Raw genomic sequence first — 72,089 nt, 5'->3', positions numbered from 1 at the left:
TGCAGCAGCTTAGAACCACTGAAACTGCCCCAGGGGACTAAATATGAGTGGGTGAGAGCCTCACATTTCCACTGCTTCCAGACACTGCTGCCTTACACCCCTCACCACCAACTGCTGCTGCTCCTGTCTCCAGACACTGCTACCTGACACCCCTCACCACCAACCGCTGCTGCTCCGGTCTCCAGACACTGCTGCCTGACACCCCTCACCACCAACTGCTGCTGCTCCTGTCTCCAGACACTGCTGCCTGACACCCCTCACCGCCAACTGCTGCTGCTCCTGTCTCCTGGACCCATTGATGGCAAGGACTGAGAAGACCCGGGCCTTTCCCTTCACCAACGAGGAGCTGGAGGTCCTGGTGGACGAGGTGCTCACACAGTATGGGAGGCTATGTGTTGCTCCAGATGTCATGGTAAGTGTTTCAGAGTGGAAGTGAGAGTGCAGGGAGTGCACACATGAAGTTGATCTGCTGCAGTATGTGCCTGAGAGTGTAGGGTTATGTCATGCACTGCCTAGCATGCTGACTGCAGGGGAAAGGGGTGTATAGCCTATTTCACACATTACCCTGGCTGCAAATCAGAATGGGAGGGACATGTATTGATTTGTCAGCAATACAATGACGCAGCAAGTACGTTAAGCAGGAGTCAGGACAGAAATTGCCTGTGTGAATGGATGTGTGGGTACATGATGTTCTTCACAGGCTCATCTGTGACATTCCCAAGGGTTAACGTCCAGAGGGTACTGATGGACGTGTGTCTGACTCAAAATTGCCATCATGTATAGGTCAGCACTATGCTCTGGACTGAAATGCCAGAGGGTGACACTCTTGGTGGTTATTCACCTATGACACAGCCGATTGTTGTACTCTTGTACCGAGCCGCTTCCATTTTCACTAGCATATGTCCTGACTTGCATGTGTAGGCACTGTTTACGCTCTCATATTGTCCCTTCATGTGACATTTCTGATGCCCTCAGTTTGGACCTCAGTGTGAGCCCACCTGGCCTGCACAGTCACTGCCCAATCCGACAAGGACACATCACTGAATAAACAGAGTGAAACGTATGGGTTGTCTGCTAGATTATACATCAAAGAGTGATCTCAGCCCTGTAGATGGCACACGACAGACCTTGTGAGAAGGGTGTGAGATTGTAAGATCATGTCCCTAAATGTGACCTCCATGACACAGTGAGCCATTCACAGGGTAGGGACATTAAGGGCTGCACAATGTTAGACACAGTGAGTCTGCCCCGAAACATAATTTCCAATGTAATGTATGTCTTGCTCACCCACAAACTGGATAGCAGATGTGGGCCCCCTACACATAGCTTTCTGTGCTGGCATCCTGCATGTGTATGAGATGGGCAGGTACTGTGTCCACCCTCATATCTGCATGCATTTGTGTAGTATTCTCCCATGCTAATGTACTATTTTAGATGCTGTTTTGTCTCTGCTACACATATCTGGGAAGTAGTGTGGTGTTAGTATCATGCTCCTGTACTGAGAGATAGTGGGACATAACCCTGTGTCACTGATTTTTCCCCCTCTTGTCTCCCATGCCTGCAGCTCAAAGTCCACCAGCGTAAGGCCGTGTGGAGGGCCATTGCACGCAAGATACAGGCTCTGGGTGTCTCCAACCAACGGTGCACACATGGTCACAAGAGGTGGGATGACATCTGCCGGCTGAGTACAAATGTGGCAGAGATGACGCTGGGGCTGCTCCCTCGGACTGGAAGGTTGGCATGCAGAAGCATGACACCACTAATGGCCCGCTTCTTAGCTGTGACACAGACTGAGCTGGATGCATGTTTGAAGGACCATCAGCAGCAAGCTGGGGGTGAGAATTCTGGGAAGGGTGACTTTGGATGTGAGTGGCTGCATGTGTTCCAAACCTGGGCCAGTGCTGAGCTCTGTGATGTTGCTAGTGTGCTGCAATGACTTGTAAGTGGCCTCTGTGTTGGGTGCAGCTGTCATGCATTTCCCTACCTGTACTTTCTCATGTCATTGAAGTAATGGCCCTTGACATTGCATTCTGGGTTGTGGCCTTCTGGAATCGTCTGGATTGGTGAAGTCCGGAACATCCCGTGGAAGGGAACGGCAGTGTGCCTCATCTGAGTGTGCTTTCATCAATGTGTGCATTGCCTGACGTCAGAATTGTGAGAACTACACATCTGACACCAATGTGCAACTGTAGTTGGACCCCAAAGTACGACATGGTGAATGGCATGAGCTCATTGCCGTTGTGGACTGATATGTTAGAGTCTTTATCTGTGTTGTCCTCTTCTGCTGCCTCCAGATGTGACTGTGGCAACATGTTGGGAGGTACATCTTTTCCCCCCTCAGGGCCCTAGGTATGTGTAGAGGGATCTCTATGTCTGGTTACAAGAAGCCACGGGCAGGCTTTTTGGCTGTGTGATCATCACATGGGTCACTTATGCCAAGTTTGCATGATGACACGCAAAATTTGAGTTTTGAAGTGATGTTGCACAATGTTACTGCACAGGGTGGTGTGCAGCATGTGGATATCATCATTTTGTTTAGTGCTTTGTTTGCATATGATGTTTGTGTTAATGCCACTGGACTGACCCTACGTCTCTGTCTCTTGCAGCATCTACCGTGTGCACAGAAGGAAAGGGGACGGACACCAGTGGTGAGGCATCAAGCATGACTGCTACACATGAGCACACTGACACTGGTGTGACTGTGGCCTCGGAGGGGGACAGGAGTCAGCTTGAGGAATCACAGCCAGAGACATCAACCTCAACATCATCTGACGCCAGCGGTGACGCATCTATGTTGGCGGGCACAGAGAGTGGGAACTCTGCCTCCTCTTCCACCACACAGTGTCCAGTGCCCACCCTCCTAGCTACTTCCACTAGTGCTGCATGTGCTCGCATCAGTAAGAAGGGAAGAGTGTCCTTCACCCCAGGCACCACTGCCCCTGCCCCTGTCTCCCCTGCTGCCCTCAATGTTGAGTCTGTGGACCTTTTGCGCCAGTTGTGTGTGGGTCAGACAACTCTCCTCAATGCCTTCCTAGACCACGACAAAAAGTTGGCACAGGTAGTTGCCTTCATGGAGGGAATTCATTCAGACGGGGGTGGTCTACACCGGACTGTCCAGTCTTTGTCCTCCACAGTGATGGCAGCCATGCAGCTGTCACAGTCTCAGAGTCCAGCTCCATTCCCTTTGGCCACCCCCTTGCCAGTGGCTACATCTGACGATAGTGAACACACACCACAGACCTCAGGCTCAAGATACAGCTCACGTAGCACACAACAGCAGCAGCCCAAGCGGGCCAGAGTACAGACACCATCCCCACAAAAAAACAAAGCCACCCTAGAGCGCAAAGGCAAAAGCCCTACAGGCGACACTCAGGGGAATAAAGCCAAAAAGCAGGCCTCAGGCTCACATGCCTCAGAGGAATCCCCAGCCAAGGACTCTCCTGTCCCAAAAGTGTCTCGCAATGAAAAGCAGTCAGTCTCCGTTCCTGCTGTGAAGCTGGTGCCTGCTAAGGGTCCACAGAAAGAGCCCGCTAAGGCAGATTCACCCACAACCTCAACTCCCATCCAGACCCCTGTGAAGCAGGGGAAGGAGGTCAGTGTAGTGGGTTCACATGGTCAACAGGGGATGGAGGAGAAAAGGCAAGGCCAAGCCAGGCATACCTCCGGACCCAGCATGTCCCCAGAGGGAGGGCCACCGGCTGCACCTGGTGCAGCTTTGGTGGAGAGTGTGCCTGTTGTGCCCACCCCATCTCCCACTCCTCACAGGACCAAACCTCCATTTTGACTCCCCAAGTAGTAGAAAGGCACCCTCCACATTGTGTCTCACGGCATGCATGACTCCACCTTCATGTGCCACCACACCACCCGGTCCAAGCAGCCCTCTGGCTGCCAAAGCCACTGATGCCTCTACCTCAGCTGGTCCTCTCTCTCCCAGGTCCAGTACTCCAACTGGCCCCCACACTCAGCCAACTCCCAATCCGACTGACAGCCAAGTCTGAGGGAAAGTCCCCCTCCCACACCTGTCTCTCCCACAGCGGAGCCTGGACTGCCCATTGTTATCCCCCTGACTGTGTTGCTGACCATTGCAGTGTACAGTCTCTTACATTCCCTGTGCAGCATCTCATGCACACATGTGCCTGCTCTGCCCTTTGGACTGGCCACTGGCCTTGCTGTTCATTGCTGTGTTTGCCCCTTCCCTGTTCAGGATCTCATGTACCTACTCTGCACTCTGGACTGGCCACTGGCCTTGCCGTTCATTGCTATGTTTGCCCATTCCCTGTGCGCCTCTCATGCACACATGTGCCTGCTCTGCCCTTTGGACTGGCCACTGGCCTTGCTGTTCATTGCGGTGTTTGCCCCTTCCCTGTGCAGGATCTCATGTACCTACTCTCCCCTTTTGACTGGCCACTGGCCTTGCTGTTCATTGCTGTGTTTGCCCCTTCCCTGTGCAGGGTCTCATGTACCTACTCTGCACTTTGGACTGTATGCTGGTCTTGAGCTTGTCTACTTTTGATGCCTATCTGTGTGATATGTAATAAAGACAGTTACTCCTGTTGTCTGCTTTGTCTGTGTACTTGCTAAATAAATGGTTTTCTGTGTAGGTATGGTTTAATGTGACACATGCTCTGTATGCCACTTTAACATTGCCATTCTCATTTTTCTTATTTACAGGGTTTAGCAGAGGTGACAGGCACTTCAGTTTTCCTTGACTCTGAGGCTTTGGGGTGCAATGATGGTTGTTTGTGATGTCCAACTGTCATTCTAATCATTCTATGGTCATGTTAACTACATTGTACAAATGTCATGTTTGGATGCACTGCCAGCACAGAGTGGGATTCCATCCACAGGATTGCAGGCAGGCTGGCTAGGGGCCATCATGTCTGTGTGATCTTTCTTGTTCTGTGCACAGCAGTGTTGGTGTATGGTCATCTTGTGATGGCCAGTCATCCTAGTCACGTGGGTAAATTTAAATGTGTGCACTTGGGTGGTCATGAAGTGTGCAGTGTGGAGGGGGTGACTTTGTCAGTAGTGTTGATGTGTGTGTGTGCCCCTGCAATGGCAACTGCACACGTGTCAAACAGGAGTTGTGTGCCTGTTAGTTTTATTAGTCATCCCTGTGCTTGTGATTGTGTACACATGTGGGAGTTGTAGGTTGTCCATTGCGCAGTGTGTGGCTGTGTCCTTGCACTTCTGGGGGACACCTACTTGTTGATGCCAATTGTGAGTATGCAGAGTGTGTGACTGGTAAGTCAGTGTTGTGTTTTGTTGATCTGCCATGTGTCTTAATGCTGTTTGTGCTCACTGTGCAGACCTGCTCATCCACACTGACATTGTGGGTGTGTTTTCTCATGCATTGCTATGACTTGGACATTTTTGTATCCAGTATGGCATGTGTGATGTGAGTCATACCATCACCTATCTGTGCTTCTGATGCCTACCTATTGTGAGTGGTCACTCCATCTATTTGTGTATGGTGCACTCCTGCCATGTCTACTACTGATGTACACACCACTTCACTCTCATGTCAGATGTCCCCTTGAGTTGCCAGTGTGTGTGCATTCCCACCACTTTATTTGTTACACTATGCTTTGTGGTGCTGATCTGTGCACAGGACCAATGTGCCACTCAGGACAGTTTCCCAATTGGTTATATGTGATTTTCTTGTACTGTTTTGCTGTAATAGTTGCTCAAGTGCCATTCAACTGTTTGTGCTGCACAGTCCTCTGGTCATGTTGTTTTCACCTGGGTGTCCCAGACTTGTGCATCTGTGGGTGATGGGTGAGCTGTATGTGTGTTTGCTGAGGTACTTCTTCCATTCCTGAGTGTGATGTTGTCTGTGTGCTATGGTGATTTGTGTTGTGGGGGTAGGTTCATGGTGTGGCACTCAGATCTGTGTGGAACAGGTATGTTTTGTGTGCACACACTGCTCGTTGTGCATGCAGTGCTGTGAGTGTGTGTTGCCTTGCAATTGCCTGGTGTGCATCCCCTGATGCACAGCTGTGTTTTCAATGTGATGGATTGGCATGTGCATCTGTTGTGTGTTTGATGTGGATGTGTGCAGTGTTTGGCCTCTGTTGTCTCTTACAGCTGACAGATGCTCTGTGTGTGAGGTTCTATTTGCATGTCATTGTGTGTGATTTGTTTGTGCATTGCGATGCATTCAGATGTGTGTATTACTTGTGTGTCTGTCACATGCACTTAGGGTTATTCTTGTTCCTGGGCTTGTTTGGAGTGCACCTTGGTGTTTTCTACTCTTATATTTGACCTGTCACTTGTCAGGATTGTGCATGTGCAAGCATGTGGTACACTAGTACACCATGTAGACTTGATGGGTGGTGTGGTATGTCTGTCTGTGTTTTCTTATTGGCCCATTTCTCCCAGTTTGTGTCCATGATTGTTTGGAACTGATGCACTTCTTGTCTGTGTTGGGGTATGGTGTCTGTGCATTGTTCCTGAGTGATGATGTTGTGTACTCCTGTTCTGTCTGAGCTCCCATTGCCTTTCCACTGTTTTTCTGCACAGGTCTGGGTTTGTTGTACTTCTTTGTATGTTATTTGTGAGTTTTGTGTTTAGCTGTTGTTTTTGTGCCAGCATTGGCTCAGGAATCCATGAGTGTGTGTGTGTGTGATGTTTGTGGCTACCCCCCAGGGAGTGTGATTGTTTGTCAGTGTATTCACAGGACATTATTTGGACCGTTCTGTGTGTTTGACACTAGTGTTGATTGTTGCAGGTGTGAGGTGGGTGGGGGAGGGGTATGTGTGAAGGATCCAACTTGTATTTGACAGTCATTAAGTGTGACAATGTGCCCTGTGTGTTGTGCTGATGGCATACACATGTCAGGTTATTAGATACAGATGTGTGGCTGATCACTGTTTGACTTCAGAGACTCCCTATCATCCCTTTGCCTATGAATGGGTTGCCTTGCTGTCTCCCTGAGTTGTTGCTCAGAGGTGACTGTGGTTTAATTTCATTCACTGTGCCAGCCATGTGTGATTTGGTGGCCTAAGGGTGTTGTTATATGTTCCTTCTCTTGTATGTGATGTACACATGCCTTTGTGGCTTGCTCCTTGGCTTTCCATTAGTGTCCACCTCACTTTTGCTTTGCCGATTTCTTGTCCTCCATTGCTGCTGAGATCTGGTCTGTGTATGTGGCTGTGTGTCAGTGTGGGGTGTGTCTGTGTGACTTGGCAGGCAGTGTGTCCAGTTGAGTGATTGTTCACATTCATTGTGTGTGTTCAATTTGTGATTGGACTCAGTTTGCTTGACATGAGTGTAGTGTGGGTGTGAGGGTTGCCCTGTCCCTGAGCTTATGTGCTGTGTGTTCCTCTGCAGCCCCACCTGCTGAGACTGTCTCCCTAGTTGTTTGGTGTGTGGTGCAGGGTGTGGGTTCACCTGGCTGGTTATTGTGCATGGGGGAGCACAGGGGGTGCACATGGCATGTCCCTTAATGGGTGTGTGGGCCTGGTGTGCGGAGGGTGGAGATGTGGCCCTATGATCTTTGTGGACTGCCCATGCCTGGCGCTGGCCCTGCCTTCTGCATTGTGCTCATGTTTTCCCGCGTCTTCACTGCTGCGGTGACGTGACCGGGACATTGCATTGATATCGCGGTTGGTGGGTGACCTTGATGCGGAGGGGTGATTTAGTGACAGGTAGGACATGTGTGGGTACACTTCTGGATGTGTTCCTGTCCCCACCAGGGTGTCTGGTGTGGACAGGAACCGTATATCAGCCCATGAGTTGTGTGTTGTGGTTGTGTGCATAGTTGTGTGATTGTGTACCTGTGGCGTTGTCTGCGACGGTGCATAGCATGCTGTTAGTGTATCAGGTACAGCACCAGGAAGACGTGTAGAGCTGGATCGATTGAGGTCGGACCGGGTGGAGGGGACCGGGAGTCTGGTTTCGCGCTCCGCTGTCGTGCTTCCGCCGTCTCTGGTTGGGCGGTTTCTCCGCTGCGGTGTGACTGGCTGTTTGGGGCATCCTGATTTGTACAGCGGTCGGGACGTCATTCCGCACGGCGGTGGGTCTCTATTGGCTCACACCGCCGCGGTGGTGGGCGCATTTTTATGGCAGTTGGCGTCACACCGCGGCGGATGGGAAATGGGCTACGTTTGCCCATACTAATATGGCGGGCGTGAGGACTGCTGCTGACGTGCGGAAAATGGCATTTTCGGCCAGCACTGCTGTGGTGCCTCCCCCCGCCATCCTAATGGCCCCCTTAGGAACAAGGTGGCACATTTGTTATTTGTACACAAGCGCTTTAATGCCTGTGGCCCAAATGAGATTATCATGTTGAGGTGGGTTGGCTGGCTTGGATATTCAGTCAAAAGCATTCTGGGTGACTGTTTGTTGTATATGTTTGTAGGCCTGCTTGTGTTCAAGAAACATTAGGCACAAAGGAATTGTTTAGACCAAAAGATACAAAGGTTGTCACTCTCCCTTTGGGCTTCTTTTATAGAACACCAGCACCTTTTTCGCAACCCCATCCCCAGAAGCTGCCATCCATTTGCGACCCGTTTTGCAACATCCTATGTACCAATATGTTTTCTGCCCTTAGTGGCCTGGAGAACGTATATTGACTCAATAAGAGTGACTTGGTAACTGAATAGGCACCAGCTAGGACAGCTGGCCCTAAAGAATGTCTTTGAAATGCCAGTATGCCCCCCAGTGGCCTCAGTGGCTGATAATAGAGTGCTGAAACACCTCATACCAGATGCTTGTGTTACGGACGATATAAGCTCTTTACACTAGAGCAACTTAGGTGTCTCTGACAGGGTTAGTCACATAAATCTCATGGATAGGGGTACTTTGACCCTTAAAATATTAAGATGGAACATGGCCATCGGGACCGGCTCCATGTCATTAGTGGATATTATATTGTCTTATTCCAAGAAACATGGGGCATACTGCCTACATCTGTGGATCGCTTCCACTGTTTTAGTACCCCTGCTATCCCTTCATGTAGTGGTCACGCATCAGGGACCTTGCGCTTTGAGTGAGCATTGCATTACATGCTAACACCATAGAACGCAACAATAGCAGCTTCCAGATTATAGTAATTAAATTACCTCTTACTTTGCACATTGTGAATTTTTATAATAATGATTTCAGGGGAATCCCCAATACTAAATTGCCTTCTCTATTCAAATGCATTTCTGAAATAGCTGATGATTTGGTTTGTGCAGGGCAAACACTGCATCTGTGCTTGGTTGGTGATTTTAATGTGCAATTGTCTATTACCTGTGAGGACATTCATTCCAAACATCACCCCATTGGCAGTATCAACCCTTTGAGCAGAGAATTTGCTTCTTTTCCTGCCCCATTGGCAGTATCACCGCTCGGAACAGATAGTTATTTTCTTTTCTTGCCTCATTAGATTTGATAAATATAATGGCTATTTCTGGTTTGTCTAGTTGGGAAGTTCCAACTTTTAAGGCTCACAGAAGCTCCTCTATATAAAATACGTATTTGTAACCCGCAATCTAGAAGATCTGTTTCTATATGGTGCGGTTATTCCATCGTAATATAGCTTCCATAACCCCACTGAGGCCATTTTCACATTGCGCTCTAAGTAAAAGTTCAGGCAGGACATTAGGGCGTGTAATTTGCAAAGCGGTTCAGTACATTGAGATTGGTCTGGAGATTGCACAACCCCTTTCAATTTTTAAAAGAAATAATCACAGCTAATCTGGAACTATTTGATCTGTGTTTGACAGGGGATGTATCTGGTCCAGGGGTGGTTTAAGCTTTTACTAACACTCATGCTCAACACCCCTAGATGGTTTGACTCTGAATGCTCTGCAGCTAACAGGGCATTTTGAATAGCTTTGGTTTCCAATCCCAGGGATGTTACCTTAGGGGCCCTTCTGCACAAACAATACATACAAAATACAGCTAAATGATACCAAGAGGTCGTTAAGGGTCAGGGGGAAACGCTAGTTCAGGCCGCAAAGCTGGGCAATAGCAAGTCATTTTGGGCATCTGTGACCGCTCTAAAGCACAACAACAGACCATCTAGCACTATTTCCTGTCACACTGTCGCCAGCACCTGGGAAGAACTCTACCCTATTCATCATAGACCACTCCTTAGTGTCATGTTTTCGGACAACCTTAGAGGAAGTTGAGGGTGCTGTTAATGAAAGTGTGGGAGGGAAAGCGCCAGGCCCCAATGGGGTTCCCATTGATCTCATTAAAAGTACCACCGCCCTATGGGCTCCACTGATCACAAATATTTTTTAATAATCCCGTACAGTCCTCCTTCCCTGACACCTGGGGTACCTCTATAATAGTTCCCAATTTTAAAAAAGGGGATCGTTCTTCCTCAGGTTGCTATCGGCCAATTTCTCTTATCAATGACACTGTTAAGATTTTAGGAAGAATAATTGATGAAAGGATCATGGCCTGGGTGATAGAGGAGTCTGTCATACAACCTAGTCAATACGAGTTTAAGTGTAAAATGGGAACCATTAAGCAATGCCTTAACCTAAACTTGGTCTTAGGAAAATATATGGTTGCAAAACAGTTCCCATTATATTTGGTCTTTATGGACCTTTTATCAGCATTTGAGTGTGTGAACCAGGAAAAATTGTGGCATTTGTTTGCTGCTAGAGGTTTGGATATAGTTTGGTGCATGTTCTTGCTTATTTTCACAAGGATATGATGGCCAGGGTCTGTACACAGGGTGAGGTGCCTGAGGATATTGGTATTTATCGGGAAGTAAGACAGGGTTGTGAGCTGGCTCCTCTCTTATTTATTTTTTATATTATTGAGCTACACCCCCATTTATTTTGTGCCACTCCCAAAGTACCAATTATAAAAGGAAGTCCCCCTCCTTTGCTCTTTTATGCAGACGACACAGTGCTCATGGCTCGTACCACCAGGGCACTGCGCTTGCTTGTGCATGCTTATGTTGGTTGGTCTCTAAATCTCATATTGTGCCCTATGTCCCTAAGTGTGGTATCTTATTGAATATGTAATTTGTTAACAACTGCCCGAGTGTTGTAACCAGCTTTCCATATTTTGGAGTTACCTTTTCTGCCAGAGGATCTTGATCTTCCAACATTGCTCTTTGCACTACCAAGTTCTCTATGGCTAATGGGTCATTACTTAGTTTCCCACAACTTAAATGGGGACTCTCACATTCCTATGCTGAAAATATATAACTCACAATGCATACCCATGGCCATGTATGGGGCAGATATGTGGGGGACTTCAAGTTGCAGGGCCATTCAGCGCGCAGAAACAGGTTTTTCAGATCACTTTTATGTGTCCCCATTTCAGACTTGCACTTCATCTATCATAAGGAGCTGGGTATCCGTTACAGCAGATTTAGTCAGGGCTGGACCAGTTCTGTTATGGCTTTCTATTTGGCGAAATTCTGAGGCAGCCCTAACTAAGGGGATAATAAGGAATTGCCTCTCCTTAGACAATGGATTATTAATCCCTTGGCTGGAATTCGAAAAGGCTGTAGCCAATGCAATTTATAATCAGAAAAAATCAAGGCGTTTGAGGGATATGGAGTACAAGATCAATGTGGGCCAATATCTTTATTTGTGTGAATCTGATTTTTCCACTCTTTACATCAGTTTGGCCCGGACATGCTGGGAATGGTCTTTGCTGTTCCATTTTAGAACTGAAGCTGTGAAATACTTGCTTTGCTACCCTTTAGGTTATGTATCTATTCTTAAATCTAAACTTGTCCCTGTGTTGAATCATCTGGCCAATCTTTGCTTCAGTTTATGCTTTTTTGTACATTTTTTTAATAAGTATCCCAGATTGTTCCTGATCCCACTTTAAAAAAAACATTGTTTTAATATTACTCAGTGTAGACCTGCTTTAAGATTTTTATTGTTGCTTTTAAATGAGGATGCAGTTTTGTATGTAGGTTCATTTTTAAAGTATACTGGTCGTGGACGCACGTCCCTTCTGTTTTAAAACCATGTGCATTGTCTTTTAATATGTTGCAGTGCTTTTGAGCTGTTTTATTGTGTATACTTTAATGAATGTTAGAACGAATCCGAGTAAAGTTTTATTGACTGATTGATTGATTGATTGGTTGAGTGACGAAAATCAAAGCATCCCTTCGACTATGGGCCCGGCATCGTTCGTCTGCAGTCCACATCTCGCTGTTGCAGCCAGGATCAAAGTATTCTGTTCACCGGGCCTGCATAGCTCTTGTTCCCGGCCTACACTCCATCATGGTTGCCCTGAGCTGTTGACTTTGCCCCAGTCCAGTGCGACCCGATAACCCCCAATAACGCTTATTGCTTGTAAGTGCTAGAACTCTTTTCTCTAAACATTCATAACTCAACTTCTACTTTACGTATTGGATTTTTGTCATTTGGGTCTTGATTTATTTATAAAATCCTAATCTATTTTTCTAAACCTGGTGGTCTTTTTGTAGTATTTTCATTGTGTTACTTTTTGTGCATGTTGTATCACTTACATATTAACAATGCTATAGTAAACAAGCATTTTCAATGCAATAGGTCTCGCATTTATGAGAGTTTAAGCTAGTGGCATTGGAAATGACAATGCCTTTTATCTACGTTTTAAAAACTAAAACAAAAATAAAAGGCATTGTTATTTGCAATGTCAATGGCTCAAACTTGCATAATTGCGAGACCTATTGCATTGCAAATGCTTGTTTCTTTGGCTGGCTCTAAAGCCAGGCATACAATGGTTTTGTTATAGGCATGAGTTCTTGAATGGGCAAGTTTCCACTCTAGGTAGAAGTTCCTACTGTATATTAGGGCCCTTTTTGCATGGCACATAGAGAGAGTGTACAGGATGAAAAAGTAATCAGAATGTGTGTGGTTTTCGTGGGACCCACTATTTGTTTAAATGTTACTTTCATATAGAACTCAGCACCCTAAAATGATTGGATGCATATCAGCTGTCGTTGAGCTCTAAAATATGTACAGGCTCCACATTGGATGCTGTGGCTATTAAAAGGGAATACTAACTTTTTTCAGGGAGAACCGACCGATACTCCCTGTTTACAAAATAGAGAATGTCTTTCTAAAAGTGACTATTACAGGGCTCCCTCATCTTCAGTCAACCTTGCCGGGTGATAGAGGAACTTCCAATCCCTGCAACACTTAGCAATTTCATTTTTGATATTTTAATTTCAAAATGTGCATAACTGCCTGTTTTTTGTACTCCTAAGATATTCGGACTGGAGAAAATTAATATCCTGGGAACCGACATGCCAAAGAGCCATTGGAATTAGTGTTGTGAGCTCTCAAACAGATGCACAAAAATATAGGGTCCTTATGATAATATATGATTTTTTGCAGCAAACGTTTTCATTTATAATTTTCATATGGCTTAGATTTGCACATTTGGCTTACAGAATACATTAATTCTAGCTGCATTTTGTAGTTATTGATTTGTTCATTTGGATCCTACACAAATTGAGATTAGTTTTGCAGATTAAGGCCCTTCCCTGTTTAACCTCACCTCCATATAGTTTTCATAAAACAGGGCAGTAGCCTGTGCAGGACCCAGCAGCCAGATTTTTCTAAGCACTTCTTTTAGGGTCTACTGCTTTCCTTGTGTAATTGAATACATGACTTAATTTATGCAGATACAGATACTCTTTCACCCAGGTCCTCCTAGAAAATAACATCAGCCCAAATTGGTTCTTATAGTTCAGTCACACTGTAGTTTCTCAAGATGAAACCTGATTTAAGAATAGCTTTCATTAAGGCCTGTGTGGAATTAAAAAATAGGAAGCTATTCTGCAGATTTTGCTAAATAAATCTAATTTTGTACCTAGACACAATCTCACTGACATCACTCACTACTTAACTATTATTTCTAGCAAACGTATACCATTTTAACTAGGGTATTCAAGTCAAGTCACCCACACACAGTAAATGCACTAGCCAAGTACTCCCAGCAGATAGTATTAAGGGTCTCGAAATCCTTTCAGCCATCTCTGTGCCGCGCTAGGCAGGCACTCGGATGTGTCCCTTCACCACATATGACAATTTCTTTAAACAACTGTTCCTATCTCTGCAATTTCCGTGGCATTTTCTGGCTGCAGTACAGAGCAAATTAATACAATTATTCTGTGGATTTCTTACAATCAATACAGCCTAGAAGTGAAAGCCAATGAAGAGATAGGAGCCTAAAGTTGATAGGATCCTTTCAATTCAACTCAGCCACAAGCATGCTGCCACATTTTAAATACACTCGAGTTTTGCAAGCTTTCATAGACAGGCTCGGATAGGTTCAACCGCAGCGTTCAGGGATCAAATGCGCAAAAGAATATGCAAGACTAATGTTTGTAGGGAACAGAAAATCAGCAGGGAATGTATAAGGAACTTTAGAAATGGGAAGGGCTGCTTTTAGAACCCCAAGGAATATATGCTCCCTGTAACCATTCTTCTATTATCATTAGATCCAAACATAATGTAAATGCAATGCAATAGGTCTCGCATTTCTGGGAATTAGAACTTTTGGCGTTGTAAATGACAATGTGTTTTACCTACGTGTTTTGGTTTCGAGTGGATGTATGTAGTGTGGAGTGGAATTATGTAGGTTTAATTGGAATTGTGTGGAGCGGTTTTCTATAGTGGAATTATGTGGCATTATGTGTAGTGGAATTGTGTGGAGAGTAATTATGTAGTAGTGAGTGTACTGGAATTATGTGGAGTGGGATTGTGTGTTATAGAATGTAATTATGTGAAATGGTATTTTGTGTTGTGGAGGGGTATGTAGTTTTGTTTAATTATATGGTGTGCTGTTGAATTTTGAGTCATGATGTGATATTGTGTGGATTGGATGTATGTGGTGTGTTGATTTATGTGGCTTGCTGTTGAATTATGTGGCGTGGAATGGAAACGTAAAGATATGAATTGTGCGGTGTGGAAGTGTGTGACACTCAGTGAAAATATTCAGATTAGTATTATGTGACATGGTGTGGAGTGTATTTATGTGCATTGTGATGCCAAGTTTTAAAATGATGAAGCATAATTTGTGTGCTCAATATCTGGAAACGTGCTGCGTTCTTCAGTTATGACAAGGCTGAGTTCATATGTGTTCGGGAGACTTGCTAAATTTAGGGCCTCTGTGTCACGCATGTTCATTTTCCCAGCTGTTTTAGTGCATCTTTACAAGTTTGAAAACTAAAAAATAAGGCTGATGCTGCCTCTGTAATACAATTGCTGAAACTCAGTCAATCCTTCACTAAGAGGTCTATAGAAATGAATAACCAAAAAGAATGGCATCGCTTTAAGTAAAAGCATTACAAGAACAGAGATGCAGGGAGGATGTGATCTGCCCACTGCTGATAATGCTGCCCACAAATCATTTTTCTTGAATGAAGAATGCTTTTTTCCTCCCTAAGATAATGTAATCATTAAAACAGTATGATATGTGGCCCTTGTTCACGTCAGCCCCAACAAAAAGGTGGGTAAAATAATGTTTGGGCCTCTATGCCGATATCAATGCTTAATTCTCCATTGAAACCGACTGCAGCGCCTCATAATGGATATTATTGGAGGGAGGGGGCAGGCTGTGTTCAGCATTGTGCTCTTCCTATCTTGAAAACCTCAATGCTCTACGAGCCAGCAGAGACCATGCCCTTAAGAGCCAGCAGCCCTTTGTTATTTAGAGCCAACACCAGCTTTAGGCTGCAGCTTCCATGAATCAACACCGTAGTTATCCCATTTTCCAGCCAGCTTCGTAGTTTAAACCACTGACTTGCCGATCAACCTTAAGAAGGGAGTGAAAACTCATGCTCTTTCCAGCCAGAAGACTGCGTGCCCTTCCCACCTTGCAGCCCTAAATCCTAATGCAGCAGCCACACCAGCCCCCCTCTGTATAAGGGTATCAGATGGCTCCATTACACCATATAACACATTGCTCCAATCCTGGATCTCCATTCAAAAAATGCATTCTGGGAGTTGAAGTCTTAGCTCACTCCAGTTTACCCAATGTAACTAACCTAAAAACAGTACATTGTAAATGACAAGAGCAACACAGGAGCACTGCATCTCGGAGTCACCTTACCTAGGCAGTGACAAGTTCATGGTGTAGCGGTAAACACCCCATCCACAAAATTCCAATGCTAACCTCATCACAAATCTCTTGTTTTTTTACATCAACCATGTCCATGGTGAGCTTGGTATAGAAAGACATTTTGCTCTGCCACGAACAGCTGATGCAGCTAAGATTTGAGACTTCAGACCTATGCTGCGCTGCACTCCCTCCCCTGTACAGAGAGCACCAGCCCCCCGCAGGTCACCTTAATCAAGTGTAAAAAATCCTCAAGGCCTCTACATCCCGCATGCCCATTTCTCCCATTGGATGTACAAAGACACATCTCACAGGATAGAAAACTCATATTGGTTCACGCTGGAATTAAATTGAGAAGAGGAAGGAGAGGCAGGGTAAGTTGAATAGACAGTGGTCATGTGTCAGGTGCTACATTTGGCGCTATATCTAAGCAGATTGTTGCTCTATCACTGGCTGGGGTACAATCCTTGTTTGTATAATGTGCTAATGACGTGCCCTTCATTATGGCACACAGCGTGAATTAGAAGCGCGAGCGGAAGAGGGTCTGTGGTGCATTAGGTTGAGGTCTGTCTCCTATTACTTTGCTGTCTCACTGATGTTCCCCATTTACACCAGTGTGAGCTGTGAGACATACTGCATGTCTGTCTACCGTGGCGACAAGAGACACGAAGTGACACTAGAATAAAAGTGTACGTGTACGGCACTGGGTTTTTATTGTGCACACTTTTAATCAGTGTTTGTTTTAGGATGGCATCTTTCCGAGAGGAGGGGGTTTGGTTCCTTTGAAGGGGGTAGAGTTAAGTGCCTGTGACAGTGCTACTGCCGGGAAGATCTTGCTGCCCAGTAATGGCGGCGCACGACGGGTGATGCCCCTGGGTAAGTGCATTCATTGCACGTGGGTGCCACAGACCCATAAACCAACCGCTGGGCTCCCGACTGAAGCAACAATCACCCAGCCTGAGCTAAACTGTCCTGAAGTGCAGCTGACACGGATTTGTGAAATCCTTTCACTGACTCTAGAACGTTTTGTGCAAGGTCACTAAAATGCATGCCAATTACTACAGCGCGGAGTAAGAACAAGAGAAGGGTGCGCTATAATTATGCCGCGGTCTAGTAAGGGTTAATAGACTACATTTGTTTAGTGTATTCCTTACCCCCATAAAGCAAAAACACATTTTTAAAGCCTGTGTTCTCCAGTTTAGCTGTTCAGGAGTAACAACATCAGGTTAAAAAAGTTTACAAGTACTCGAAAATTAAAATGTAAAGAGATAAGGTAGGTGTCCAGTATAGCACAGTAAAAGGCATCATGCACGTTTTATTCCATTTCACCACTTGAGGGAAAATGCACACACTGGATGCACTACGGAGATGCTCGCAACAAGGGTTCCCAGTCCCAACTCCCTGGATCCCCCCCAATACCCTGGCACCAGTGAGAGGTGGATCGGAGGAGGAGCCCACCCTCCCTCAGCACAGCTGTACCTCCAGGTCACTGCCCATCGCAAGCATTGCATGGCCATGTGTCCCGTCAGATGAGATGCATTCCCCCTATAGAGAAGAGGCAGGGAAGCATCCAGGAGATGGCAGACTGTCACAGGAGGAGGAGGGGGAGAGTGGAGCAACTGGCGAACCATAGCCAAATAAGAAGACATGAATAGCGGAGCAAAGACGGGAGAAAGGAAGAAAAGCAAGCGGCAACCGGAGTCACAGAAGTAACAAGAGCAGCCTTGACTCCGCCCATTCCGACGTCATGAATAAATTAATCTCCGCACACCTACCATAAATGTACGTGTTCTTCTCTAATTTATGCATGTAAAGCGCTCCAATATCTGCTGATCGAGCTTGCGCTATATAAAAAAAAAAGCAAAAATAAATGTAAACAACTCACAGGGCTTTTACTGGTCAGCGGCAGGTTCAAAGAGCAGTATTCACCCGGCCGACCTGAAGACAGAGCATGGGCCCCTGAGAACCAGCAAGGCGGGAGGGCTACACGAAACAAGCATTGGACGCGCGAGACGCGGGGGGGGGGTGGGGGGAGGGGTAGAGAAGCGCGAGTTCCTGCGGAGGCAAAGTGGACAGAGTAAGGGAGGGTGAGGGTTGGCTCAATATGGAAAGGAGAAAATTCAAAACACACCATGAAGCTGACGGCGCGTCTGCTAAAATACAAGCATTGCTAGCACCGTGCTGTCCAAAACATGAAGCACGGTGAATATAACAAGCATTGGCCGCACGCGCGCCTCGCGCTTTAAGTTTAAACAAGCATTGGACGCGCGAGACGCGATGGTGGGGGGGTGGGGGAGAGAAGCACGAGTTCTGATAAACTGGTGTGAAATAGCAGCAGGGAAGGGGGCGGAGAGGGGCTACGAGGGAGAGCGACGTAAAGCCATATGGCTGCTTTGCGCGCGTGTACGCCTCGTGCACTGTAGCTCTATGCCAGGGGAAGCACTTTCAAAAACCCACTTACAAAATGTCTCAAAGAGACAGCTTTCGCTGTCTCAGCGAGACCTAAAAATGAGGTCTCAACACCATTCCACATGTCCTTACTGGTGACTTCTGCCTACACTACAACATGCCAATGTTTACATGTTGGTATATATGCTTGTAAAATAACTGCGTAGGAGCAACAAATAAATGACTGACATAAGCAATGCAAGCTCATCTATATCAAATACAGGCACTGTAGAATGCTGTTAGAAATTAGATCTCTAGCTGGCATAGGTATGCACCCTGTCCAAGTAAGGGACCACCACTCTAGTCAGGGTAAGCTAGATACACACTAAAAGATAATCTGTGCTCACTTTCTGGCAGTTTGGCACAGTGCAGTCAGTCTAAAGCGCAATGTTTAAAGTATTTGTGACTATACTGAGGTTTAGAAACATAAAGAATAGGTATTTGAGCAAAATAAGACCAAAACCAGTAGAATTCCGATTAGTAAAAGTGGAGACATTAATTGTTAAAGATTGAATGAAAATATAGTTCTTAAAACTCACTAGCAGTCAAAAGGTTACTTGAGGTCGCAAGGGACCAGTGCAAATCCAAAGTTCATAGCAACCGATATGGAGGGCAGGCCAGCTACAGGACCCATGCAGGGTTTGCTGAGAAAGTACCTTGGGGTGGAGCAAAGCATCAATGCTGAGGGCTCGATGCGTCATTTTTTCCCATGCAGTTGGGTTTCTTTGTTATCATCGAGCTTAGCTGAAGTAAAGGCAATGCATCGTCGTCGGGCTGCACAGGCTGTGGAACACTTGAAGTTGAAGAGCCTCTGCATCGGTGTCAAAGGGCGATGTGTTGGGTGCGATGGGAGCAGTGGTGCAGATGTGTTAGTTGTATAGAAAATAGCTGCAGGACCCATGTCTGAGGCCCTGAACTTAGAGAGGATACCTCAGGAAAGGGTAGGACTCACAGAAGGCAGAGCCTAGCAGCACCAGCAGATTTGCAGGAGGTATTTTGTATCCCTGAGATTTCAGAAAACAGGAGGCAAGTCAGCAAGCCCTTGGAGCACATTTGGAGGGAAGGCAGAGTCCAGCTCTCCTTCCAGAAGAGTCAGAGAGCAGCAGGTTGACAAGCAGAAAAGCACTCCTTCCAGAAAAGCAGTCCAGTTGAGTCCTTTAAGCAGCACAGCAGTCCTTCTGACAGAGGTTCAGTTCAAAATGCAGAAGTGTCTGATTATTGTGGGTCAGGGGCCCAGTACTTATACCCAAAAGTGCTTTTGAAGTGGAGGTGACATCAAAGGCTGGCCTCTGAAGTGCACACAATCCCTTTCAGCCCAATCATGTCTATCAGGCAAACTCTGCGGGGCAAACAAGGGCTTTGTGTGTGTACTAAACACTACCTGATGAAGTGTAAGTGCCAACCCCTCCCACCTCTCTCTGCCTAGGAAGACCCATCAGAATGCAGATAAATGCAGATGTGTGCTCAAGATTCAGATGAGCCTCACCTTCCTATGAATGTGGCTGTCTATAGGGAACGCACAAAGTGTAGCTGTCACCAATCCCAGATATGTATTGGAGACAGGCTGATAGGTACAACAGAGTTAAGAGCACAGAAATGTAAACTTTCTAAAACTGGCATTTCTAAAACAGTAATGTTAAATCCAACTTCACCAGTAAAGATTTATGAAGATCATTTCAAACATATAAAACATGAAACAGCTACTTCTCTCATCAGGAATTACAGCTTAAAAGAGTATTAATGAATTCTCAATGCTAGCCTATGAGAAGAGTAGGCCTCACAGTAGTGAAAAGCGAAGTAGCTGTTTTTCACGACTAGAACATGCAAAACATAAAAGTGCATGTCCTACCTTTTACTTACATAGCACCCTGCACTTTGGGTTACCAAGGGCCTACCTTAGGGGTTACTTATATATAATAAAAGGGAAGTTTCAGGATTGGCAAGTTGTTTTAAATGCCAAGTCAAAGTGGCAGTAAACTGCACTCACAGGCCATGCAATGACAGGCCTGAGACATGGTAAAGGGCCTACTTATGGGGGTGGCACAATCAGTGGTTAAGGGCCTACCTATGGGGGTGGCACAATCAGTGCTGCAAGCCCGCTAGTAGCATTTAATTTATCTGCTCTGGGCACATGCAGTTCACCTTACCAGGGGCTTACAAGTGAATTAAATATCTGAATTGGGTATGAGCCAATGTTACCATGTTTGTAGGAAGAGATAGCACATGCACTTTAGCACTGGTTAGCAGTGGTAAAGTGCTCAGAGTCCTACGGCTAACAAAAAGAATTCAGCAAAAAGAGTAGGAGGAAGGCAAAAGGTTTGGGGTGACCCTTCAGAAAGGGCCATCTTTTAACACAACTTATCTGAAGGGCCGAGATGTTGAGACAGATCCCAAAGACCTCCTCAAAAGTGGCACAACATTCCCAAAACCAGAGCACATTTTGCATTTCAAAGTAAACTTTCTAAAAACAGAGGTGAATAAAAATATAGATTGCCTATTTAAAAATTACTTTAAATATCTCAGTATTTCAAAAGCACCACAAAACCATTACCATTGTTATTTTTCTAACTGACATGTTCACTTTTTTGGGTCAAGAGGGATATTTATCGGTCCTAGGTGAAAGAGGCTTGTGATGTCTGCTGGATATTAAAAAAATGTTATACACAAAATGGCAGCACAACGCCGGAACTATTTATGAAAGTGTATAAATCATGTCCATCCATAACAGGTGAAATGTATGAAGACAAACATTGTAGTAGAAGTTGCAGTGCCCCTCAAAACTGTGAAATCAGAAAAGTGGTAACAGCATATTTGCCCATTTCCTTTTTCCCATATTGACACTGCCCAATTTCTTAATAATTTTAATTTCACCATCCTAGGTTCCTCTTTTGAAGTTCATCAAATAACGGAATGTGGGAAGAGCAAGCAAACATAACTAAGCAGGAGACCAAAGCCACAAGAATAAACACTTTTTTAACATTTGTATTTACATTCTTCTTACTAGATTGAGTGACTTGTTCTGGTAGGGGAGAAGAAGTGGTGTAAAGGTCAGAACCGCCGCCTTTCAAGCTGTGGAGCAGGTTCCTATTACAGCGTTGGCTCGACATCCTGTGTTGCTGGGCAAATCACTAGGGGACAGATGTACGGCCATTTCATTTTGTGAGTCGCAAATTGCGACGTTTTACGGCTCACAAGTTGCGACTAGCAAAATGAAATGTACAACAGTGTCTCAGTGTTTGTGATTCCTGATCGGGTCGCTAAAGAACCACCTCATTAATATTAATGAGGTAGGTCGCAATTTGTGACCCCTTAGGAATCTCACATATCACAGGGTTGGTGGCCTGCTCGAGACAGCAGACCACCATTTCTGTGCTTGCTCTTTTAAATAAGTTTGTAATGAGACAAGGGAACCCTGTAAGTCAGAAGGTACCTAGGGTGTACATAGCATTTATAAGGAACATTGATCCCTCTATGAAGGGTATATGAACAATGATGCACAGAACCACACTAAGCCCTGTGATGATATTCTCCACAACAGAGATGCAATACATTTATTAAATATAAAACAATTAAATGAACAAAAGGAAAAATATATACAAAATTAAGTGGGTAAAAGGGTTGGAAGTCAGCCGATTTCTAGACCTCTTTCAGTACATGGTGACTTTATAAAGAAATACAGATTCAAGCAGTCACTATTAAACAGACATCTTATTCGCCACAAAAAATCAAGTGAATATATTTTGGAGTCAAGATGCAAAGGTCGACGACTTTTCGATCCCCACTAGACTTGGGTATCATCATCCGGACACAAATTATTATCCCCAAGTGGTAGCCTGTACATGGGAGAAAAAGGAACGATGCGGGGAAGAAAGAAAAAGGGGAGAAAAAGAAAGGTAGAGTTAATGAGAGTATGATGGTTCTAAATAAGTCCGCTTGGACAAGACACCAGTGCGTAGTGCAGAACCGGAGTCAGGGAGGAGTGATCAAGAACTAAGTGATGAAATGAAAATATATTGCTACCCTGCTTGTGTTTTTTATTTTAAGTTAGCATTCGTGGTACCATTTTATGTTTAGCCACCATTTTCAATCATGTCGTAAGGCATGTATACCCTGACTCGAGAAGCAGGCTGTGGAAATGTTAATTTCTCCAAGGTTAGGCCTTGCTCTGCAAATGAATACACTGTTCTTATTAACGCATTCCTTTCCCATAGATAGAGGCTTTCTCCCACTAGCCTAGCCATAGACACAAACAGAATGACCTTGGCATGAAGATAATGTGTACAGGACCTCAGAGTCGAAACTCATCTTACTGTACTCCTTTGTTTTAGCTGCACCTGCTAGTAGAATTCCATTAGGGGAGGGACTTTCTTGATTCAGAAACGTACATAATATATCTCTATGTTTGCTGAAGTCTGTCCCTCAGCAGCAATCCCAGGAGGCTGGTCAGACTGGACTCCGCTCAAGTGTACCTGAATAAAATATACTTGGTTTGTATTCTCTACTGTCTGACTGACTCTTCATTTGTATGGAAGGTGGAGAGGTGGTCGCGAGTGACCCAGGTAGCCCTAATCGGGTCACTTCCTTCAGTTGGTGCCTGAATAGGGACTCCATCGGATGACCCATCCTTGCCCGTGGACGGGTGTGGAGGTCAGGGCCATAGGCGGGTCAGACGGGTGGACCAGGGATCCCTGCACGAGAGAGTCCTGAACTCGCAGCTGCCCCATCTGTCTGACCAGTCGGTGCCTCGCCCAGTGGTCATCCACACTGGGGTCCTGAACGGCGAAACGCTTGGATCTGACCTTTTTGTCTGAAGAGTCGGCAGTGGAGAATACATTTGTTTGACCTGTGTGCACCAGGTGAGTTTGTTTTGGTTCTTTGTGGATATGGTATCATTTTGGTTTGTCTTTGCCACAGTCTGAGGACCAATTTTGGTTTGCATTTGGGACAGTCTAAGGACCTATTTGGATGCAAAGTGTCTGTGAACACTTTGCCCGGCAACATAACGAATTTGGCTTATTTTTGAAAATGCCGGTGTTCAGTAGTTTTTTGGTTTCTTGTTGTTGTTCTGCTTGACTGGAAGAAAGTCAGCCAGCGCCTCCGAAAGGCATTCGCATTTTGATATGTATGTATAACATGGCCTTGGCCCTATTATGTTTAGTACGTTATGGCACAAATATTCGAGGGACAATGCCGAGTTGCAGTGGCCGTTGATGGGCACTTTTGATGAACAAAAAAGTTGTTTTTTCGAGAGTAGTCGTTTGAGAAAAGAAGCAGGCATTCTATATTTGATTCCCAGAACGTGGCAAAAGGAGGCTAAACAGAGGCAAATGAAAGCAGAGAAAGAGGCCCGGAAAGGGAGAATGCAAACATTGACTCAGAAAGCTGTAGCACATGATAGAGAGAAGCAGGAGATAGGAATTGAATGTGAAGATAGGAGGTTACGACTGAATATTGATAAATCCTATGTAGCCCGAGAAGAAAATGACGCTTTTGTGGAAGAATTGCTAGATGCTCAACCCCCACCTCCGTATGCCCCGCAGAGGGTATATCCCACCCTTCCCCCATAGGCCCAGCTACCCTGTTCTTCTGTCTCTGCTGTTTCTGCTTCTGTTACTGTTGATCAGACTGCTTTAGCCACAGCACCTCCTGTCCTTTCTTTGTCTTCGCCGTCTGTGGCAACTACGACTGGTAGCATTCCCGCAACACTTATTGCTTCGGCATCCCTTTCGCCTGCCCTTACACCCACGACCCAGCCAGCAGCGACTTTAATGCCCACTACCTCTGTTATCACTCCCACTGTGTTCCTCCATTCCCAGACATTATAGAGTATTGGGACACCAGTACGTGGCCCTGAGGATAGAGACTGGATGAAATTTAAGGAACGCCTGGTGCGAACGTTGGTGTGATCTGATATGGGAGAGGCAGAGAAACAGGTAGTGGCTAATCAGGCAGCGCAGTGGACTCGCAACCCCATTTGTGGTGTGGAGGATGTGTGGAGTGTGATAAAAGATTATAAGCCTTTTGTACAGCAGCATGCCCTTAAGCACGTCGGCAACTTTGATTGGGCTTTGGGAGCAATGTCTCAATGATGCAGCACCCCAGATTATTTATTATATTAAGGATCACATAAATGTTGCTGATATGGCGCCTGGTCAAGTTTTTGGTAATGTTGTGACGTAGGTTGCTTATTGGAGTAGGCTGCTTGAGAAGAGCCCCGAAGACAGTATCTCAGTTTACGATGAGGGAGGTCCACCCTATATATCACCCTGAAATACCAGAGCTACGGGATCAGCATGATGTTGTTACTAGACCAGGGGTATCAGCCCGTTTCCAGGAACAGTGGGTTTATACCCTGAGGAAAAGGAGTGAGGTCTTGTCCCTTAAAACTCAGTTACCTGACCCTAGGAAAGATCCTACTGCATATTATAAAGAATTGACTGAGGCCGCTTCTTCGACAGTAAGGACGCTTGCGGATATGGAAATGTTCTTTGGTTTGTTGGTTCCTGTTGATATTTGGAGACAGGTACACACACAGGAGCACGTTGCAGAATTGGGTGGTACCTGGGACCAAATTAAAATATGGGAACAGGACAGGAAGCCTGGTGAGAAGCCGAAGGCAGAAATACTTGCTCTGCCTGGCCGTATTATCACTTATATGCATTCCCCAATTCCACCCCAAAAGATTGATTGGGACAAGCTATCGGCCTGTCATCAGAAGAAAGATGAGAGTGTGTCTGTTTTTTTCACTCGGTTTGAAAGTGTGTTTTTGGATTATAGTGGACTGGACTTGTTGATTGAGAGTGGTGTTTGTTTGTTTGTTAGTAGATTTGTTTTAAATTTTCTCCCCGAGATCACGACTCAATTACAGGCTTCCTAGAGCACCTGGTCCACCTCTTCTCCTTCTGTTATCTTGAATATGGTGCAGTATTATGAGCACAGGGAAAATTAGGATAAGGAGAAGATAGAGCAAAAGCATAAGGATTTGAAGTCAAAGGTGTTGTTGCAGCAGGCTTCTCGAGGGAATGGTCGAGGACGTGGTGGTTTAGCCCGACAGCTTTCCTGTGCTAGCAGGAATACTACACCGATAGGGCCAAATCAGTGTGCGTATTGTAAGGAGGAGGGACACTGGTGCAGCGAGTGTCCTGTGCTTTTGCAGAAGGTGGTGGTCCCTAGAGGACAAGGGTCTCGTGGACGAGGTCGTGGAGATGATGGCGAAGGACAGGCTCAGACTGCTGAGACATCGCAGGGTCATACTGATCAGAACTACTTTGATGACCCTGGGGCAAACAGTATTATCATGATGTCTATGATATGGATGAGGTGACCAGGATGTCTTACAGCTAGGACAGCCGGGGACAGGGTGAGGGACCAGTTTTGATAACTGTAGTCCAACGAGGTCCCTACGTTAGTGCGGATGTTCATAGTTCGATTAAGGAGTTTTTGGTGGATACATGTGCAACAAACAGCTCTATTTCCGCTTCCTTGGTCCCTGGGGTGGCTCTATCTGGCTATAATAATGTTTTGGTAGGATTTTCTGGTGTACAGGTTGTGAGCCCCATTTCCAAACCTCTTGCGTTGACTGTTGGTCTTTTCAGCGTGGATTTGCCATTCTTATTGACATCCAATTGTGGAGAGAATTTGATGGGTTTGGACTTGTTGAAGAAATTGCATGCAACGATTTACTGCTCCCCAGCCGGTGTCTATATGAAAATGGGTCTTGACGTGGTGTGCGCTAAGCAGTGTTTGTTCAAAGATCGCCCCTTCCTGCTGAATTTAAAGATGTGCCACCCACACTGTGGGCAACGTGCGACACAGATGTGGGTTTGTTGCAGATATCACTTTTTTTGATTTGGGTCAAGGAAGGTGCTTTTTTACCCCGTATTCCTAAGTATAAGATACCGCAGGCAGGTGAGCAAGCTTTAGTAAATAATTGTGCAGGATTTGATTGAGAAAGAAGTGGTTGAGGAGACGACTGCTAATGTTTGTAATAGCCCTATTCTTTCTATTCCTTAAAAGGACACCTTTGGGTCCCTCTGAGAATCATGAAGATGTTTATCGCTTTGTTATTGATTTGCGAGAAGTTAACAAAATAGTGATTCCCCAGTTTCCATTGGTCCCTGACATTACGACTCTCTTGGCTAGGATTCCTTCTTCTGCTAAATTCTTTTCTGTTATTGACTTGAAAAATACATCCTTCAGTATTCCCATTCATCCTGATAGCAGATATATGTTCGGATTCACCCTCACCGGTAGAAGTTTTAGCTTCCGTCGCGCTCCTCAAGTCTATACAGAGAGTCCGAGTATCTATAGTCAGGCATTGAAAGGTCAACTGGATTCCTTGTCCCTCCCTGCAGGTAATGTATTGCTTCAATATGTCGATGACTTGCTCATCGCTTCAGATACAGAACAAAGTTGCAGAGACTAACTTGCTGCTACATTTAGCTCAACATGGGCATAAAGTATCCCTTTCCAAATTTCAGTATTGTCGACAGGAGGTTACCTATTTATGTCACCGACTGTCGAAGGAGAGTAGGAGATTGCCCCCTAAACGCATCAGTACCGTTGTTAAAATGTCTGTCCCTCAAACTTAAAAAGATGTGCGTGCTTTCTTAGGTATCACTTCCTATTGCAGGCAGTGGATACCTGGCTACTCATTTCTTATTAAGCCCCTGCTTGCGCTAACACTAAAAGATGTGCATGAACCCTTGCCTTGGACGCCAGAGTGTCAGCAGTCTTTTGAGCAGTTAAAAACTGTGCTTTTCTCAGCTCCAGTGCTTGGTACCCCTAATTATGCTAAATGCTTTGTATTGTACGTCCATGAGCTGCGTGGTTGTGCGCTTTCTGTTTTGATACAAAAAATCGGGGATAAGCAACGACCATGTGGTTATTTCTCTGCTGTACAGGACCCTGTCGCCCGAGCCCTCCTGAGCTGTCTAAGAGCGGTCGCGGCTGAGGGCGTCTCAATAAGACAATCGGCGGGACTCGTACTCGATACTGACCTCACAGTTATGTATCCCATGCTGTGGATACACTTTTGAATAAGACAAGGACACAGCACCTCACCAGTGCACTTCTGACAAGTTAGGAGCTAACTGTCTTTCAAAAGCACATTATGATCAAACGCTGTGCCACTCTGAATCTAACCACGTTATTACCCCTCCCTTCTGAGAATGAGGAGATTGACATACATGATTGTATCTTCCAGATGGAAGAAGAGATGAAAGGACGGGTAGACCTGACTGATGTTCCCTTATCTGACCCCCAAGGAGAACTAAATGTCGATGGCTCTTGTTTCAAATTACCAGATGGCACCACCACTGTAGCATACGCAATTACTAATATGCATACAGTAGTTGAGACATCACAAGTTCCTTATCAGTCCGCCCAGGCAGTTGAGTTAGTCACCCTTATTCGAGCTTGTGAATTGAACGAGGGACTGGTAGTTAATATTTATACTCACAGCCAGTACGCCTTCGGGGTCCCCCATAATTTTGGGCGGCTCTGGGCAGAGAGAGGGTTCCTTACTTCCCATGGGACACGCATTTAGCATGGTCCTCTTATACATAGGCTTCGGTCTGCTTTAACATTTCCTCAGAAATTGGCCATAGTGAATTGTAGCGCCCATAAGAAAGTTACTGACGATGTGGGTAGGGGGAACACTTTTGCAGATCAGACAGTTAAGGAAACAGCCCAAACCAAGATGAAAAGAATGTTTGTAGCAAGTCCCGTCATCTGGGTGCCCAAGTTCTCCATGTTTGAGGATACACTTAAAAATGTGAAGGAGATACAGAGTGGGGACACGGTACAGGAATTAGCAGTGTGGCAAGAAACTACAGCGAACTTGAATGATGAGGGTTGTTGGATTGATAAGTCAGATAAGCGAAGAAGGATGTTGCCAGATGCATATGTTCTTCCTGTAGTGACAATGTCCACTGTCCAGCCCATATCAATGCTAAGGGTATTTGCAAGCTGTTAGACCCCGTATGGCAAAATGACAACATCTCTAAGACAGCTACACAATACTGCATGGTGAATGAATGAATTCAGTTTTATTCGGTTTTCATTTTGACACATAGAAAAACAATTATAGCACAGTTTTACAATATCAATTCACAATTATTATACAATGGTCATAAAAAGAAGTAAGTTAATATATTAACATAATTTTGCAGTTACATATCATCGTTATTAAACAGTGAGCATGATAAATATTAGTTTAGAGAGTTGGGACAAGCTTTAAAAATCTAAAAGATAGTTAAAAACTGAGGCCTAGGAACATACTTTAATGTGGAGCATGGTTCAAAGGTGCTTCCTATGTCTAAGGATACTTTTCAGAAAATATGCTATTTGTCTCGTAAAGCAATCAATATCTAGGATTTGCAGTGCAAGGTAGGCTGGACAACATTGCCTCATGCCCCATATTTTCAACATGGGTTTAATCCACCTTTTCCTTTGTTCCATGTAGAATTTAAAAAAACAAAATTATGTGTATTGATGTTTGGGATGAAACTTCATCACAGGGGCAGTTTGGTAGAATTTTGGTCCAATTGTTTATGGTCGGAAAGCTTACCAAGTGATGGAATACATCAAATCTAAGGCATGTGAGGACAAATCTATCGTATCCACTTAGTGTGGATGTATGTCGTTACAACGCACACTTTTACAACGCATGCACTTACAACGCATTTTTTACAACGCAACATCCACTACAACGCATTCCATTACATAGCATTTCACTACAACGCATTTTTAAAAACTACCTTTACAACGCATTCCATTACATCACATACTACCTTTACAACGCATACCATTACAACGCATAATATTAAATTGCATTTAAGGTAAGTATTGGATAGTATAGGGGTAAAAATTACTATTCTAACTCCAGGGGGTGCAACAGTAGGGTAAGTGTTGGATTGCGTTGTAATGGTATGCGTTGTAAAGGTAGTATGCGATGTAATGGAATGCGTTGTAAAGGTAGTTTTTAAACATGCGTTGTAGTGTCATGCGATGTAATGGAATGCGTTGTAGTGGATGTTGCGTTGTAAAAATTTCGTTGTAAGTGTAGTGCGTTGTAATAGTTGCGTTGTAAAGGTTGTTCACCACTTAGTGTGTATGTTAAGTATGGTTGGAGACCGATGGTGGACCGCATCATTTGATTACTTTGAACAGTGCGCCTTGAAGCCTCGATGGCAAATCTGTTCGCCTCCATATGAGCCATGCATTGCTTTTTAAAACGTTTTCTGGAGATGGAGCCCATCGATGTAGGGTTGCGATAAAAATCGGGGTGGCCCAGGTCAGTCATAAAATCTTTTATATATTTGAACCACCTAATCTCTAGAGCATGTTCTAATTTCAGGCTATCACTTAGTACATTTCGGTTAAATATGGTTTTTGATGACGTCCAGATCCGGTGCCATAGCAATACAGGTTGGACTTTTATTGTGTCTGTAATGTAAGGTAGCCCCAAGTCACCATGGCAAATCTAGGTTGAGGTACATCGTGGGACCACCAATAAGTATCTTAAAAATGCATTCGCCACTCTCTGGATTTCATTAACATCACAGTATCCCCATATCCCAGCCCCATAGATAGCCGTACTAACTGTATGACGCACAATCATGGCAAGGGTACCACTACTCCACCTGCTAATTTTGCACCTCCCACTTTCCCTTTTGAGGTCCTTCAAATGGACTTTATTGAAATGGCAGGGTCAATATTTTGAAGTATGTGTTGGTGGTTGTTTGTGCGTTCAGTAAATGGGTTGAGGCTTACCCCACTAAAGAAAATGCAGTCATTGCGACTACAAAGATACTCCTGTAGAGTTCTTTCCACGTTTCTGCTTGCCCTGTTGACACTAGTGCATCATGTTGCAAAAAGACATTGTAGACATGATGGAGACTGACGAGGGCATTTTTGTTTATACATCATCCTTTGCAACTTCTATTCCTGATACTGAATATATGGATAATTCTGAGTGTTGATGTCCTTTTATTCCTCTGCATATTAAATTTTTCCCACTCCCATTCTGAAAATGTTTAGCGAATGCTAAAAGGAGACTCTGATTAAATGAAAATGTTTTGCTACCCTGCTTGTGTTTTGTTCTTACGTTAAGTTAGCATTTGCTGCACCATTTTATGTTTAGCCGCCATTTTGAATCATGTCGTAAGCCATGTATTCCCTGACTCGAGAGGCAGGCTCTGGAAATTTTCGTTTCTCCAAGGTTAGGCCTTCCTCTGCTAAAGAATACACTGTTCTTATTAACGCATTCCTTTCCCATAGATAGAGGCTTTCTCCCACTGGCCTAGCCGTAGACACAAACAAAATGACCTTGGCATGAAGATAATGTGTACCCAGCCTCAGAGTTGAAACTCATCTTATTGTACTCCTTTGTTTTAGCTGCACCTGCTAGTAGAATTCCATTAGGGGAGAGACTTTCTTGGTTTAGAAACGTACATAATGTGTCTCTATGTTTGCTGAAGTCAGTCCCTCTCCAGCAATTCCAGGAGACTGGGTAGACTGGACTCCACTCGAGTGTACCTGAATAAAATATACTTGGTTTGTATTCTCTACTGTCTGACCGACTCTTCATTTGTATGGAAGGCTGAGAGGTGGTCGCGAGTGACCCGGTGGCCCTTATCGGGTCACTTCCTTCATAAGTGCCAATGCGCCCCGCGGGTTAGAGGACAATTTTAATGCCAATGGAGACAACAACTTTATAATTCTATGGTTCAATGTGATTGGGGCTGTCCCTGTCAGTTCTACATGACTGTGGGGCGTGGGTGATAGCAAGGTGGGTCGGTAATTGAGACGGCTAACCAGTGAGTAACTGCAAGTCAAGGTTGGGGGAAGGGGAGATCAATGGAGTATCACACGCTGGGGCCAAAGGGTGCCTCTGCGACCGTGGGCCAAATTTATGAGGCAGCTGAAGGATGAGCGACAAACTGGAGGGGAGTGAAAACAGAGAGTGAGTCATGTCCATTATAATGTGTGAAGAACCGCATGGCGTCAGCGGTATTCAACTTATTGAGATTATATTAACAGAAGGGACAGAGGTGTGGGGGAGTCCTGTTTGTCTTTATGACTCCTTCCTACAACGAAGTACTGATGAGGTATAGTGATAGATTGTCAGGCCTACGGGGGAAAGATAGGTGGAAAGGTTTATCGTAAATTGAAAGGAAGGATGCCTCCAGCCCATGGGGGTGAGACAGTCACTGTGGAGGCCTACCATTAATCGCACAGTGGTGAGATGCAATCGATTTGTGCAGTCCTACAGTGTCCCACCCAGCGCCAGAGAGTTGGAGACATTGTGTGTGATGGGAGGGGGACTATTTGAGCCAGTGAGGTATGCTCACATAGCGAATGACCGGGATTCAGTGAAGGAAAACTTGTGCACGTGTATGTGGGTTTTGTAACAGGTAAAGATGAGCACCGTGATGGAAGAACACAGTAAAGATTAAAGCATGACAAAGAATATCCCCATGTCTGAAGTTATAAAGGCAATCGGTTGTACACATGTCCGCAACTGGTTAGGAAACATAATTATGAGCAGCAGCTCAGGTCCGCCCGCCATCCTAGCGGGAACGGGACCGCCTGCATTGCCATGCGGCGGTCCCACACCCCTTATTATGATGCGACCGCCTTGCGGCGGTCGTATCTGGCATTTTAACATTGCGGCGGGTGCTGCTGGCTGCAGCACCCGCCGCAATGGTAAAATGCCATGTTGTGCATTTCGATGCACAATGTGGCAGGCACCGCGCGGTGCCTGCCACCTTGTGCATGGACATGAAGGGGGTGCCATAGGTACCCCCCAAGTGAACCCCCCACCCCCCCCAAGGGCCCGAAACGGGCCCCCTAAGCAAATCTCGGCCAGCCTTTCCATGGCCTACATCCTATTATGGCTGGCGGTGCCTGCTAGGCACCACCACCATATTTGAGCCCCTGCTCTGCCCGGCCAGTAACAATTGCCGACCGGCGGAAAAGCGGATGGACGGACTTTCCGTCCGCCACGATACCCTCCGCCATCGTAATATGGTGGTGGGTAATTCATGTTACGATGGCGTAACGGTCGGCAATCGTTACGCCATCGTAATGGGCCCCTAAGTTCCGTGCATGTGATAATCTTGCAATTTAGTTGAGGTCTTCCCCTTTTTGCCTCTAGTATATGATGTATACATTTTGCCCTGAATTAATTTGGCAGTTTTCTAGGAAGGAGGCAAGGTACATTGCTTTTTAGATTTGTTTGGAGTTAGATCACATTTGGTGTGGAATAATTGAGCACATAGGGTGTTTTCTCTCCCTCTCTTTTTACTGGACTGTGGTAATAGGATTACTGGTGCATGTTTTGGCACACTGGTCTCTTGTAGTTTTTTGTGAGCAGGTGATATGCTTAGTCACGGGTTATATTGATTGTTTTGTTTGGATACTGTTTACAGAAGCCATCTTTTCCTGTGCAAGGCTGAGTCCTTAAGATGACTTGCAGACCGTTTTGGCTACATCAAGAGCAAAACGTTGACAAATGCACTCTGATTTCCTTGAAAGAAATCTCTAATGGATTGAAAGTTCATCTGCAGAAACATCTGAATATTTCATCTAATGGACTGTTAGATTTATCTGCATTGTCCTAAGTGGAAATAGGGTGATTACACTCCCATCAACCCTGTAAAAAAACATTGTTTGAGGTGTTGTCAGTGTTGCTATTTGTATATATTATGCTTGTGTCAAAACAATGTGTTTGTTTTTTATAATGAACTAATCTAAATGAGATAAAAACATTTGAATACATCCGTAATGAAAACCATTTGTTGTATTATAAGTAAACAAATTAGTTCACATCTGTGACCATGAGAAATTGTTAAACTCAGTGAGCACATAAATAATTCCTCAAGGGATATTCTGTGAGAATACATCTAAATATGCACTATGCACACTTTTGTCATCTGAATTTTGCTTTAACAGACCATGTGTCGCCATGGCTTTCAAAATGGTCACATTTCGTTGGAGGGCTTGCTTTTATTTTTGGTCATATGACTCTTGAAATAGAATCAGAGGTCTAATTTTACCATAGTTAATTAAAGTTTTTATGAAAGTATTGTTACAAGACCAAAGTTACTCTTTTTATTAGTCTTGAACAGGGCTATCCAAAGTCGGTTCTGCAGGGCTGGATCCATGCCAGATGTTTAAGATAAATATATTTATAAAAATATGGAAATGCCAAAAATCTGGCATGGAACTGGCTCTCCAGGACTGACTTTGGAGAACCCTGGTCTTTAACAATGCAATTTGGGGCCATACGTGCAGAGTTGTAGGTTGCAAAGGGCCCAATTTGCAATTTGGGTATTCAATTCAACGTTTTGGAAGGGGCATGTTTAGGGCATCCCTTCAAAATGCTGATTTGCAGTGGTATGCATTTATGTTTTGCAATCGAATTATTGTTGCAAAACATAATTTTTAACCCACTACTGAAAGTTAATGGTAACCATTCACAAATGTAAAGTGGTCCATATAGGACCGCTTCTGCTTTTAAATTTTTTTAAATATTTCTTTTAGAGCAGGTAGTGGTCCCTTGGACCTCTTCCTACTCTAAAATATGAAACTTGAAAGTTTCAATTTTTATTTTGAAGCCCATCCCATTTTTCTTTAAGGAAAATTGGAAAAAAGGCTGCTTTATTAAAAAGCAATGACAGACTTGATGGTCTCCTGACTCCAACAGGCCATCATCCCTGCGATTGCTGCGACTTCTATGGGGTCGCAAATTGCGACCTACCCCATTAATATTCTTGAAGTAGGTTGATCTGCAAGTCCACTAAGAATCACAATTTTAAAATATTTTGGTAAGAATCACAATTTGGAAATCGCAATTCCTAATTTTTGTACTTATATGTTAATGTGCATATAGTTTGAGTATTTGACATCATTCTTTTCATATGCTGTTTAATTTTTCTAAGGAGCACCAGTATTAATATATATGAAGTATTCAAGGAGCATCAGGGGCGGTTTGATTACACAAGAGTAATCCATGTTGCCAGCTTACTCCTAACTTTTGCCCACGGGTGAACAGTGAGCTTTACTTGTTATTACTTGTATACTTGTAGTCTTCATGCTACTGCTAACTACTTGGTCACTGTGTCAAAGTTCAGCGGCCTCTGTCGCCTTTCTGAGATGTTTGACTGGTGCTGGGCTTGCTTTTGGTGGCAGTAGCCTGCTGCTCTTCTGCCAGGATAGGGCGTATATAGCAGGAAATGAAGAAAGCATGGCAGTAAAAAAAGTTCTAGAAATATATGTTGTAACCTTACATTGGACCTCTGTTTTGCTCTGGTGTTAAGCAAGAACTATTGATTTCACTAAATTATATTTAACATACTAACTTATAGGGGTTTTCAGTCAGCCCTCTTCGTCCCTTAGTCTGCTACTGGGTTATTCACATTTTTCTGCCAACCAGTACAGAAGGGGGAAGTGCCCCAGGTGCTTCAGGAATTGGTTAACTTCAACTTGAGTGATGGAATTCTGCCTTTTCATAAGGAGCACACCAAAACAAAAGTAGCTCCTTAAAGTGCCAGGTGCTACTATGGCAAAGTGTGTTTTTAGAGATCAGCTCTTATTTGCCTTTAGCCAATGTTTTTTTAAGATTGATGAGAGGGCCAGGTAGCTTCAACAACAATAAAGGTTTCCAAACAACAAAGCAAGTATGGACAAAGCCAAAAGGTGGGTGACCAATGCCAGACATACTGGCTTTGCCTATGCTTGGGTAACAATTATGTGCTTTTTTACACAATCACTCATTTCCAGGAGGTGAATTAGGCCCACAGTGTGAGGGCACACTAGATTTGACAGTGTGGTGGATTTGTCAGTTACAGGGGTGGAATGTGCAGTGGATTGAAACAGGGAGAGGGAAAGCAAGTATTAATTGAGGTAGATGTAGGAACTCAAAACTGGAGGACTGTTAGGGGAGGACAGGAAAAATGTCAAGGCGTTCATGAAGGAGCGGGAGGTTCGAAGTATTAGAGGAAAAGTAACATTGGAAAGAGGAATACATGTGAAAGCATAGTGGCTCAAAAGGAAGAAGATTCTGCCCCGTTTTAGAAAATCCATTTAGGTGACTTTCAAAGAGAAGAGTTTTTAGATTTTCATGAAAAATAAATAGAGATTCGGACTGTTGAAGTTTCACTGGAAGCGAGTTCCAAATCAATGTTGCACCTCCTGAGGAAAAGACGGTGTCGTTTTTTGGAAGCCAGGGTTATATGCTTGAGTTTCTAGGTTCCTGATAAGTTTCTGGCAGCTCAGTGTATGGCAGCAGATTCACACCAGATGTGAGTTGCTAACCACCTGAACCGAGCTGCCGCAGCCTGCTTTGGATAAGACTAGAGACAGCTCCGCCTGTTGAAAGTCATTGGGGTGCAGGAATGCCCCGGTTACTTACCGGTAATCTTCATTACTCCGAGTCCTTGTCTTCCTCGCTACAGTAATTATTAATGAGCCTTCGGCTCCCACAGAAACTCCAAGTATAATTTTACAGGCTAGTCTCCCTCTCCCTCCAATATGGCCCCCGACTACACAGCCAATCCCATAAAGGGACACATAAACCACCAGTACGACCTGAGAACCAAGCCGCAGACATGAAGCCAAGAAGAGGGCCGGGAGGGAAAGGGAAACTATACTGTGGCGAGGAAGACAAGGACTCGGAGTAAAGAAGATTACCGGTAAGTAACCGGGGCATTACCTCCTCGTCCGTCTTCCTCACCACAGTAATTACTAATGAGCCGATACCAAAGCATATCAGCTTCATGGAAAAACAGAGTCCACCAGTAAAAGTCAGCAGCAAAGCAAACTTTATTACAAACACAGGAAGAGACACATAGAACCTCCCACCTATGGGACCCCGAAACTCAGCACAGAAGAGGCAAAGGCAACCGACGCATCCCCCCAATATGAAGACGGTAGTGCGACATGAAGGTATGAGGGGAAGACCAAGTGGCAGCACGGCAAATATCCTCCATGGACAACCCCTTGAAAGCGGCCCAGGAGACAGCAACCGAACGAGTGGAACGTCCCTGAACAGGAAGAGAAGGAGCCAAGGAAGAAGAACCGTAAGCCAACAAAATAACGTCCTTAATCCAACGACTGAGGGTGGACAGGGAAGGACGCAAACCCTTACGGGACAATCCAAAATTCACAAATAAATTGTCCACCTTGCATAAAGAAGAAGTCCTAACCAGATAAATCAGCAAGGCGCGCCGAACATCCAGAAGATGAAGCAAAGACTCATCCACAGACGAAGGATCAGGACAAAGAACCGGAAGGATAACCTCCGCGGAACGATGAAAAAACGAATTCACCTTAGGAACAAAAGTGGGGTGAGGATGCAACACAACACGATCCTCCAGAACACATAAAAAGGAGCAGACCGTAGGAAAGCCCCCAACTCCCCAATCCTCCTGCCAGAAGCAATAGCTACAATAAAGACGACCTTAAGAGTCAAGAACTTGAGGTCAACCGACTCCAAAGGCTCAAAAGGACCCAACTGCAGCGCACGCAGAACCAGGGGAAGATCCCAAGGAGGAGAAGACAGAACAGGACGGGGACGCTGAAAGGCCAGAGACTTCAACAGCCTGGACACCAGCGGCGCCACAGAAAGCAACGGAAGAGCACGAAATGCCCGAATAGCAGCCCACTGCGCACGAAGAGTAGATATGGCCAACCCCAAATCGAAACCCTCATGCAGAAAGTCAAGAATGCGGGCAGGATCCAAATCAGATAGAGGTAGATCGTGTCGCACACACCAGGCAGCAAAGTGGTCCCAGTGCTTGGCGTAGGAACGCAAAGTAGACGGACGCCTGGATCGCTGAATAACATCAGCAACCACCGCCGAACACCCACCTTGAATCAGGGATTCCCTCTCAAGAGCCAGGCCCGCAGACCCAAGGACCGGAACACCGGAAGAGGAAGAGGAGGCCCCATCAGAGGAAAGGGATCGAAGGGCAACAGCCACCCCGAGCCCACCGCCAACTCCAACAAGAGAGGAAACCATGGGCGGCGACGCCAACCTGGCACAATCAGAAGAACAAGGGACCCCTCCCTCTTGATCTTCTGCAACACAACTGGGATCAGTGGAACAGGAGGGAACGCATACAATAGGCCCTTCGGCCACAGGAAGGATAGAGCATCCACCCTCCATGCTCCCGGACACGGCATAATTGTGCAAAAGCAACGGATCTTCGCATTGAATTGGGAAGCAAACAGGTCCACAATCGGAGACCCAAACCTCTTCCGCAAAAAACTGAACATCTGGGGCGTCAGAGACAAGGAACCCATGGACGGAAAGACCCTGCTCAGGCAGTCCGCAACCACCTTTTCCTGACCCGGAAGATAAACAGCCGACAGTGAGGCCAGGTGCAACTCCCCCCAAGAACAAATCAGGAAACTGAGGGAACTGAGGGAAGGAACCCGGCAGCCCCCTTGATGGTTGAGATATGCCATGACCACCTGATTGTCCGTCCGGACCTGAACATGATGACCCAAGAGAAGGTCCAAAAAGGCCAACAGACCCAACTGGACAGCCTTCAGCTCCCTGTAATTGGACGAACAGGACCTCACAATCGGATCCCAAAGACCCTGAGCAGAAGAGTCCCCCAGAGTAGCACCCCAACCCAAAAGGCTGGCATCTGTAGGCAGGACCCGAGAAGGAATCACAAGAAAAGGACAACCCCGGGAGAGATGAACCACGTCCAACCACCACTCCAGGGCCACCCGAACCCCCACCGACACAGGAATCAGGAGATCGAGATCCTGAGAACAGGGGTCCCAATGCCGCAAAATGTGGGAAACCACTGGGATACATGTGCAGGCGAGCCCAAAGAACCACAGATAGGGAAGCGGACATGAGACCCTGAACCCTCAACCAAAGTCTCGCAGGCTGGGAAGGACGTGACAGCAGGGATTGAACAGCACACAGAACGGATTCCATCCGAGCAGGAGGCAGGAACACAGATCCCCACAGAGTCACGAAACGAGCCCCGATGAAAGTCAGATCCTGCGCAGGAACCAGGGATGACTTCCCCACATTCACCAGGAAGCCGTGTTGTTCCAGGACCTGGCAAACCCTCTGGACATGGACCACCGCCTTAGAAAGAGAAGAAGCAGAAATCAATAAGTCGTCCAGGTAGGGAAACAACTGAATTCCTTCCCCATGCAAATGACCAACGACACGGGCCAAAACCTTCGTAAACACCCTGGGAGCAGAGCAGAGACCAAAAGGCAATACCTGAAATTGGAAGTGTCGACGACACAGGACACAGAACCGCAGGAAACGCTGACTGGCGGGGTGCACCGGCACATGGAGATAGGCGTCCAGGAGATCTATAGACGCGAGAAAGTCCCCCCGAGAAATCAGAGGGAGAATCAATTTTAGAGACACCATTTTGAAAGTCTGAGGAGGAATGAACCCATTCAGCCATTTGAGGTCCAGGACAGGCCGCAGATCACCCATGCGCTTGGACACAAGGAACAGGATGGAGTACACCCCCAGCCCCAGCTGAGCCTCCGGAACCGGAATCACAGCCCCTTTTTCCAGAAGAGCCTCTATACCGCCCAAAAGCGCCGCCTTCTTGTGAGCCAACCTGGGGCAGGGAGTGGACCTGAAATAGTCTGGAGGAACCTGGCTGAACCCAAGGCGAAAACCCTCGGAAACCACCTGAAGGACCCACCGATCTGACACAGTCATTCTCCAGGACTCCAGGAAGAACCGCAGCCGTCCCCCAACCGGACCCTTCCCCAGGGACACAGTCAAAACGACCCGGCCTCCGCCACGCCGGTCCCGCTGGAATACGAAACTGGAGAGGCACGTTTGGAGAGGAGGACACAATGAGACTATCAACACACGCCTCCCCCCTAAACGAACACGGGGCCCTCGAGTCCGCTAAAGCAGGACCTCCGCCCCATACTCACCTGACCAGCAGGAATCACAGCACTCGGAGCAGTGCAGAAACAAAAAAACAGGTCGTACTGGTGGTTTATGTGTCCCTTTATGGGATTGGCTGTGTAGTCGGGGGCCATATTGGAGGGAGAGGGAGACTAGACTGTAAAATTATACTTGGAATTTCTGTGGGTGCCGAAGGCTCATTAGTAATTACTGTGGCGAGGAAGACGGACGAGGAGGTAATGGTTTAAGCTTTTTGTCAGTGCACAGAGTGGCTCAGGCTTTGGAAGCAACATGTTGTACATAGGAGGTCATGGTGAGATGTGAGTCAATGCATGCGCCCAATGAGTTTCCCTCCTTTGTTGGTAGAGGATAGATCTCATTGATGGTAAATGATGAGAGCCATTCATCAGAGAGTTTGATTTGTGTTGGTGTTTCAATAAGAGGCATTTAGTTTTCTCATGATTTAGTTTTTAGGTTTTCTTACTTTTAGTCTTGAATCATCTGCTTGTATGACTTTACTGTAGCAATGTCTTGAGTCAATTATACCCGCAGGTAGATCTGGCTATCATCTGCACACTCATTAATGTCCACACCATAAGGATTCTCAGCGGCTACATGTAAAGTCTCAAAAGCAGTGGCACTAGAATGCAACCTTGATGGACTCTTCTTCAGGCCACAGATGTGAGTCTTTACCTATTCTTACAATTTCTTCTCAGTTGATTAGGAATGAGCTGAACGGTCTGAGGACCTCACCTCAAATGCCCACATGGATCTCCAAAATGAGCTACTGGTGATCAACTGTACAAAAGCAGCCGTAAGTCTAGAAGGGCAAAAATAGATGCTGATCCACCGTCAATCGTACAGTGGATTCCATCTAGGATTTCTAGAGTTGCAGCTTCAGCACTACAGCCACTCTGAAAATCTGATTAGTAGAGGGCAAGGAGATGATTGTCTTCAATGTGCTTGTTCAAGTGGAAGGATAAATGTGTCTTTGTTGCTTTAGCTAGGACAAGGCATGTGGTTCACAAGTCCATGTGTGTGCATATGTTTGCATGTATGAGCACGTGTGCATATAGGCATATGTGAGTGCATGCAAACGTGCGTACTCTCATCTGTATTGTGTATGTGTATGAATGAATGTGGACACCAGGGCATTGTTTCTAAAGTCAGGTAGCACACTTGTTACCTGGCTGTCACCAGTGCAATGTTGGCATGTTGTGTGGTGAAAATAGGACATCAGCTGATCTCTAATATATCAACATAATTTCTAGTCCCCTGACTTAGCGTGTCAGTCTAAACGAGAGCATGATTGTATAAATCAAAAAAGCTGTTATTACGGACGAATGCATGTATTTACTAAAATTGAAGAGCTGGAATTGGCGGCAAATAATGCATGATTTTTTTTAAATGCCAGTCTTCTGTCGAGGACATCAGGTAATAATTTATAGTGTTATTACGGATAATATGAGTGTATTTCAGTTTAATTTAATACAATACACATTTTATTTAATACAGATTCAAGAGTGGTACGAGTGGGAACAAAACGAACATATATCAAAAACACTAAATATTATTTTTGAAGGAAAAATGAGATCATCTCCTAAAAACGAAAACTGGTGTTTGAGGCATACAGTATTTCATGTCAATGTTTGTGTGAAACTTCATACTGGAGGACTTATTGGTGATGTAATGGAACAATTTACTTGCTGCTATTAGGTAATTTTTGTGCACCTATGGTGGTTATTTATGACTCTCTCATCGTGACGTTTTGTAATTTGTAGAAAAACATTTTAATCAAATTCTTATCAATGTAAGGCCTGGTTAGTTGGGAAACTTTATAAACATTTTCCCCGGCCCGGAAACTGAAGAGGGGCAAACATGTCAGACAAAAAGGCAAGAGTCCTTGCTGTTCCCATAAGAATTAGTGGTCTTTTTACATTGTCAAAGTATGTTGTACGGCCAGCACCACTGGACAGAATACATCCTTGCTACATAAAATACAGATCATATTAATATTTCCCAGTTTTTCACTATTTCGCAGTAAAATGTTATACTTTTAAGACTTGCATCTTATTAAATGCTGCCTCAAATGTATCAATGTTGATTTCTCTCAAATCACTCCAGAAGTAACAGAACAAACCCTGGATTAGTCGCCTGTCCTACGGGCACGACTTGAGAGGAAATAAATGCTTTCATATACAGAAAGATAAATGCTGCTTGGCTTGGTACAGCTTGTAGCGAATTTAAGAATTAATATGTTTACTCAGGCGTATATACTGCATAGGAAATTGCCAGCAGTTCAGCACAGAGATCTATTGGGAGCGATGCTGTGCCTGCCGGGGAACCTGTTGTGTATCCAGTTACAAGGAGGAACACACCAGGATGGGATTATAGAGGCTTGAAATTAAATTGCCAGGGAGGAATTAACAAATAGGCTTGAGCGGCACCTGTGCTTGCGAGACGTCACGGTCCACGAGCTCATTCTACTGCTTGGTAAACATGCAAAGGGATTCACGGAGGAAACAGCATTTGTTCCAACATGATTGGTTCCTAAAATGGCCGACAAACTCAGAGCAGAAGCTTTTTTATATCCAATTCAATTGTCGTATTTATTAATATTCACTATTTATATAACGTGCACTACCTAGTCAGATGTCTCGTTTTGCTTGAATAACAAGTTCCTAATCTAAAATGGCGCTCATTTCACAAACTTCTTGAAGCTCAATCAGCCCCTTTGGCACTTCGACTTGCTGTCTGCAAAGCACACAGATATTAGCAGCAAAATGGAGCTATTTCAATGGTTTTGTGTTTATGTGTACATTTTAAAAAAGTGGGCCTTATTAGAGAACGTGCATGGGATTTTAAAAGTTAACAGTAATAATAGTGTGTACTGGTTACAGATAAACTAACTGAATTTCTTACCACTGAAGGAATACACAATTGTGTAATGCTTTAAGGTACTACTGACAGGCCTTTTTACAGAGATGAATTGCACATCTGCACAGGGATGTTTCAAGTGCTAATTTGTGATGGCGGTTGTAGGTGGTGACACCCTCGTTGTTAGGTTTAGCAGACCTTATGTTATACACTGGAAAACAGGTTTAAGAAGCACTACTGAGTGAGACACTGTAGTGTTTTTTTTTTAAAGTAAAGCATTTCATTAGGCAAAAGTTGTAATCTTCCACTAATAAAGAGTGTTTGTATTGCACGTTTTGCCTTGCCTTGAGGGAAAGCTGATGGTCACTGCAGCAGGACTGAGTCATGATCTATTATGAAAAGTTAAGACAGGCAGGAGGTGTGACTTGGTTATTTTGAAAAGCTTTTGGTAAAGGCCGTGGACGTTAAAGGATGAATTGTTATTACTCGGTATTAAAGCCTGCAAGCAGGTATTCAGTTAAAGGGAATCTCACGATTACCAGAGTAGGGAAGGGTTTTGGTGTCAGTGACATACTCAAACACAACGTCGGGAGAGATGTTTCTCAATGTATTAGTACTTGTTAGGTCAGTTTAGGCACAATTTCATATTTTGACAACTGTAGTTTTTGTACTTTTTTGTAGTTTTACTATAGTATGTATACCTGATGTTTGCTTTGTGGGAAAGCATGTGCTATATATAGTGGATCTGACTTGGTTATGGTGGCAGCCAATGATAAAAACTATCAACTTTAGTTCATTGGAAAACATTATTTCACTTGCCATAAGTCAAGTCAAGTCAAAAGGTACTTTATTCGGCAACTAAAATCCAGAAAAGCAGACATTTTAAAAAGAAGACATTTCATCAGAGTACATTCAATTAATAAAACCTAAATCACATAAATAAATAAAATAACAACAGCTTTATGAATCGATAAAAAACAGCCAGTGTTATTGTTTCTGTTTATAGTCTGTATATGCGTATTATGAGCGCCTCCTACAGGTGTTCAAACAGTATAGCGGATTTGAGAGTATTGGGGATAAGGACATAACTCATTTTGTGTATCGGTTTGTGTCAGAGCTACAAAAAGAAATATCTGAAATGGTTAAGCAGCATAATTTGTGCTGGCAAGCAAAGTCAATAGAGGAGATTTTAAAATATGCAAAATATTGTGGAGATGAAACTGACAATATACAAAAGAATTTAGAAGAAAAGGTGATGTGGGCTCAAGTGAAATTAGCAGAACAGCAAAAACTCCAGTTACAGAATCAGGCAGGAAAAACAGGAAGGGGGCAAGGTCAAGGTGAGAATAATGGGGGTAAATGAAAAGGACGGTTGAGCAGAGAAGAGGCTAAGAAAAAGTTCCCTTGTCATGGGTGTGGAAAATTGGGGCATTCGAAGAATGAGTGTAAAAGCATACAACATAATAATGGCCCAAATCAAAATATAAATCCACAGACTCAGAATGAGGTGCTAATGAATCAACCGCAGCAGGTTGTAAACCAACAGAGTCAATTGCCACCTGCCCCTTTGCAAAATTTTGTGAGTAAAGCCAAGTACAGTGCGGACACAGGATTCCAAGAAGGAAGTTGTAAGAAAAATTATGTAACATCGCAGTTTCTTTTGCAGGATACGTATTTTGGAGATCAAGATCAATGACAGTGCCTCAGAGGGGAGGAAGAGGAGTGCGTACTTGGCGCATCCTTACCGGTAGATCAGTCAGGTCCGTACATTGATGGAAAGGTAGAAGGAAATGACATTACCTTTTTGTTGGACACTGGTGCTACCCATTCTACTGTGAGAACAGCAGACATCCCAAACCTATCCCTCTCGGGAGAAGCAATCCAAGTAGTGGGCGTTTCTAATAAACAAATTAGGACCCCTATTACAAAACCAATGGAGGTGTGCATTGGAAATTTTAAAGAAATGCACATGTTTGTAGTGTGCTATTCTAGTCCTGTAAATTTATTAGGAAGGGACTTTTTGTGCAAAATGAATTGCACCATATTTTGCACAACGGACGGTGTTGCCATTCAAACCCCAGACAGAGATGGAATATATAAAATCATGTTAGCTAAACAAGGAACAGAAGTAGATGAATTATATTCAGTGATGACCAAAGATGACTTACCAGATGAGGTCAAAACGACAGTGAATCCTGAAGTGTAGGATTTTACAAGAAAAGAAGTAGGGTTAATGACAGACGTAGACCCTATTAAAGTGACTGTGAAAGAAGGTGAAGTCTATCCAAATACTCGACAATACAAGATGAGTCCCGAAGTAAAGGCTGGTGTTGCAGCAGAAATTGATTGAATGGTCGAAAAGGGCATCTTAAAAGAAATCATGAGTAGTCCCTGTAATTCACCTATTATTGGCATTAAGAAACCAAACGGGAAGTATAGGGTAGTTCAAGATTTAAGAAAGATAAACAAGATTGTTGTGCCATGTTGCCCTATAGTACCCAACCCAGCAGTAATTTTGTACCAATGCAAGATGGTTTACCGTAATTGATTCATGCCATGCTTTTTTCTCCATCCCACTGCATCCTGATAGTCAGTTTTGTTTTCATTTAAATTTGAGGATCGTATTTATGTTTGGAATCGGGTTCCTCATGGGTACACAGAAAGTTCTTCGATCGTTGACCAAATTTTGAAAAAATGTCTTGAGACATTGGTACTACCTCGAGAGTCAGTTCTGATGCAGTATATTGATGACCTATTGGTCGCGTATAAAACAAGGAGTGACTGTGTAACTGATTCCATTGCACTATTGAACCATCTAGCAAAAGGTGGGCATAAAGTGTCCCCTGAAAAATTACAATTCTGCAGAAACAAAGTAAAATATTTGGGACACCAAATAGAATGAGGATTAAGGAGAGTGACCACTGAGAGAATAAAAATAATAAAGCATATGGAAATACCGCAGTCACAAAAAGAAATAAGAATGTTTCTTGGTGTTGTGGGATATTGCAGGCAATGGATTGTAGGGCACTGGCAAAACCCTTGATAAAATTGACAAAGAAACGAGCAAAAGATCCAGTAGAGTGGGATGATCAGAGCATGCAATCTTTTGTAAAATTGCGAAATTGTTTATGTGAAGCACCTGCTCTAGGTATGCCAGATTATTCCAAAGAATTAGCATTATTCTGTTGTGGGAGAGATAACTGTGCCCTCTCAGTCTTAACACAGAGACATGGTCTAATGCGACGTCCTGTGGCATATTTTACTGCTACCTTAGATCCTGTAGCATCTGCATTGCCAGGATGCTTAAAAGCTGTGGCTGCAACGTGCGTAAGTTTAGAACAAAGTGAGTCAATTGTGATGGGACACCCTGTTAAGGTATACGTCCCTCATGCAGTTGTGATGCTTTTAACAAGAACTCAAACTCAGTATCTCACTCCGAGCAGATTGACAAAATATGAAAGGATCATATTAGGAGCAGAAAATGTGACCATAATCATATGTATCGTTCTTAACCCCTTCGGTGCTCATGACGGAATGGTTCCGTCATGACCCACGGTTGAGCTGTGCTCATGACGGAACCATTCCGTCATGACCCCGCCCGCGCAAGATTCCGCCAGCACAGCGGCGGAATCTGCGCAGCATCGAAGGGGTTAACCCAGCTACCTTGTTACCAGATCCATACAATGAAGAAGTGAAAGATGAAGCTGAACACAAATGTCTTAACGTAACAGAATTCAGTACTAAACCCCATCCAGACATACAGGATGAGCCTTTGAAAGATGCTGAGCATGAGTTTTTTGTAGATGGCCCATGTATGCGCCATTAGGAAGTAGGTTTGAGTGCTGCATATGCTGTGTGTACATTGGCTGGAATAGTCGAAGCATCCTACTTACCAGGAGTCAAGTCTGCACAAGTAGCCGAATTGCTAGCTTTAATTGAAGCTTGCAAAAATGAGAAAAATTGGAGAGTAACCATTTACACTGATAGTCAGTATGGTTACGGGGTTGTGCATGAATTTGGCCAGCTATGGATGCAGCGGACTTCCTGACTTCTTCAGGGTCTCCCATTAAAAACGGACATTTTGTAAAAGAATTGATCGAAGCAATACAATTACCACAAGAAGTGGCAGTGGTCAAATGTGCCGCACATAAGTTAGGAAATGACAGTGTGACCGCAGGTAATCGATATGCTGACCAGGTTGCCCAACACTGCGCAAAATTTCAAATGGCAGTAAACAGTAAAGTTGAACATTGTGGAATCAGCTGTCAACTTATGCTGTTGTCAGGATTACAAACATGGAGAGAAGTAAGAGAACTCCAAGATGAAGCAGATGCAAAGGAAAGAGAAGAGTGGGAGAAGATTGGTTGTCAGAGAAGGGCAGAAGATGGTGTATGGGTTTACTTAGATGACAGACCTGTATTGCCAGACTGTATGCTTGCACCCATTGCTAGGATGTATCACGCAGACACCCACATAGGCAGAGATACAATGATTAGACTCTTCAGACGAGATTGGTTTAATCCAAGGTTGAGGAACATTGCAGAGAGTCTTTGCCAAAGATGCTTGACATGCCAACAAATGAATCCTGGCAAGAAAACAATAGTCTGTACGGGAAAAACTGGAAAGGCTGAAGGTCCTTTTTTAAGACTTCAAATTGATTTCATTCAGTTACCTGTTTGTCGAGAATTAAAATATGCACTTGTCATCATTTGTTTATTTTCAAAGTTGGTGGAGGCATACCCCACCAGAAGAAATGACAGCTTGACAGTGGCCAAACTCCTATTAAGAGAGCTTATACCACGTTTTGGTTTTCCAGTAACTATTGAATCAGACCAAGGGTCTCATTTTAATAATGAAATAATTCAATTTATTTGTGAAGCATTTAAAATTGAACAAAAGCTGCATTGTGCATACCGCCCAGAGGATTCTGGAGTGGTAGAACAATTGAATGGCACAATTGAGTCAAGGCTGGGAAAGGTGTGTGCATCCACTCCGCTGGACTGGCCTGATGCTTTACCTCTTGTTCTGATGAGACTTAGAAGTATTCCAGACAAGAATACCGGATTGAGTCCCCATGAAATAATCATGGGAAGAGCAATGAGACAGGCATGTGTACCAGGACACAAGCTGCTAAATATAACTGATGATTTGGTACTGGAGTATTACAAAGAGTTGTCTGACCAAGTGCGTTCTATATCTCACCAGGTTGGAGAAGACGCAGTCCCAAGGCAGCCGAACCAAGCGCATGATCTGAATCCCGGTGACTAGGTTGTAGTGAAGAATCACACTCGAGAATCGTGCCTAGTACCAAGGTGGGATAAACCACATCAGGTTATATTGGTTACAACAACAGCAGTAAAATGTGCAGGTTTGCCTAATTGGATTCATGCAAGCCATACTAAAAGAGTACCAGCACCGGACGAGGAAGAACCTCAACTGTCTCAAGCAGGTGAAGGAGCTGAAGGTTGTGCAGCCGAAGGATCCCAAATAATAAATCCTGAAGTAGCTGACCAAGAACAACCAAGCACCAGTCAGGAGAATTAGATCCCAATAGTTAAGATTACTGAAGAAATTGTAAGAACATGGAGCCAAACTAGATTAGTTAGTCAGGAAAAGAGTGAGGACCAGGTAGGAACAGAAGAACGCGCTCAGGTAAGTGAAAACACGAATGTTAGAGAACCTGAGCAGGACCAGATAAGGAAAGAGCAATTTACTCAGACAGACGAAGTCAAAGTCACAGCCTCAGAGTCTGAGGAGGGACAGATAGGTCTTAGAGAACACGTTCAGGCAGAAGAAAATCAAGAAACAGAAAGACCTGAGCAGGACCAGATAGGAAAAGTCAAGCAAGTTCAGGTAAAAGAAGAAGAAAAGCCAATCAAAACTGAACCTGACAGGGTCAGATTAAGGAAGAAGAACGCATCCAGGCAGGTGACATTGAAATAATAAGCACTGGACAAGGTCAGGTAGAGATTAATTTGGAAAACGAAAATAATCAAGTTGTGCCACAACTTAGTGAAAATAAAAGAACACTTGAAGAAAGTGAAAGCGCAGTGCAAGCTAAGAGAATCAGAAGAGGCGATAATTGGCCTAGTGTTATCAAAAGAATGAAATACCGGTTTAAACCCATAACAGAAGAACCAGAGCAAGTAGACGAAGTATCCAGTCGATCTGGACCATCAACTGAAATACCAAAAAGAAGAAGTCCAAGATTGAAATGAGTAAATAATAAATTCAAAGGTCCTGAATGGACGTACATTGTTCTTGAAGATTTTGAACATTTGGAAATAATTGGAGAAGATGATGAAAGCTTAAATGCAGAGCAAATTGATGAAGAAGTGAAACCAACTTGAAAAGAAATTTCCTTTTTATATTCTGTCACAAAGTTAAAAATACTAAAGTAAAGAAGAGAAATCTTCTTATCCCATTTGATAAAGGTCTGACAATAGAGCGGCTGGAAAACCGAATTGAGTAAAGAAATGTTGTAGAATATGTATATGTAGTATATTTTTAGTACTCATAATATGGTTAGTACTAACCGTGGCCATTCCTTATTTGATGGTTAGAAATGTACAAAATAGCACTAATACACATGAAAAGGTAGATACCATCAAAGGAGACAAAGTAGAATTAGAAGCACCAGATGAGTTAGATTTGCATCACACTGTGAATAAAAATGATACAGACTTAAATGTTTTTACAAACTTGTTAGTACAATATGTAGAGACCATGGAGGTTAGTGATTGCTATGTGTGTATGAAATTACCTGCATCTGTAGCAGAAGGAGTAACATATCATCATTTACCATTGACATATGGTATTTCGTGTAGTGTTTTAGCAAGCTTATTTTATAGAACAGAGACATTGCAATAATATTATTCTAATTTAGATGTGATCTTTTCCGAGGTTCCTATGCGAAAGAGCATGAACCCTGTTCTTAGTACGAGAGACTCACAATTTATGGGTGAATATTTTCTAATAATGAAAACAATAGATAGGGCTGAAGCACATAAGCACAATTTAACTTGTAAATTGCATGAAGAAGAGAAAATATTTTTGAATTTAGTTGAAACAAGGAGACAGGATTTTCAAAGAAGAGCTTCTGAACCTAAACCTCAGATACCTAAATGGGCTGAGAAGGAAGAGCATTATGCAAATGACAAGGCACATACTGCTATGTCCTTGAATTTTGAAAGGAAAAATCTGTCTCTATAGGTTAAAGACTGAATATAACAATATGTGTATTGGTTCCAGTGAATGTGAACATCGTTTCTTAATAATTGGGGGATGGGGACTAAAAGGAGGGACAGATCCAGTATTTCCTGGAATCTACTATGTGTGTGGCAATAAAGCCTATCTAAGGCTGCCAGACCATTGGTATGGGAGTTGCTATTTTGGAATAGTATTCCCTAAAGTATACCATGTAAAAAGAATCACTGAAAGCAATGAAGATAATGATGGACTAACATGTATAAAAATAGCTAGTTTTTCTGAAATAGTAGGTGAAATGTTTGGTGCATTGATACCTTCAATGGGAGTTCTTCTAAATTCACAGAAAATGTGTCAGTTGTCTATAGTAGTTGACCGGTTATCTACTGACTGCTGGAGGATTCTTGATGATTAACACTGAATTAGTTGCGGTCAGATATATGGTGATGCAAAATCGACTTGCTCTTGACATATTATTAGCAAAAGAGGGTGGAGTCTGTAAATTATTGAAAACGCAACATTGTTGCACGTATATTCCAGATAAAAGTGTTGAAATTGGAAGAAACATTAAAAATATTATGAAATTAAAAGAAGAGTTGAAACCACTGGAAGCTGAAAGCGTATGGAGGAAATTGACAAATAGCATTTCTAACTTAGGTAGTTGGTTCTCCAACATAGGTAACAGTATTCTAGGTCATATAATACTGTCCATAATGGGAATAACACTATTAGTATTAGCAATATTGTTTTGGCACAAATGCTGCAAAGGGAGAAGAAGATATGAAATGAATTAAAGGGGTTAGAAAAGAAAACTCGAAGAAATACAACTAGAGGAATTAAAAGGAGTCTTTTACAAAAGAATGAGAGGATTACAATGTGAAAAGGAGAAAGAGAGAAATGAAAGGGTTGAAGAAGAAATTGAGATGTGCTAAAGTTGGCATCTGATTTAGTAGAAATTAGTGATGGCAGTAAATGCCATCAGAGAGGGGATTGATGGACCAAGGTTTCGTATTTAAGAAACTTGCTTATATGCAATCCTCTCCAATAACATGTAACCATGTAACCAACAAGTCTTGTAAAATACTAATATTGCATTACATACAAACATACTATATCTAGGGGAAGCTTTTCTATGTGTACAACTAACAAGTAACCCGAGTGTCTTAAGATGGCCGCCAAAAACGTGGGAACTTCTCTGCACATGCGTCTACTGCACCTACGTAGTATGACGCCTTCTGTGCTTGGGGGAAAACTTTGCATCTGCGCAATAGCTTTAAATATGGTCCCTTGAAATTCACATGATAATGCACATGCTATCGCTTAAACTAAAACCTATAAGTTCTACTAAGCACTAATGCAAAAGATTTAAAATAAGTAAATGGGGATAGAGTAGAGATAAGTGGTATACTGTGAAATCATTTAGTGTCGCATTCTAAGGTGTCTTTTTCTGACTTTATTATTAGTTCATATTTGGGCCTCGGAGGGTGACTGAAATCTTTACCCAACCTGATCCGCGCGCATGCGCATAGAAACTTGCCGGAAACTATGATGGCACACTTGAATCACAGCCAAGGCCACATTGGGCGAAGACACCTGGGAAAGCAAACAAATGACCCGGACAAGAGCAACAATTTTGAATACAATGTATAATCTGTATTGATCATAATGTGAAATGTGGGTGGGAATAAAGCTTTGGGAAAGTAAATTAAGGGGTGGAAACATAGAACAACGGCCCAAACCGAAAATATTACTTTTAGTATGGTATGATGAAATCACCTTCTCGCCCTGACCAAGCAGAATAGGAGAAAACACGAATATTGGAACTTTGGGGGTGGTACTTGAATACAGAATAGTATAATTGAGGTAAGTTAGCTAGAGATTTTGTCAGAGCCGTTATTCCCACTCGTCACCGACCCAACACGTATGCTGCTACAGATCCTGTCTGAGACGCTGTCTCAGACCTTGCTGCTGCAGGAAACTCTGCTTGAGAAATGAGATACTGATCGAGAATCAAATAATCTAGAAGGAGATATCGGAAGTGGGACACCCGAGGAGAGTAGAGCCAGAGATGGGTGCGACGCTGGCCACGCACTTTAGAAGAGGTCACCTTCCCAGATCTGAATCTGACCAATCCTCCATCTACATCCTGTCTTGGGAGATTCTATCTGGCCCATCTTCAAGGAGTTGGGTTCATCTATCACTTTAGGTAAATATAATTCTGCGAAACCTGTTTTTGTACCTGCTCTCTCTCTCCCTTTTCCTTTTTACAGGTCCCGTTTCATTGATCATTATTATGACTTTGATGTATTTTACTTTAATTTGCCTCTTGAAAGAATGTGTTTAAACTGTAGTTGATTCTGACTCACAAAATTATTGATTTAAAGAATTTAAAACTTTTAAATGTCATTTTCTACCTTAAACTATCTCAGCAACCTGATTCTTTGAGTAAAGGAAGGAGATCAAGTTGGTAAGACTTGGTAAAGGTGAACAATCAAATTACAGGTAAAACTCAAAATTGATGTCAGCGGGGTTTACTAGCTTATCTGTGTGAATATTATGGGCCCAGGTGAGTATTAGGTATGTCTGTGTGTAACCTGAGCTGGTGACCCACGCTTCATCAAATATCCTTTACATCCTTGTAACCCCAGATATCACATCCATATGTGGCCATGGGAATACATTTGTCTTTGTAGATCTTCAGCGGGGCAGGGAGAGGTTTTGACCCTAATCTTTTAGTGAAGTCCAGTGTAGCCCTCACTGCTCTGGCTAAAACATTCTTTTTATTTGTTATTTGTGTACACCAAGACTCTCATTCATCAAAGAGTACCCATAAATATGGAAAATTGGGCACTTTAGTTAACTCAGCCCCCTTGCAGAAAAACTTGGCCTTGGCAGTCTTTCGGGAGCCTACAGACATAGTATGTGATTTAGAAAAAATTGTGGTCACATCTAGTGAGTCCATAAAAGCTATACAACCATTTATAAGTTGTTGGAGGTGCACAGCGGTTCTAGCAAGTAGGACCGATTCATCTGCATACAGGAGTGCAGGGATCATCTTGGTACCAGCACTGGGGATGTCTTTACAGCTTGATATTAAAAAGTCCCCTAGCTTGTTGATATAAAGCGTAAACAGCAAGTGGGCCAAGATACACCCCTGTCGGACCCCTCTCTTGACTGCTCAGGAATCCGTCAAACCACCATCGTCATTATTTTTTAATTTTTTTATTGTTTGATTACTAACACAATGCAGTAATCTTGCGATAAAAATGGGTTAAAATTAAAAGTTGTCCGAATATTTGTTTGCCTATATAGTTCGAGGTCTTTGGATGACATATCAGTCACAGGGTAGTTTTAAGTCTAAAACAAGGACAAATAAATGTGACAGTTAGTATTAAAAAATTGAAGACAATGTTCAGGTAGGCCAAGCTGAAGGGGCCGGCGGCTGATAACGTTTTATTACAAAGGGGTGGCGAGGCCAACCAGCGGAAGATTTGCTGCCTGCTCTTTTCCCAGCATTTTAGCAACTCTGCTGACAAATTTGGTGAACCGAATGTTCAGCTTTGTATTTTCTGGGTTCATAGCCACTAATATGGCCTGACGACATGTGTGAGCACCTAGTTTGTTCCACTCTTCTCGCAATAAAGTCCTTCTGTCGTTAAGCAGAGCTGGGCATGTGCAGGCTATATGCTCCATGCTTTTGGAGTGGTAGCTGCATTCCCTGCATTCGATATTGAGACTGGGACGCCGCCATTGTGGCAGATGCTTTAAAAAAGGCCACTCGCCCAGCCTTAGAGCCATGAACTTAACCTTCCAAAAGAGTGAATATGTGCTTGATAAGTAGGATGACTCAACCCCAGGGTTGTAATCGGAGACAACAGCCCAGGCGTGTTTCCTTCTGGATAGTTTTTCCCTGTCGGAGTGAAATGACCAGAGCCGGACACTTCGCTTGATTACGGTCTTCAGTACCTGTTGTGATGGGTTTGTTCCCCAATATTCCGTGACTCCGAGTGGCTGTAGGGAGTGGGCCAAGTGGTGCCGATATTTTTGGCTAGATGTGCTGGTCGATATTTCATTCCAAAGTTTGGCCTCAAGACTGCCGTCCTGGAAGTTGTGAAGTCTGTTGCAGAACTTAATACACACGCCAGCCTCAACACTGTTATGATCTAGCAGGCCAAGTTCTAGTCTGACTTGTGCTGGGGATGAAGACCTCGGCAGGCGCCATGCTCATTTAAAGATTCTGGTGGTTGATTTGTTTAATAGAATGTTTGTTGTGCCCATCATAATCTTGTGTCTGTATGATATGGAGTTGGTGTTCTTGGCTTTCATCACCTTGAGCAGTGGTGTTAGGCTTGCCCCTTGTAGATGTTTTGAGAGTTTTGCCGACGCAACCTCAAGCGACAGTGCTTTAGCCTAGCCTTGACGGCATCTTTCTGTTTAGTAAAGGAACCGCTGGAGTCAAGGAAGATTCCCAAGTATTTATAATGTGGCACTGAGTCAATGCTTTTATTGTTGAAAAACCACCTACTTTTCCGCTGCTTCTGTTTGCTGAAATGAATTATTTTTGTTTGTGGGCTGCAAGGATCGACTCTCCAGGTGAGCAATTATTTTTAGGTCTACAGGTCAATTCCTCACCCGCTAGGTCTTGAGTACTTCTCACTTGAAGAACTTGGTTTGCGTTACAGGGCACCAAACAGATGCCCCCACCCCCAAACCATTGGCTCTGGCCCTGTGAAACAATTGTTGCACATGGGGACAAGAGAATTAAGTCTTGTCTCAATACCTTCCAACGTTAGTGTTATAGATGCTAAAAGATCTTTAGTCATTTACTCCAGTCTTATGAAAAGGGTGTCCAACAACAGTTCAATTTGGACCTGGCTGGTAGTGGAGATTTTGCCCACGGAGGCTTCCTCATAACTCCATTACAGCCAGTTCACATCCTCTTAGTAGGGGGACAGTCCAAAATTAAATCGTCTCCCCCTGGCAGTTTGGTTGTTGAAGTACATATGGGCATGGCCAACTCAACAGGAGGGGCCTCCTTTGGTATAGGAATGGATACAGGAGGGCTTGAATTCCCCGATGTGTACCCTATCGGCCCTCTAGGACCTCACCATTCTTGGCCAAAGCAGAGCCCTGGGCACATTTATCTTTCTCCAGAGAAAGCCTTCTCTCAGTCAGTGCTATCTCCTTCGTTATGACATTTGCCACTCTGGTCAAAAAAGAATCAATGGTCGCTTTAGTATTAGTTCCTGGGGGCCCCACTTGGCCAGCAGTCATTTTCCTTTTGCCCATGGCTGTGTGAGCTAGAGTCACTGATCTTGTGTATGCCACAGCATGGACCTCTTGGGGGGACAGGGGAAATGGATAGCACACTCTCTCATCTAAGTTCTTAGAGGAGCTTAATGGCAGAATACCATGAAATTAAATCATAAAATAAAAATTCAAAACAAAATATACAAAGTACCTTGTTCATGACCTTGGTAGTAAAAATTGAAGAAGCAGTGTACTGGTGATCCCCAATCCAAAGGGTTCCAAGCTGAGACCAAGGGACCTGGCCCAGCCCAGCCTCTTTCGGCCGCTGATGGGCGCAGACGGGCCCACCCTGGGCCCGGGATTCGCCCCGGTGCGGGCATGCTAGCATGTGTCCCGCGATGCGGGAGCCTGTTGTCCCTCTTAAGCGCCTTGGACGCAAGCAGGAGGGGAAAGGTTGCGGTGGGGGCTCCGGCCACGAAGGATACTGGGGTATGGAGTCCCCTGCTGTGTTTGAGCCTCCCGTGCTGTGGGAGGCTGTTGTCCCTCTTAAGCGCCTCCGGGCACGAGCTGGAGGGCAAAGGTTGCGGTGGCTGCTCCAAGCACGAAGGTTACTTGGGTATGGAGTCCCCCGCTGTGTACGTGCGTCTCGCGCTATGGGAGGTTGTTGTCCATCTTAAGCGCCTCCAGGCACGAGCGGGAGGGCAAATGTCGTAGTGGCAGGTCCAGCCGCGAAGGATACTGGGGTATGGAGTCCCCCACTGTGTTCGTGCGTTCTGCGCTGCAGGAGGCTGTTGTCCCTCTTAAGCGCCTCCAGGCATGAGCGAGAGGGCAAAGGTCATGGTGGCGGCTCTGGCCGCGAAGGTTACTGGGGTACGGAGTCCCCCTCTGTGTTCGTGCGTCCCCCTTAAGTCTGATCTATTTATTAGGAAAAGATCAGACAAAGGTAATAGGCCTCATTTGCAAAACAAAAGCATATGTTAAAGCCAATAGGCATTTAGGGTGGATGATTATTGCACTGTGTCAAAGTCTGCAGACGTGTATTTCGTTAAATAAAATCTCCCACATTACTCTTACAGGCAGGGATTTTGGTGATGATTAACCACTTTGACAAACCCTAGGTGTAGAAGATTTGCACTGTAATAATTATTGGTATAATCTCATCAGAAAACCTGGTAGCTTGGTTATCTGTCGAGATCATGTAACCAAAACAATAACTAAAAAGTGCACAGTTACACACAAACATTTGAATATATTTATACATATACACTCAAATAGTTTTTTTTGGTCAGTCCTGTTCTGTCATTGGTTTGTGTGAGTTTCATGTGCACTCTACTTATATCCATGATGGGGTCTTCCCACTCATTAACTGGCTCTATAAGTCACTGCATTTGCACCTGCCTGAAAATATGTATTTTGATGCCTTTTCTGGTGGACCGGTGCTTTGGTTTTCTATTTTCCTTTTTTGTATGTCCCCTTTTATTTAGCTCATTATTCTCTTTTTATTTTAATTTACTAGAGTAATACAGCACCTCTTCAGACAGTGCTAATGGATTGCTGGCTTGCCCCTAAATTCACCTGCTGTGCACCACATGCCACTCGGCCACTGCATTTAAAACAAGCAATCATCATGGAATTGTTCATAGTGTATCATTGTTTTACTACTGGCTTTAAAGATGGTGGCCCTAGTGGCACTTTAAAACAGTAATACATCATGCACAATGACCATTGCAAGATAGCGACTGTCTGTTTGATTTTATTTTTATTGTAACCATATGCCCACCTAGTTTAGATGGCATAATGCTTTCTTTTTCCATACTTTTATTATTTTAATGTATCTTCCATATGGTGTTCAGTTTGAGTTTGTTTTATTGTGGTTCTGTCAGTAGGAGAATGTAAGAATGAATCCGTGGGTGGTTGAATGGTTGTATGAGTTTGAAAATGCATGACAGAGTGCATGTATGATGATGTATTGAGTACCTAAGTCTATCATTAACATAAGAGGCACTTTCACCCATAAGTCAGATCTATTGGCATTCTTATTTGGGTGTAGGACTTAGTTTTCATCATTAAACTGTGACCCGGATTTAGAAGAAAATGCAGAAAGAAAAAGATAACAAAAACGACAATGGGGCAAAGGAGGTATGAGAAGAGGCAGCAAGAATGAGATAAAGAGACAGGAAGTGTAGTGAGGTGGAGGGAAGAGAAATCATATGACATTAAAACTAGGCAGCCTCAGTGCTGGTCATCCCCGGCATTCTATAGTGGTGGCAGGCTCCAATGAAAGAATGTGGACCCCTGCATCAATTTTTTCATCCACTTAAACACTGCTGCACAATTCATTAAGATTGGTGTATGAGTTGTGTGATTTACTCTTGCAGTACTCCTGGTTTCCTCAAGAATTTCAGGAGTAGCACGAGAGTACACCACAGCTTAATAGTGGTGAATTAAGCCCTTGGGGCTTAAAAGGCAAGCATGAGAATCCTTGCTTTCAGGGGCTCAAACCCCACTTGGAAATACTTTTCTTAGATTCGGGATGTTTGCACTGATCCTAGATGGAGAATTTGCCTTGGCCAAGACGGCCCCATAGACCTTCTGGGTCAGCCCTTTTGGAGGGTGTAGTCTCAATATGCATCCAATTGGAGCAGGAAAGAGGAAGGTATGGCCATCAGAGGAAAAAGGCAGGGGATTGCGTGGCGGGATTCTTGCAGTTCAGCCAAGGCATGCTTCCATGATCTGAGTCCGCATACTTACTCCTTAACTGTAATTTTGACAAAAGGCTTTGGAGTCCCTGTAAGCAGTGTGCATTTAAAGTCCGCTCCTGTCCCTGCTCTGACAATTGACATGTGAATAAATTTCCGTAGTATGACACCCAGTCTACTTTGTTTGGGTTGATATTATGGGAGAAGTAACTTTGAGTACATATTTAATATATGTTTCCTGGATCCTGGTGACCAGGCAGAGGCACTTGTGGGCATATTATCTAGTAGATGCGATAATTATCGCAAATCCCACTTAGCGCGATTTACTCTATCGCTGAATTACATCGCCGTGTTTACGACGTATTATCAACGTTTTGCTAACAGGTAATGTAATTCCAGAGATAGAGGCCGATTCTCAGGAATAGCGCGTGAAATCCAGAGGTGATTTCACAGCGCTAAGGAGAGGCTTGCCGATAGGGGAGTGTGGACCTAAACTGGCAAACTACCTCCCATTATCAGTATGCCTAAGTCACTTTTCAGGCAGGCGTTACATTCCTGCGATATCCAAGGTTAGCGCGGTTATTTTTAGTGTTTCACGGGTTTGCTGCATGGCTTGCTAATATCGCGAAGCGGTGTCAGCGAGTATTCCCATGTTGTTCTACTCAGAAACGGCTACTTTGCATGTCATTAGCGATATTGATCGCTGTAATGCAAAGTCACAAGGAAACAAGCGCTAACGCTTGTTAGCGTGTCCTTGATAATGTTGAGATGAAAAAATTGCTGCTTTTCCGGTGCTATGTGCCGAAAAAGCGGCGATATATCTCTTGATAATATGCCCCTAAGTATATTAATGAACCTGTTGATGGTTTATTTCACCACACTAAGATTAGCACATCTGACCAGGGTTGCAGGCCTCCAAATGGGAGGGAGGGGGGAGTTGGCGGGTAAATATTGCAAATTTGAAGAAACATTATCATACAATTGAACATTAGAGGAACCTGTAGGTAAGATTCGACATTAATGTAAAGTCTATTTTCATCCCATTGAGCTTTCCTTCATGATCCAAAACCAATCGAGTAGTGTTATGCATCCACCAAAAGTGTTTAAGCTCATCAGCAGGGATAGAAAACTCTGTCTAAATGTCATTACAATACAATGTAACGAGATATAAAAAAAATGCCCAGTTCAGCATGCTTGAATGGCCCAGAGTTTCACTTCTGCATATGTAAAACATCACAAAGAAAGTCACATATACTAGGTCAATTGCAAAAGAACACAGCCTAACATGCTCCTTATTTTATACATGCTAGCACGGCCCATTCCTACTACCACAGAAGCTTTTAGTTCATCAGATCTGCAAAACAGAGAAGGAAAGTTATAGTTGCATTTAGGAGGAAGGTCCTCATTTTAGAAGCTGTGCAAATCCTAATTCGAGCAATAATAGTAATTTGCGCCTGAATGGGGATTCTAATGGTTGCCGTAATACTGCACCCCACAGGAATATGCCCACTTGATGGGGCAGATTTATCAAAAATGTGTGCTACTGCAAAGTAACACTGATGAAAAGCAGTGCAAAGTATTGATTTGTTATTTATTTTTCAGGTCACAACATTTTTTGCACTGGAATTCTGCTTAAATGTAAGATGAAGTAGTGCTTTGCTATGCTTTGCGCTACTTGTCAACGGGGCATCTCATGGGCGGTACATGGGTGCTCCTATGCTACCACTCCTGTTTTTGGACACAAAGTCCAATTATCTTAGATATTTAATTAATTCCCAGGACTGATTCAAATTGGTTGGAGCACTTAACTCTGGTCTCTCCTATTAGGGACTATCTGGGTCTCGACTCTTTTATATGATGTTTTATTGCAATTTCAAGGAAGGCACCATAACCTGATTGAGTCATTTTAATGAATGTATGCGCTGTGCCTGAATTGTTTTGTTTTGTGATATGTACTTTGATGTTTTTTTTTTTAACAATCTACTAACAGTGGACTAGGCTTCGACTTTCTAAGTGAATTTATCCATAGCCGGCCGATCGTATTGTGGCGTTCTATCTAGAGCTCAGAACACGCTCAATTAACTGGAGAGATATTTTTAGACTGCTTGGTTTGCTATAAGGGTATTTCCATCCCCTGGCTAGCGTACTTTAAAAATTCTCTTGAAACCATTGCATTGGTTTTTAGATAGAATGCCGCAGGGAGCCTCTGTTAGAAAGCAAGTGCAAGTCTTGCTGTTAGAACAAGCCAGAGAAGAGAGGATGAGGGCTGAAAGACAAAAATCAAGCGTTAAGCATTATTTATATCCTTATCCCAGGGCTATCTCTACCAACTACATCCAGAACACTAATAAGAGATGGAATAGTTTTTTATTGTTCAGCTTCTGGGCTGGTATTATAAAATATTTACTTTGTTTTCTGGCTGGACACCAACCCCAGCTCGGCTCTAGAGAATGCCCATGTACTAACTTGTATAAACAATCAATGGTACATTTCCTCTTCTTCTGTGAAAGTATTCAAAAGGTATACCCAAAAAATTCTCATACCATTATTTACGTTTAGGAATCTACGGTTTGTATGCATGCACATAATTTTTCATTGCCATTATCAGATGACGAAACATGTGGTCACGTGATTCTGTTTCTTAAAACCGCAGTCCACTCCAGGAGGTCAATGATCTTAGATTAAGTTTAGGGCATCGATGAATCAGTACTTGACTCTGCTTTAATTTTTTTTTTTCATTTCAGCCTGTATTTATCCTGATTGTTTGTCGTTACTATCCCAAACCTGATGATTTTGCAAATTTAACTTGCATGTTTTGATAACTGTATGTATTTTATTGCTATTTGTGCATGTCTAGCACGTTTTTATGGCTGTTCACAGCCGAATAGAGTGAATTCTGATTCTGATACTAACATTTGTAGATGGGGCTTTCAGCCAAAAAAATACCCTCCTCAAGGCAAGCATTAACATAAGGAAATGGTTTTATTTCTCCAAATCCTCAAACTTTTCACTAGTGCTACACTGTATAGAACTAATACAATGTTAGAAAAGTTTTAAAGCATATTCTTCCATTGATTTTGGACTTGAAAGCTGTTCTAGAAAAAACACAGCTTTGCACTATGGTGTAAGGGCAAGGCCCTACTGGCCGTAGTGGGCACTGGGCATTTCCCCTGTGGGCCGCCAGGTTGGGGTCCGGTTTTTGGCCCCTGAGGGGCCATTTTTGTTACCGGGGGCCGGCAATATCTGCCCCCTGTAACAAAATTGGCTGAAACCGGCTGTTGCAAACAGCTTGGCCACACCCCTCCTCCCCCACAGAGAGGCCGATGGAGCAGTTACCCAGGGCCGGTTTCGGTTCCCAGTCCGGCCCTGTGTAAGGGTATGTGTGTGTGTAGCGCAATGTAGCCGGTTTGAGTGCCAGTGCAGGGGGTGACAGCAACAGAGCCCTATTTTTGTAGATTTGGCTCAGTGCTGTGTGTTCCTCCCTGTACAAAGCACTACTGCAACTTTTTCAACACATTTTTATTAAATCTGCAGTGATTTGTTCAATGAAAAACCTGTGTCGCAATCGGTATGCTTAAGACCTAAGAACAAGGGGAAAACAAGCGGTAACACACTGTTATTGGGCGTGTCCTGTTGAGGTTAATTTGCCACATCTCAGTTCCATCTTTTATTATTTCCAGAGCTGTCAGAAGATGGTCTATGGAGACCTCTGGCCAGTTGTCTTTCAGAACAACGCATACTTTTACCACGCATGCCGTTACTCTGCAGTCTTTACAATGAATGTGTCATTACCACATATTCCTTTATCACGCATATTGTTACAATGACATGCCTGAGGGGAAGCACTGGACTTTGGAGCGGTGTAATTTACCATTCCAACTCCAGTCTGTGCAACAGTAGGGAAAGTGTTGGACTTTAAAGTCCAAAGCGGCTTCCCATAATTCATGTCATTGTAACGATATGCGCGGTAAAGGAATGGGTGGCAAAAACACATTTGTGGTAATGCCTGTGTTGTAACGGCAGTGTGTGGTTCGCGCAACATTGTAAATTTAGTTTCCCCCTCTGGCCTGTTATCAGACCACCTTCTGTTCACAGCTGCATTTTTCCTTCATTTATTAAAATACATCTTCGAGGTCTATTGGTTTATTTTTGACAGTTGAACATTTATTCACTGCTAGCTCCAATAATTTTCATGGATTTTTTTAACAGTTTTCACTTTAGAGTTTACAGCATTGGCATAATGGAAGTCACTGTGTTTTACATTTTGCGTTCTTAGCATTAAAATGATGGCAGGCATAAAGGATGATTGCCGCGTTGACCCCGAGGTCACAGACAGCGACGATGACCAAGCCTTGAAACAGCAGACCTTCCAGCTAAGCGACCATCAGCAATTTTGTTGTTACAGTTGTCGTGTCTTTGGTTGGTACAAAGAAGTAGGAGACAGGTAAGGATCTTCGTTACTTTATTATAGTACACTCTGCTGAGCTGTGCCCACGCACATCTGCCCACGCTCTCCTCTCAATCTGTAATGCCCCCTCCCACACCCTTTACCGGATGTGGTGTCCGGTTCTCTTTGTGTCCTTACTGTCCCTTGCAGGGTTCTAGTGGCCTGCCCCAGGTCACTACATCTCCCCCCTTTGTCACAAAGAAGTGACGAGAAAAGTGAAACACAGAGTGTGTAGATAGAGATAGATGCAAGTCTGCCCGGGCACCTGTCGGTGTGCCTCCCATCATTACATTTCTTCTATTAGTCTTTTTGGCCGTCTGCATGTTCTTCTCAGGCCAGCCTCCGTCTGTTGCTTTTCTGCTCATTCCTCACCATTGTCCCTTTCCTTCCTGTTATGCTCTGTTCTTCTTGTTCTGCTGTGTCCTTATCTTTGTCTTCCCCTTTTTCTCTTTTAGTTCCTTGAAATGTGAGCTGTTCCGGGTTATTCTGACTCTGCCGTGATCATTGGGCCCTTCACTTTTGTTACTATGAGAGGGTCTTTGGAGAACATGCTGTCAGATTTTCTTTGTTGTCGCTGACGCACTACCACTGTGTCTCCTTCCTTTATGTCTGATGAGCTGGCGTGCCGCTTGGCGTCTGCGTATCTTTTCATCTTTTCTTTCACCTCTCTGTCTTTTGCTGCAATGTTGCTGTGATCTGGCGCCATAGTTACTTCTATTTGTGGTAGCCTCGTTCTACTTGTTATTCCCAGTACTAGCTCTGCTGGGCATCTTCCTGTGGAATTGTGAGGTGTGTTTCTGTAGTCACGTAATACTTGGCACAGAGCTTGGCTAAGTGATATCTGCGCTAGCTTGGCCCTTTGGACCGCCTTTTTGATGTTCCCCATGAACCTCTCCACCATTCCATTCGCTTGAGGCCACAGCGGTGTTATCTTCCTGTGGTTTATCCCTAAATATTCCATGAATCTGCGGAAGTCTTCTCCTGAGAATGGAGGACCATTGTCTGTTTTTAGCGTCTCCGGTGAACCCCATGCTCCAAATATGTCATCCAATACCTGTAGTGTTGCTGTTGCTGATGTTGATGGGACGTGTCGTACTATCGGAAACCGTGAGTATTCATCGATGACCACAAGCAGGTAGTTGCCTGTGTCCAGGAGCCCAAAGAAATCAGCTGCTAATGTCGTCCACACCGCTCTTGGAAGTTCGGACATTTGTACTAGTTCATGCCTAGCTGGTGGTCCTGTTACTTGACAGAGTTGGCATGTCGATATGGTTTCTTCTACCATGCGATCTAGGCCAGGGAACCATACTTTCTCTCTTAGTAGTTTCTTCATTGCTACTACGCCTCGATGTGACTCTTGAGGGCTAGCACTTCTTCTTTGCATACTCCTGTTCCCCAGGTGCAATTATTGTTAACGTGCCTCCATCTCTGCTTTCTCATTATCTCCATGGCCATTTACAGCGTGGCACAGCCCTTACTCTCTCTTGCTAGCTCTAGGAGTGTTATCGGCGCTGGGGTGTTTTGTTTCAGTGCGAAATTGAGGTATTCTTCTGCCATTGATGTTGTCTCGTTGATCTGCGGTAATGGGTGTCTCGACATGTAGTCTGCCGGATTGTGTTCTTTCCCTGGCTTGTGAACAATCGTGAAGTCATAGTCCATCAGCCTTATGCCCCAGCGTTCGATCCTGGGTGGCATTTTGGCTGACGGGCTGCCATATATCGTCACTAGCGCCTGGTGGTCAGTTATGATGGTGAATGACTTCCCATAGATAAACATGTGGTAGTGTTCACATGCCCACACCACTGCTAGGCTCTCCTTTTTTGGTTGTGAGTATGCCTTTTCAACGTCTGTTAAGCTTTTACTTGCATACGCAACAATTTTTCTTTGTGAATCTCTCCCTGACAGATGCTGCGCTAGAATTGCTCCAAGTCCTACTGGACTGGCATCGACAGTCAGTTGAGTGCAAAGTAAGGGGTCAAAGTAGGCCAGATGTTCCACAGTCACCACTGCTTGTATTATTTCTTCGAATGCCTTGTTGCATTCCTGAGACCAGATGAACTTCTGACCTTGTTTGGCCAGTTCTCTTAGTGGTGTGCTCACTGAGGCAAAGTCCCGTATGTACCGCACACAGTAGCTAGCGAGGCCAAGAAATGAACTTACTTCCACAACATCCGTCGGGGGATTTGCGTTCTTCAGTGTCTCAACTTTGCTGGGATCTGGCCTCATCCCTTGTTTGGAGAAAATGTGCCTGAAGAACACTAGTTCCCTTCTCCCCAGCTCGCATTTCTCTCCATTTAATGTTAGGCCTGCTTGCTCCAGTTGTGTGCACACTTGACGCAACGCTGCGTCGTGCTCTTTGTCTGTTTTTCCAAATACCAGAATGTCATCGCTGTAGTTTAGGCTGTTCCGCACCGGCCTTATCACTTGCCGTATTGTTTCCTGGAATATCTCCGCTGCTGACGAAATTCCGAAGCTTAGTCGCTTGTATCTGAACAGACCCAGGTGTGTGGAGAATGTCGTGATGTATCTGGACTGGTGATCCAGTTCTAGCTGATGGTACCCTTTGCACAAGTCCAGCTTCGAGAATCGGTAGGCTCCGGTGAGGTAGCTGATCATGTCATTTAGATGCGGCCTGGGTGACGTTCCCTTGCGATTGCTGTATTTGAGATCCTCATGTCCACGCAGATGCGGATCTTTGAGGTGATCTTCTTAGGAACTGCCACAATCGGGGACACCCAAGGCGTTGGTCCTTCAGCAGGTTCAATTATGTCTTGTGCCAGCAAGCTAGTTATTTCCTCTTCAACTTGTGGTTGGAGATGGATTGGTACTCGTCTATGATGCTGAGCCACTGGCTTGATTGCTTCATTGATGTATAATGTTATTGGTTTTCCTTTCAGCTTACCAAGACCTTTCAGTATAGCAGGGTATTCTTGTAGGATGTTTTCCGTTTCCGACATGTGGTATGTCATTGCCAGTAGCCCCATCACCTGTGCCGTCACGTTGCTTAGTAGGCATGGTGCTGGAATGTCCCCTTTGAGCACATGTATTTCTTCTTGGTAGAACCTGCCTTTGTATGTTAAAGTCTCTGTGAATTTTCCCTTCTTTTCTACTGGCCTTTTGGAACTCCACGTGAACACATCCTCCATCGACGGTGAGAGCTGTGGTTCCACTCATATTTTCTGGTATTCTGACATTCACATGATGTTGCATGTTGCTCCACTGTCAAGCACGAACTTGGCTTGGTGGCTCCCTACGCCGATGTCCACAGTCGCTGTCTTCTTTATTTGTTGTTTTTCCACGAGATGAACGTGCTCTGTCTCTTTTGCTTCTCTTTGTGCGCCTGACATTAGATATAGTCTTGCTTCCGACACAGGTGCTGCCGTTTCTTCTGCTTCATCGGAGGAGCTGCGATTGGCCGTTTCCATATGTCGTGCGTACCTGTTACTGGTCATCCTTGGTCTCATTGTTCAACCTCTTTCATTTCTGAATTGTCTGGTCATGCACATGCTTGAAAAATGGTTGTCCCTGTTGCACTTCCTGCATTTCTGACCCATTGCTGGGCAGGCACCGACATGTGGGAATTCGAGGCCACAGCGGTAGCATGTTTGTTCGCCCTTTTTTGGTATGATCGACGTCTGGCTTCTTTCTTTTGGAAATTTCCAGTGACACGATGTCCCAACTCCATCTGCTTGGCGTGCTCTGTGGCCCTTGCTTCCGTGCGAGCCATCGTCAAGATCTTTTCCAGCGTCGTTGGTTCCTTCAGAATGCGTGCTCTGAACGCCACCGATTGACAACCTTCGATGATGCGCATTCTTATTGCTTGCTCATTGTCAAATTTGTCAAACTCGCAGTATGTGACCAGTTTTCTCAGTCTTGTTGCAAAGTCATCTAGGCTCTCTTCTCCTTGCTGGCATGCAGTGTTAAATGTGTATCTCTCAAAGTCAACGTTTCGTTGGGGATCAAATTTCTGAGTGAGACACTTTTTCACTCCCTTGTAGTCCGCCGTTTGATCGGCGGGGAATGTTAACAATAGATCCTCTATTTCATCACCTGCGAGATTCAGAAGCAGGTGCAGTTGCTTGCTATTCGGGACGTCCGTGGCGCTCATGTAGCGCTCAAATTTCCTGATCCATCTTTCCCACCGGTTACCCGCTTACGGTTCCGATAGGCTGAATGGTAGAGGCCTGCAGAAGATTGCTTGCATGCTCTGTTTCTCACCATTATCGCTCATTTTCTTCCTTGGCACTTTTTATTTCCTCTCCTATTTCTTTTTATTTCTATAATTTTTCCTATGTTTCCACTTTATTGTGCTTTATTTCCCTTTATTTTTTCTTATTTTTGGTGTTTTCCTATCTATTTCAATGGCTGCCTGACTTCAAAATGGCCGCCGCCTGCTTCTAGCTTCTGATTGGCTCAGTTGCCTGACTCAAAGGTGGCCGCCATAGTCTCACGAGGTTTCTATCCTCTCCCTGTTTGCCTGACCTCTTAAAATGGCCGCCGCTTTGTTCTGGCTCCTGATTGGTCCTATTAGCCTGGTCCTAAGATGGCCGCTGCTCTCGCGATAGTTCGTTTGAACTACGCGCGTTTTCCTCTCTCAATCCTCTCCATGCACTCTCTGGTGGAGACGCTTTCCTTCGCCTCGCAGGCAGACGCTTAATTTAATTTCTCCTCACAGCCTGCAGCATCAGCGCTCTTACTGCTTCTCCGCGGCCGGGGTGGGCTCCCGCGTCGCTGCTTCCTTTGCTGCTGCACTCCAACCAGGGTGGGCTCCTGGCTTCGTTTTCTTTTTCCTCCGGTCGTGCTGCTTGCCACGATGTTTCTCCGGTCATCCAGCGGACCATGGTGGGCTCCTCGTTGCGTCGCGTTTTCCTCTGAAAAACAGCGATTTGATCCACCTTTGCTCTCCAGATCCCGCCTTCGTTCGCCAGTTGTCGTGTCTTTGGTTGGTACAAAGAAGTAGGAGACAGGTAAGGATCTTCGTTACTTTATTATAGTACACTCTGCTGAGCTGTGCCCACGCACATCTGCCCACGCTCTCCTCTCGATCTGTAATGCCCCCTCCCACACCCTTGATCGGATGTAGTGTCCGGTTCTCTCTGTGTCCTTACTGTCCCTTGCAGGGTCCTAGTGCCCTACCCCAGGTCACTACAACAGTGAAACTTGCACAGCACTTCAAAATTTTAGGAAGATGATTGCAATGTGAAATTTAGCTAGTTATGCTTTTAAGCGAGGGCGGCAGAAAAAAAGAAAGCAGTGGTAAATTTTGCAAGAAATGTTGTTTCTTATAAGGCATCAGTTTCTTCAAGCACTAAAATATACTTTTGCACAGGGTCAGATCGGCCTGCAGGGCAATTAGGCAATGCCCTTAGGGCTTATCAGACAAGTCAGTCTGAGGGATGGTTTTTTAAATGTTTTTGGGGTTACTGGCCAGTAGTGTGAGCTCATTGATATTGGAATTTTTAATAAATGTTGAATTAGCGAAGGATGGCAGGGAAATGACCACCTTGTGCCTAACAAGTTTAGAAAATTGTAATATACTGGTTCATTTTACAGCCGTGCTTCGAAACATATGGCTACAGCAAAGTATGGTATGCCCATTCATGTTCATATAAATGGCCTTCATGCTGAGAAGTCAAGTGAAACCATCACTGACTTGCCTCATGGATTGAATGATCCTATCTTACAGCACAAGAGCCTGTTCTCCATCTGGATCTCATAGAGACTGATTTAAACATTGGGGGCACAGAAGAATCCCTGGGTGCACAAAGCATATTTACTCATAGCTCTAGTCTTGACACCAACATAGCAGACTCACATTCCCCCAAAATAGTCTGTCGACTGATCACATCTTTGCAATACGTTGACCATGTGGTGCTTTTAAGGCAAACAGGGGTTGGCCTAGAGAGATTAATAGATCCGTTTGATAACTACTGCAAAGCTAATGAATGGAACTAAACTTTGAAAAACCAAATGTTGTAATCTTTAGAAAGAAAATAATAAAACATGAAACGTTGTACTTTGAGAAATGGTGATTGGTGAAAACTACCAAATTGAAATATTTGGGCATTTGGTTAGGTGATCTAGGTGGACATCTCAAACCTCTCAATGCACTGCAGCCAAAAATTGCATACCTGCAGCACTTTACTTTCTACTCACTGTTAAATTCTACTAAGAATCTGTCTCTTACACCAATTTGAAACTAATCAAAACCAACCATGGTATATGGAACTGAGGCATTTCCTTACAAAATGGACTTTTTTCCCAGTAATACTCAAAGTAATATTTACAGATGCCTATTCAGGCTGCGGCAGAATTACTCACCGGCTAGAATTTAATTTAATCGAACAACAATTGGCTCACAAAGTAGCGTTAAACAAATATAAAATATATGTAATACGTTAAAAACTGCACGAATATTAGAATTGAAGCACTTTATTTGAGAGGAAAGGAATCCTTACGAACTCTAATTGAACAATGCTTGGTCTAATGCCCTGAATGCCAGTATGTGTTTGTAAGGAGCTGAAATCCTATGGAATCAGAATCTACCACAAGACGCTTCTAAATAAATTGGCTCAAGACATTACATTGCCATGGACAAACACATCTTCATGAAAAAAAGTCATGCATAGGTTATAAAAAACTCATATAGAAGCTGGCAACCCCAAAGTTATCTGCAGAGCCAGACTGGAAAACCAAAGCAGATCTGATGACTTGTCCAGACCAGCTCTCTGGGGGTGGGGGCCGGATGGCTGCAAATATGAGGCATTACTGCTTTTGTTCCTGGGAGCCAGTGTTGCAGCTCTGCTGCAAAACCAGCCCCCAGTAACAAAACTGGCCCCAACCACTACAAATCCAGCCCCCAGTAACAAAATGGGCCCTCACTGCTACAAAACCGGCCCCCAGCCTCACGGGGAAATGCCAGGCCAAGGCCGGCCCTGGTTATCTGGCTCCACCTTATAAAGTCTACTGCAAATTTCGACTAATACAGCTTCATTTTGGTTGCCTCCCTTCACTTGATTCCTGCCTAAACTGTGCCACTGGAATCAAGCTATCCTGGCTGAAGAGGGGTGAAACCCCAAAACCAGTCCTAGGATGCTTGTTTTCGGTCCAGGGAGGACCTGGCTTGGCAGTTCGGGATAGACTGTTCCCATGAGGCACAGGGTCAAGACTGATTTGCATATGGTCAGGTCTAAACTGGGGTGGCATGGTGAGCAAAAGAATGATGGATTTAACCGAGATCTCTTGACTGGGGGTGAATGTTTTGATTTGTTCTGCATTCCGTCAATCAATTGTGTGTCTTTTGCTTTCTCGCCCTAAGTGCGCCAGGAATGCTCAGACGTGAGTCCTGGGCTCACTGGGCCACTGGAATCAAGCTAACCTGGCTGAAGAGGGGTGAAACCCTCAAACCGGTCCTAGGATGCTCAGGGAGGACCTAGCTTGGCAGTTCGGACTGGACTCTTCCCATGAGGCACAGGGTCAAGACTGATTTGCATATGGCCAGGTCTAAACTGGGGTGGCATGGTGAGCAAAAGAATGATGGATTTAACCCAAATCTCTTGACTGGGGGTGAATGTTTTGATTTGTTCTGCATTCCGTCCATCAATTGTGTGTCTTTTGCTTTCTCGCCCTAAGTGCGCCAGGTATGCTCAGACGTGAGTCCTGGGCTCACTGTGCCACTAGAATCAAGCTATCCTGGCTGAAGAGGGGTGAAACCCCGAAACCGGTCCTAGGATGCTTGTTTCCGGTCCAGGGATGACCTGGCTTGGCAGTTTGGGGTGGACTGTTCCCATGAGGCAAAGGGTCCAGACTGATTTGCATATGGCCAGGTCTAAACTGGGGTGGCATGGTGAGCAAAAGAATGATGGATTTAACCCAGATCTCTTGACTGGGGGTGAATGTTTTGATTTGTTCTGCATTCCGTCCATCAATTGTGTGTCTTTTGCTTTCTCGCCCTAAGTGCACCAGGTATGCTCAGATGTGGGTCCTGGGCTCACTGTGCCACTGGACTCAAGCTATCCTGGCGGAAGAGGGGTGAAACCCCGAAACCGGTCCTAGGATGCTTGTTTCTGGTCCAGGGAGGACCTGGCTAGGTAGTTTGGGCTGGACTGTTCCCATGAGCCACAGGGTCAAGACTGATTTGGATATGGCCAGGTCTAAACTGGGGTGGCATGGTGAGCAAAAGAATGATGGATTTAACCCAGATCTCTTGACTGAGGGTGAATGTTTGGATTTGTTCTGCATTTTGTCCATCAATTGTGTGTCCTTCATTATTTGATCTTGGCCATGTGCCGAGATTAATATATGATTGATAATTGAGCACTGGCCATGCCCTTCAAAAGTTGGAAGCTCGAACTGGCCGTGCGATATGGACTGATCCACTACTTCTAGATTGTGACAGTTAGTATTAGAAAACTGAAGACAATGTTCAGGTAGGCCAAGCTGAAGGGGCCGGCGGCTGCTAAAATGTTATTACAAAGAGCTGGCGAGGCCAACCGGCGGAAGATTTGCTGCCTTCTCTTTCCCCAGCATTTTAGCAACTCTGACGACAAATTTGGTGAACCGAATGTTCAGTTTTGTATTTTCTGGGTTCATAGCCGCTAATATGGCCTGACGACATGTGCGAGCACCTAGTTTGTTCCACTCTTCTCGCAATAAAGTCCTTCTGTTGTTAAGCAGAGCTGGGCATGTGCAGGCTATATGCTCCATGCTTTTGGAGTGATAGCCGCATTCCCTGCATTCGATATTGAGACTGGGGCGCCGCCATTGTGTCAGATGCTTTAAAAAAGGCCACTAGCCCAGCCTTAGGGCCATGAACTTAACCTTCCAAAAGAGTGTGTATGTGCTTGATAGGTAGGATGACTCAACCCCGGGTTGTAATCGGAGACAACAGCCCAGGCGTGTTTCCTTCTGGATAGTTTTGCCCTGTCGGAGTGAAAAGACCAGAGCCGGACACTTCGCTTGATTACGGTCTTCAATGCCTGTTGTGATGGGTTTGTTCCCCAATATTCCGTGACTCCGAGTAGCTGGTCGATATTTCATTCCAAAGTTTGGCCTCAAGACTGCCGTCCCGGAAGTTGCGGAGTCTGTAGCAGAACTTAATAAACGCGCCAGCCTCAACGCTGTTATGATCTAGCAGGCCAAGTTCTAGTCTGACTTGTGCTGGGAATGAAGACCTCGACAGGCGCCATGCTCATTTAAACATTCTGGTGGTTGATTTGTTTAATAGAATGTTTGTTGTGCCCATCATAATCTTGTGTCTGTATGATATGGAGTTGGTGATGTTGGCTTTCATCACCTTGAGCTGTGGTGTTAGGCTTGGCCCTAGTAGATGTTTTGAGAGTTTTGCCGACGCAACCTCAAGCGACAGTGCTTTAGCCTTGATGGCATCTTTCTGTTTAGTAAAGGAACCTCTGGAGTCAAGGAAGATTCCCAAGTATTTATAGTGTGGCACTGTGTTGATGCTTTTATTGTTGAAAAACCACCTACTTTTCCGCTGCTTCTGTTTGCTCAAATGAATTATTTTTGTTTTTGACAAATTCAGTATGAGAGCATTGTCAAGTGTGTAGGGAAGGAGTTTGTCGAGTAGCCTCTGCAGGCCTACCTTTGTGTGGCTCAGTAACACAAGGTCGTCAGCGTATAACAGGTTGCTGATGCGGGTTCCGTCCAGTTGAGGCGGGTGGGAGTTAACCTTATCAAGTATGGAGGATAGGTCCGAGATGAACAGGTTATATCTAACCACGGCTGTAGTGTTTTTGTGGGCAGTGCATAAAAAAGCCACCAATTCTATTTCTACACCTATGTCACGTAAAATCAACGCGCAATTTAGACATATTTACACAATTAAAAGCTGATGTTAAATCCATGGAAGCCAGATGTAAAATTCCCTTCTGGGCAACAGAGTACTTCCCAATCACTAGATGCAGGTTAAGGCATTGATCCAGCATCCCTTTGCCCTGCCTAAAACCATACTGTGAATCAGAGATAACATTAAAATGATAAAGCCACACTGACGACCCAATATCACTTTCCCCATGATTTTAGCAGCAGAATCTAAAAGTAAGATCGGTCTATATCAGGTGGGGTCATCCCGTGCACCCTTTTTAAAAATGGGGATGATAACAGCCATTGCCCGCGAAGGTGAAAGCCACAAGAACAGGCTGCGTTAAAGACATGCGCTAATATCTTTGCCCAGACATTGGGGACGGCTTTATATAGGTCCGCC

Source organism: Triturus cristatus, chromosome 11, assembly GCF_964204655.1.
Source record: "Triturus cristatus chromosome 11, aTriCri1.1, whole genome shotgun sequence".
Classification (NCBI taxonomy): Eukaryota; Metazoa; Chordata; class Amphibia; order Caudata; family Salamandridae; genus Triturus; species Triturus cristatus.
This window is presented reverse-complemented; position numbering follows the sequence as displayed.